Genomic DNA, 72,089 nt, shown 5'->3' with positions numbered 1-72,089 from the left:
AATTGGTCATTCTGAACTTTTCGATGATATCAATCGCATATTTTTTTTACCAACAAAAATGTCACTAACAGATTGATGAATTTCAATGCCTAAGACGTATTTCATGAATCCTAGATCTGTCATATCAAACTCTATTTGCATTGCTTCTTTGAAATCTTCTAACGTTATATTTCTTGTATAAAGAATATCATCTACATAAAGGAATACAATAAGAATTTTACCGTCATACATTTTGGTATAGAAAGTTAGCTCATGATTGCTTCTTCAAAAACCACTTTTGATAAGATAGGTGTCAATGCTGCTATACTAAGCTCTTGGAGCTTGTTTCAAACCATTCAAAGTTTTCCTCAATTTGTATACATTATGCTCATGTCCTAAAACTTCAAAACCAAGAGGCTACTCTACATAAACTTCCTCCAGCAATATACCACTTATGAAAGAAGATTTTACATCAAGCTAATAAACTTTCCATTTGTGCTGAGTTGTTGTGGAAGAAAAGGTTATGACAGTGTCTAACCTTGCTACTAGAGCAAAGGTTTCACCATAGTCGACACCAAGTTGTTATGTGAATCCTTTGGCAACCATCCTTGCCTTATGTTTCTCAATCTCTCCTTTTTCATTTAGCTAGGTTTTACATACCCATTTTACACCAATTCTAGTTTTGTATCATAGGAGATTAGCTAATTCCCAAGTCTAATTCTTCTCAATGGCAACAATTTCTTGGTTCATTAGATCTACCTAGTGCTTTTCTTTAACTGATCCTTAAAAATGAGTTGGTTGAAATGAAATAAATGAAAACATATTATGTTGGTCAAACTCATGCTCCTGCTCATATATTTCTCAGACGCTTCTTGTTTTTTGATTGTCTTCTGAAGATGTTGAATCACTGGTGGATTCATTGCTTGAAGATGTACCATTTTCAGAATGGTATGGCTCTTCTTAAACCTAAAGTATTGGTGGCTGTGGTGGATAAAAGGACTGAGTTGAAGCTTCATCAACATGATCAGACCAAGATTTATTTTTAAAAATTTTTACATCTCTGCTTAAAACAAACTTCTTTGTAACTAGATTATAAAGTCTGTAGGCCTTTCACTGCTCACTATAGCTTACAAAAATACACCTTTCACTCCTATCATCAATCTTCTTTCTTAACTTCTCAGGAACATGTGAAAATACTACTAATCCAAAAATTCTAAAGTGAGATACATTTACCTTTTTACCATCCCATGCTTTGTGAGGCACTGTATCTTGGAGAGTGGTTGTTGGAGACTTGTTGAGGACATACATCATTGCCGAAGTTGTGTTAGCATAATAATTATTTGACAACTTCTTCTCATGAAGCATATATCTTGCCATGTTCATTTTTGAATGATTTTTCCTTTTTGCTACTCCATTCTGGAGTGGAGTATATCTTGTTGTGTTCTACATTATGATTCCTTGTAGTTGAAAAAATGCTTTGAAGTGATTGGAGTTGTACTCTCCTCCTCTGTCAAATCTGATTACTTTCAAAGGCTTTCCACCTTTCTTTTTTGGTTCTGATTTGAATTCTTTGAACCTTGAGAATGTATCTCATTTGTTTTTTAGAAAACACACCCATGTCTTCCTGCTATAATCATCAATGAATGTCAAAAAATAAATACTACCACCAATATATTGTGTCTGCATTGGGCCACCGATATATGTATGGAAAAGATCTAAATACTAATTTTCTCTGGAGGAAGATGTGGGAATGTTGTCTCTTTTATGCTTGGAAAGAAAACAAATGTCACAATTACAGTCTTTTTCATTCATAGTAGGTACACCAATGACAATTGACTATTTATGAAGTTGACTTAGACTCTTGAATGGTATGTGGCCATATCTAGAATGACATAGCTGAGATTCATCTATTCTTGACACATTGTGGACAAAATATTATGAGAGATTTCGACTTTTAAGAGTCAAAGGAAACATCTTACTATTAGTTTTTTCAACCTTCGATATCAGTCTTCTAGTGGGAAGTTTGTCATAAATATAAAATGTGTTCCCTCAAAATATTACATCATACCCATGTTCCATCAGTTGTCCTACACTAATTAGGTTATGCTTCAAATTTGGAACATAATAAACATTGGGAATGGATTTCTACAGATTCTGTTTAGTAAGAATAGGTAAAATACCTTTTACATTAGCTTTAATGCAATAACAATCTCCAAGAGTAATTTATGATGTTATGGAAGCATCAAGATAAGAAAGCAGATTTTTGTTACCGGTCTTATGATTGCTACAACCACTATCCAACAACCAAAGATCCTTCTTATGAGTGTCCTCAGAAAGATGTCAAGAAAGAAACATTGTTTCAGAGGGTTCTCCTTCAATATTGGAGAGTTGTGCATTTACTCTTTACTAATCTGACTGTTTCGTTTTGCATTCAAGTTCATAATGCCCAAACTTCTTGTAATAATGACATTGGACATTAGATTTTCTCCACAATCTACTTCCTTGAGTTTGGTTTTGTGAAAGTTTCCACTGCTCTGATGCATGATTATGTTTTAATCTGCCTCTGCTACCTCTATATCCTCTACCTATGCCTCTACCAAAAGAAAGTTGTGCTTTGAAAGCTTGTTCCATGGAATCTTCTATCAAGTTGAGTCTTGTTTCATGTGCCAGAAGTGATCTAGTCAATTGTTCTATTGAAATAGTTGTAAATTATTTGGATTAAAAAATGACTGTTATAATCATGTCATATTTTTTGGGCAGACTTCGAAGGAATTTCTGAACAATTTTTGGATCTAAAATGGTTTTTTTTTTTTTTTTTTTTTTTTTTTTTTTTTTTTCAGCTGGTTCACGGGCCCTGGTCAGTTGATCCGCTACTCCAGGTTCGATAAATCTGGGTGGACCCCACCCGAAGGGGGTCCACCCCTCGGTCACCACAGACCTAACCCCAAGAGATTTCGGGTTTCGACCCTGTGACCTCCCATTGGCGAGGCCCCGACTTGACCGATTGAGCTAACCCTTGGGGCTGGATCTAAAATGGTTTCACCAATGAGCTTGATCTGATTGACTATTCCCATGACTCTAGTCATGAACTAATCCACATTTTCTGAGTCATTTATCTTTAGGATTTCAAACTATGATCTCAATGTCTGTAATTTCATTGTCTTCATTGTATCATTACCTTGATATAAAACTTTCAAGATTTCTCAGGCTTCATGTGTTGTGGATGCATTAGTTATCTTGTCAAAAATAGAGATATCGATTGAGTTTTGTATCCAACATTTGGCTACGTGTTCTTTATTTTTGAGTTTTGTAGCTGCATTCCTCTAATTATTAGACATGGCTGCCCACGCTTCTTGAGTCGGATCTATATATGCAGTCTGAAGTGTATCCCAATACTCTTGGGCTTACGGAAACATATTCATTCTCAAAAACCAAAACTCATAGCTTTTGCCAAACAAAGTCGGTATCTATGAAAAAACGCTAAAAATAATCATTTCTTTGAATACAAAATATGTACCTTTTATTTTAAATCTCTTTTTAAAATTTAAAAAACAAATCTTCATTTCTTTTTTATGTTTTTTATTTAATTTTATGTTTTTTATTTTTTTTTATAACAAAGCCTTTTTATTAATCCTTTTAAAATATAATAGTGCAACCTTCCTTTTTTAAATCATACGCTTAAACAAAAAACCATTAAATGTGCACACGTATTTTGAAAGGAGTCATGAGTACCTTTCTTAAAACTCATGATGTTTGACTTTTGAATATAAAAAACCTAGAGCGTTTTGTCTTATACCCTGTAAATTACTATAACACATTGTTCGTCATTACCATGGAGCGTCAAGCCGGAAACAGAGCTCCTGTTTAACTTTTGGGCGTTAATAATGCTTTTGATTAAGGCGGATATGGTAACTTATGTGTGTTTTAATAACGTTGTCTTCAATGTTGTAGGGTGTGCTATTTCGGTTACTTTTTATGCATTTCTTCTTCTTCTTCTTCTTTTTGGCAGAGTTTTGATATATGAGCTTCAACCAAATTTAAACACTACTCTCACTTTATTTATGTTGATGTACTTACAAGGAGTTTTATGTAAACTAGTCTCGTTTATTTGTTTCTCTCAAAGAGTCTTAAACAAGGTAAGCTCTCATACCATGCCAAAGAATGAAACCTAAAAGTGGAGCACAAATTGTTCTTTTCAATATTCAAAATGACTAAACAGATTACATTGTAAACATCAATAATAAATAAGTGAAGTAAAACTCGACACCTATGGAGTGGAATTCAAATAAAACTAAATTGTCTATGACACCTTGCAGAGAAGAGAAGAGAATCAAATGTGATGACACCTAACTCACAACAGTCAACAAAAGTCAAACATTGCCCTCACTTTAATCATGTTGCTGCACTCACAGGGAGTCTTATGCAAACTATCTGTTGCTCTCAAAGAGTCTTACACGGGATAAGCTCTGATACCATAACAAATAATGAAACCAAAAAGTTGAGCACAGATTGTTTTTCTCAATATTCAAAATGACTAAATAGATTACTGTTGAAAATAATGAAGAATATCCTAGAATAGGTAGAGTTGGTTCACATAACCCTAGATAGGAATTAGTTTCTATTTCTAAGGATGTCATCCTAACTTCCCCAAAACCATGTTTTCTATTTAATGTGTAATGTGCATGAACAATGTAGACCGTTCTGCAGAGCTAGACTCTCCTGGTTCAGACTCTCTTTCCTAGAGCTGACCAGTGGGTTTTATTTCTTTTAATACAAACATTGCCATTTTTATCATGGTATCAAAGTGTCAGGGCTGACGAACTTGTACATTGTCTAGTGGGTGCAACTAAACTAAAATTGTCGTAGGTTTTGAGTGGATTTTCACGACGATAGCGACAGTCTCAGATATTAGGTGTATATCTGCGACAGTCTCGGATATTAGTCGTACATCTGTGACGACATCTCAGATATTAGGTGTATATCTGCGATAGTCTCGAGTATTAGGTGTACATTGGTGACCAGCTTGTAAACAACAAAAAGGCTTCGAGAGAAGGCTGCACCTTGGAGAAGGCTGTAACGGCTGACAACAAAAGGTTGTCTAGAGGCTGTGAAGGAAGCCACGGTGATCAACGGGTGTGCTGCAAGATCAAACAACAATGAAGATTAGTGATCTGTCTCTGTCACAGATCTGGGGTAAAATCTAAAATCTTCTTTTACATGTCAAATTTTTTTTGTCTAAATCGCTAAGATGAATAACAACATGTTTGAAGCATGCTTGAATGAGCATAACAAGCTCGATGGTTCCAATTATAAAAATTGGAAATTCAAGATGCAGACTCTGCTAGAGGTGTAGAGTGCTTGGACGATTGCAAATGGGGATGAGCCGAAGCCTGCAGCTGGATCAACATCGATCCCAGATTGGGAGAAGCGAGAAGGTAAAGCAAGGATGCTGTTGAAGATGCCAATGAAAGAATGCATGATGCCACACATTAGAGATTTTAAGACAGCTAATGAGATCTGGGGAATTCTCAAGGATTTGTATGAGATTAGGAATTCAAATCGTCTTTTTTTCCTCAAGAGTAGGAACCTATCCTTGAAGATGGAGGAGAATGAAACATGTGCTTCATTCGTAGCAAGGATCAACGATCTGAAGAACAAATTGGCAGACATTGGTCATACAGTTGACTATACAGATCTTGTAACCATTACAATCAATGGTGTCACTGATGATTACCAAATGTTTATCACTGGGATAAATGCCAGAGAGAAGATCCCAAAATTTGAAGAGCTGACAGGAATACTGAAGCAGGAAGAAGAAAGAAGATTGTCTCTAAAGCCCCATAGTGCCGATCTTGCATCAATGGCAAAGAAAAACTTCTTCAAAGGGAAAGGAAGTCCACAACAGCAAAACGGAGAAAGCTCACACAAAAGATCGAATCAAACCCAAGGTATGCATCCCAATAGAAACTAATCGGAAACTAAATGTTTATATTGCAGAAAACTGGGTCATATTGCCAGGGAGTACAAGAAGAAGAAATATCATGAAGAACAACAGAAGCAGAAAAAACATGCAGGTCATCTCGCGAATGACAATCATGTGTAGAATTTTAAATTGTTCATGGTATGTCGTGATGAAAATGTTGATGCAGACATTCGGTATGTAGATTCAGGAGCATCAACACACATGATAGGGAACAAGAATTGGTTTGAATATTTTATAGAAATCAAAGAAGGAGCACAAATTTACCTAGGAGATGATAGAAGTCATCAAATCAAAGGGTGTGGGAAATTTTCTGTCATTCTACCTAATGGTAATGTAAAGCAAATTCATAATGTTATGTATGTGCCTGGTATAACAAAGAACTTGATTTTTGTATCAATGAATACAGATCAACATCTGAAAGTTGAATTCCTTAAATCTAACTATTATATTAAAGATTTACTAGATGGCATGAAGACAATTGCTACAAAAATCCGAACAGGAGGTATGTACAAGTTGGATGTAAGACCTGCACTAATTCAAGCATTGATAGTAATGAGCCTGACTATAGAAGAGCTATGGCATCAGAGGTTTGGCCACATCAACTACAATGATTTGTTGTTACTACAAAAGAAGGAAATAGTACTAGATCTGCCTATGCTAAAGCAAGTACATAATGATTGTGATGCCTGTACATTAGGAAAAATGCATAGAGAAGAATTCCCTATTCGAGTAGAAAAGAAATAAATGGATATACTTGAATTAGTGCACACAGGCCTTTGTGGACCCATGCAGACAAAATCATTAGGAGGTGCATTGTATTTTCTACTATTTACTGATGATTGTACGAAGTTTTCTTGGGTGTATTTCTCAAGTAAGAAGAGTCATACATTTGAATACTTTAAGTAGTTTAAAAATATGATTGAATGCCAAATAGGGAAACAGATAAAAATTATCCGTTCTGATCAAGGGGGAGAATACAAGAAGGATGAGCTTATAAGGGATTGTAAAGATCATGGAATTTTGCAGCAATTCACAGTACCCCATACTCCATAGTAGAATGGAGTAATAGAAAGAAAGAACAAAACAATGGTGGAATGTGCTAGAAGTATGCTGAAAGGTAAGAATCTTTCGAATGGTTTTTGGGCTGAAGCAGTGAATACTATAGTTTATTTGAAAAATAGGAGTCCTACAAAGAGTCTTGAATCTGAAACTCCTTATGAAGAATTATATGAATTTAAGCCTATACTAAAACACTTAAGAATATTTGGATCTAAAGCATTTGCCCAAATTCCAAAGGAATATAGAAGAAAATTAGATTCAAAAGCCATCAGATGTATCTTTATAGGGTATTGTTCACAGTATAAAGCTTACAGATTATTTAATCCCTCTACTCACAAGATTTTTGTTACTAGAGATGTCAAATTCCATGAGTAGGATCTTGAAGAATATGATGAGCACAATGAGGAATGCGACATTCTGTACTTGGTGGAAGAAGAAGCAGATAACAATCAGGGTCAATAGCAAACAAAGGCAGAGGATGAACAACAGCAACAACAGCAATAGCAATAACAACAATAGCAGTAGTAGCAACAACAATAGTAGTAGGAAGAAAAAGAAAATAATGATCAAATAAGGTTTGAAGCCACCCCACCACTCAGGAGATCAGGTAGGAAAGCTCAAATTCCTGCAAGATATAGGGAAAATGATTTTATAACTAGTATTATGAATGTAGTTGAACTGTCTAGTTATAAAGAAGTAAATGAATGTAGTGAATGGAAAACAACCATGGAATGGGAATATGATTCAATAATCAGAAATAACACTTGGGAATTGGTTGAACTTCCCAGAGGAAAACAAACCATAGGTTGTAAATGGTTATATAAACTGAAGGTTAATGCAGATGGAACCATAGAAAAACTAAAAGCTAGGTTGGTAACAAAGTGGTACTCACAAAAAGAAGGGATAAACTATGAAGAAACCTTCACCCATGTAGCTAAATTGAACACTATCAGAATGTTAATTGCTTTAGCTACTAAGAAACGTTGGATGATGTACCAACTAGATGTAAAGTCTACATTTTTGAATGGAGAACTAAAAGAAGAAGTTTATATAGAGCAACCGGAAGGGATTTTCCAGAAAGGAAAAGAACATTTAGTCTGTAGATTGAAGAAAGCACTTTATGGACTAAAACAAGCTCCTAGGTCTTGGTATGAGAAGATTGATTCATTTTTTCTGCAAGCTGGCTATAATAGAAGTAAAAATGACCCTAATATTTACACCATGAAAGATGAACAAGGGTGTGTACTGTTGATTTCATTGTATGTAGATGATTTGATATTTACAGGTGATGCTACATATCTAATCGATGAAATCAAGCAACAGATGTCACGGGTGTTTGAAATGAAACACCTCAGTGAACTCAGAGACAGTTTAGGTCTTGAGATTTGGAGAGATTCAGGTCAAACATTTCTATCCCAAGAAAAGTATGTCAAAGGCCTATTAGAAAAGTTTAGGATGGATCAGTGTAAGCCTGTAGCGGTACCATTGTAGCAGAACATCAAATTGCAGTGTGAGGATGGCTCAAAAGTGGTGGATGCAACACTTTATAGATAGCTGGTTGGGAGTCTAATCTACCTAACCACCACCAAACTTGACTTTGCTTATGCAGTCAGTGCGCTAAGTAAATTTATGTCTAAGCCACTTGAAATCCATTGGAATGCATCGAAAAGTGTTTTGAGGTATCTACAAGGTACTGTAGATTATGGTATTATTTAGACTGACTCCTCTAATGATAGATTGGTAGGATTTGCAGATTCAGATTACGCTGGAAATGTAGATGACCACAGATCTATAATAGGCTATGCATTCAGGATTAGATCCAGGGTGATCACATGGAGCAACGAGAAGCAGAACACAGTCTCCTTGTCCTCAATGGAAGCAGAGTATCAAGCCATGTGTGCAGCAACGTGTGAGGCAGTTTGGTTACAGAGACTTCTCCAGGATGTCGGGGAAGAAAACATAGACGCAACAACAATCAGATGCGACAATCAAAGTTCAATTAAACTTGCCAATAATCCACTGTTTCACAAAAACACTAAATATATTGATACACAATTCCACTTTGTAAGGGAGAAAGTGCAATCCAAAGAAATCCATTTGGAATATTGTAATACATGTGATAATGTTGCAGACATTTTCACTAAACCTCTTGGAAAAGTTAAGTTTCAAATGTTTATAGAGATGCTAGGCATATTTGTGAACCCATTCTTCATTAAGGGGGAGTGTTGAAGACAATGGAGAATATCCTAGAATAAGTAGAGTTGGTTCACGTAACCTCAGGATAGGAATTAGTTTTTATTTCTTAGGATGTTGTTCTAACTTCCCTAAAACCGTGTTTTCTATTTAATGTGTAATGTGCATGAACAATGTAGAGTGTTCTGCAGAGCCAGACTCTCCTGGTTGAAACTCCCTTTCGTAGAGCTGGCCAGTGGGTTTTATTTCTTTTAATACAAACATTGCCATTTTTATCAATTACACTGTAAACATCAATAATAAATAAGTGAAGTAAAACTCAACACTTATGGAGTAGCATTCAAATAAAACTAAATTGTCTATGACACTTTGCTGAAAAGAGAATCAAATGTAATGACAGTTAACTCACAACAGTGAGATTAATATGTCAACAAAATTAACAAATATTATATTAGGGATTAGATAATTTCCTAATGCTGGACAATTTTTGATATTTTTTTGTTCGTAAAAATATTTTCAGAGTAGTATTAGTGTACATAATAGGGAGGTGTGTAGCAATTTGGACAGGATGTTCCTAAGCATCAATGCACATATTTTCTGATTAAGGAATGATTATGAGTTTGAAAACTCTTATGTAATTGAGTGTGGTTTCCATGTGTAGTTCCTCTTCAAATAAAGTTTTGTACGTTTGGACTTTAGATGTGATAATTCTTTTATTTTGTATAGCAATTATATATGGTTTAAGGGACACAATGAAGAGAAGCATTGTGCACTTCTTAGCTATCATTCTCTTCCATCCCAATTCCCTGTTCTAAATTGAAAAAAAGGCGATTTGTATAGGTGTGTTATTTTCTGTCTCGTCCAAACGGCAGAAACCTCTGCAACTAAATTTGTTAGAAGGATAGTGTTAACTCCATAAGGGAATAGCGTCCAGGCTATTACATCCATTGGTAGGCTAAAACTAGAAGTGCATGGGGACCACAAATTTCCTAGAAGGGAGTTTGCGTCAAGAAGTAAATTGAATTCAAAGGACTCTCCATTGGAGCCAAAATCTGTTGAACTTGAGGGCACCGGGAAAAAATAAATAAATAAATTATTACGACACTATTGAAGCTCCATAATACAGAAATCGCCGAAAAGACTGAAATCAGGACCTTCAATCGTCACCAAGAGTTGGGTTCTATGGGTGCGTGAGTTCATAAACAAACATAAAGGGTGTGGGTTCATAAACAAACATAAAGGACAACTTGTTCTCGGCAGAACCAGTTTACAAGGAATCAGTTTTTGGGTAATTGGTGTCTGTGTTGAGGGTTGAGGTTTTCCATTACACCAAAATTTGTAGGTTTTAGTAAACTTTCAAACCATTATCATTACCTTTTATAAATGGTCTCATGATGGATCTTGTTAGTCAGCTTGATAGATACCAAATGAAGTGAATGTGAAAATCCAACACCTTCCTGCAAAAGCTATTCTGAATGAGATGAATGTTAAATTTCAACAGCCTACCTCAAAATCTATTCTCAATGAGGTGAATGTGAAAATCCAACACCCTCCCTCAAATGAAAATAGGTGAATCTACTTAGGCCAAGGCTGTGATACCATGTTGAATTTTCTGTTACACCAAAACCCATAAAATTTAGTAAACTTTCAAACCATTATATTTACCTTTTTAAATGGTCTCATAAATCCCATAATAACAATTAATTGGGGCTTAATCCAACATTCTGCATGCTCCAAAAGAGCACAAACCTATGGCTTAATCGGCCTAAGGCCCACGACAACATAATTAATTTGGGGTTAATCCAACATTTTGCATGCTCCAAAAGAGTACCAAATCGATGGCTTAATCGGGTTGAGGCCCATGACAACATAGTCGGCCTTCAGAGGAGTCGAGGTGCGAAGCGGAAATCGAAGGGGAGGAAAGGTCGATCCTTCAACTCCAAGTTGAGGCAGACTTCCGCTAGGGGCTAACAGGGACCAACGTGTTACATACAATTAAATTCTGGTGGGCTTTATATCTATAAAGGAGATTTAAGGAAGATGAGAGTGTAGTCAATAAGAAGTGCCAAACAAGTCGTAAATAAAATAAGAGAAGCTGCATTGCATCTAGTTCCTCCTCGGTATAGGTAAGTATCCAGAGTCTCTCAGCGCATTTAAAACAACAAGGAAGAGCACAAGTAGAAAGACCAGAAAACAGAGGCATCGCGCCCTCAGGTTAGAGATTGAGCATGCCTAGTAGCTATGGCATAGGTATTAGAAACAAATGCATCATGCCCTTGGGTTAGAGATTGAGGACTAGTCCTTTCTGTACCCACCAGATACAGTGCTACACCTTTGACCAATGAGATGGATTTGTATCATGAGGAGCCTTTGACTGATGAGATGGCGTGGAAAGAACAGAAAAGCAGGAATGGCACCATCGACTGAGGGTTTCTTCCAGACTACTGCTTGCTTCTAGCAACAAGATAATAAAAATGTTAAATCATTGATTGATAAGATATACTATACGATTCAATCAAATATGCACAAAAAAGATATAAAATTTACTTTATGTCCCAATTAATCTCTAGCATTATATTGCATGTTGAAAAATTGAAACTTGTTCTCTTAGAAGTTACTCCATGTCATTAGATAATGAAATATTAGTAGGTCATTTATCAACTTTATTTAGGTCTTGGAGATATTCTTTATTTGCTGTTGTCACCTCATCATCTGTCTAGGGATGTAGTTTCCTGGTGGGGTTCTTTGGAGAACAGGTAGGGATGCTATTGGATATGCAATGGGATACCTCGATGAATCTGCTTATTTTAATGAAATAAGAAAAACACTTCACGTTTTCCCCCTTTCTTTCTCAGGTGGATCGACTTGTCCCTGCCAAGCCTTCCTCATGAACCCTTGTGTGAAAGCTTCGGTTTACGTTCCAAAATTTGAACTCATGTATCAATAATTCGAGTGGGCAAGGAATAGAAGTCCAACAATGAAATATTATAGCAAAAGTTGCTCGGTTTCAAAAGGCAACCGACAATAAAGTTTACAAAAGGTGCTTTTTGGCCCAAGGAATATTAAGTCGACATAGAAAGTGGAGAGACTGTGAAAGTGAATGAGTGAATATAACAAGTGGAAGACAATAATGAAAGTGGAAAGCATAAGTAGTTAATTCCTTCTATGAGGCCTGTTCAAGTCTTGTTCGTCATATTACAAAAATATCCTTTGAAGAATCAAACCAGTCAGTCCAGTCAAGTACTCCATATTTTTCAAATATTTGAAAACCTGATACATTTGAAGCTATTGAAGCCATAGATCTTGATCAAATTTTGCAAACTTCTCGGTATAGTCAAGAGTTTAATATTTTTCAGATAACTGGAATTTTGAATATTTCTTTGTGGCTGATGCAGATCTCCCAAGCTAGACGGAAAACATAGATGCCTAACAAGATGCCTAACAAGCATGGAGTTACATTGCAGATATCCCAAGCTAGAGTGAAAACATAGATGCTTAACAAGCATGGAGTTACATTTGAGGAGTCACATTGGAGTGAAAACATAGATGCTTAATTTGGCTTCTAACTTTCTAAGTCCTTCAACAGATTCATGTATAGAATGTAAAATGGCAGCTTCTATGTGAGTTGGTAAGCTTGGTTACTGCACCTCTGTCACAGACATGGAGAAATGTCGAAACTTCCATAATATTCAGCGGGAGGACCCCTACCTCGTCCTTGAACAAAACTTTAATTTTTAGATTACTGTGTCCTCTCTGACAATGAAACTCTTAAGAGAAAGACCTCATATATATATATATATATATATATATATATGAGATTCTAAACTATGTCCTCTCTGACAATGACACTCTTAAGAGAAGGACCTCATTCGGTAAGACCACGCATCTTCCCATCCTGAGCACATAACCATCTCACAATAAAAGAAATGGAACCCTACAGTGTAACAGTTGATCCCTGCTGATAAGCTTTAGTTGACTGAGTAGCTATGTTTAATAATCAGTCCAGTCTAGACAACCCTCTTTCATTGCTAATGTTTATCTACTCTGGTCAATTTCTATGAAAGGGGTACCAAGTAGTTTTCAATCTGCAACAAGTCTAACATCTACCAGTCCTAAGCAAAGAATTGTAGGAAGATCCTGTATAATTCAGATTTGGCAGGTACATGTTTTCAGTATTCACTCTTCTCATAGCGCAAAAAACTGTAAGTGTGAGCATATGAAAATAGAATTTAACTAGGAACGATGAGATACATGTGTGCTAACATGCATCCTTGGCAAGCCAAGGCTCCATAGTATAGCTGGTTCCTAAATCAAGCATACATATGGGCCATGGCAGTATGCCATTATTTCAACGCAACCTACTATAGAAATTAATTAATGATCGCACAATCTACGTCTTGCATCATGAATACTTAAGTGTAACATAGCAGATCCACACAAGACATTGACTTCTATCCAAAACAACTGAAGTAAGGGCTAGTGATAGCATTTGCATGGTTATCAAAGGAACATAGAAGGAATACTACAGTAGAGCTGATGTAATGATTCATGAGGGAAATCTAAAATAAGTCACATAGTAAAGATGGTATTCTATTAGTTAACTAATAATCCAAGCATTTCTCACTGCATAGTATATGTGAAAATCGTATAGCAAGGGCATTCATATGCTCAGGACTATGCTACAATGTGACACACAAGGACTACGGTTTCAGCTTCAAACACTCTATTTTCCAGCCATCTTTGTGAAAGTTTGCACAACAGCCCACTTGTTTATGTACAATATTTTATGGTATTAAGTTATTAACAAAGTTATTAGTAGTCATGGTTCAGTGATGGTGGTAGCCTTTCAAAAAGGAGTTGTTGTTAGAAATCTGCTATTGGAAACAGCAAATGCTTTTAACGTTAAAGCAGTTTCTAATCTAAAGCATTAGATCTTAAGCGTTGAATTGGTATATGATGGACGTACCAGATTAGAGTTAAATAATATATAAAGGATTGGGTCCTCTCTCTCCCACACAAGAGTTGTATTCTTCTCCATCAAGAAACACATAAAGGAAGTGAGGGCAAGAGGAGAGAAACCGAATTCTGAGAAGAAGACAGAAGATGGCAGCCATTACATCTTCCGCTGTTAGTCAAGGTATGTCATCTTAAACAACATATTAAGTTCTGAATGTGAAATATTTGGTATTGATGATCTTTGGGCTGTTAGTAGCTATATTTTACATTTGGTATCGGAGCCACAATCAATAACTGAATATTTCCTATGATTGCAATTGATCTGTTCTGTGCTTTACTCATGTGATTGAGCCTTCGGGAAACTGTGGGGTTTCATGAAATGATCACGCATTCTTGAGTCCTTTGACTATGCGCCTATTGACCCCTGTTTGCATCCTTTCGTTGTTAACCAAGTCCTGTGCATGCTTCACAAAAGGGGTTAAGAGCTTACCTCTAGGTTTTCGAATGAACCCATTTCACTTCTCGAAGATATTAGGCCGCTATTTAGTGGCTGTAACGTGTTGAATTTTTCTTTTGACCAAGAGACTTACGACTGGCACTTATAAAAATCAAGGTCATCGCTATAATTATTATAAGAACAATAGGGGTGCGTATTAAAATTCGACTCCAAATCCCACAAAATTATGAATCCCGATGGCTAGCCGTTTCTGTGGTTCACTTCGCTGTATAGCCTGTCCGGTTCCATTAAAGTTGCATGCACATAAAACCCCATACTCCATTTCCTTCATTATTGTTTGGTGAATGCTCGAAAGCCACAATGACTGATCAGTATATGCTTGTTTCGAAAGTTATGTCATAAGCTTCTAGGATCTGCCCTCCTAAATAAAATAATTTTGGGTTTCTTTACATGTTACTCTTCACGCATGTCATGGATGCTATTCTTGGTTTATGATTAATATTATTGTGATGGCTTTGAAACAAACCGTGTCGATTCCAATTTTAAAATGTAACGCCCAATTGAAATTGAAACGCTGAATCTTTGCGTGGACAAAGGGCGAAAATCCCAAATACGAAACGTCCGAATCGTATACGATGCCTATACGGTAAAGCTTCAAAATTGACACTCGCTTGCACGCTTTTTAGAAGCTTTCCAATATGGGATTAGACCTGACATATGGGATTGGTCAGAAACATTTTGATAAAGGGGATCACAGGGCAACTATGTACGTCGTATGACTGGGAGGCGTGGCCTGTTCATTACTAAAATTTTCTCGCTTGCAAAAGTTGAGTAGAACTCCTGTAGGAAAGTTACAGTTTCGATTGACGTTTGAAATTTGGGCATAAAAGTAATTGCTCTATGACTGATTGTTTTGCATAAGGTATGTGTTATAAATTATTTATGCACATGAGATTTATGATTTTGTTAATCACCAAAGTGGTCAAAATCAGAATAATCATTTAGTGCATAAGTGACATAATGATTATTGATAGAAATTGCCAGTTATAATAATACCAATTAAAAACTGGCGTCACAAATGATAGAACCTGAGAACTTACCCAAAGGAAAGTCTTGTTCTATAACTAGTTGACATGATGAGGTTTGATAGATATTTTGATTAAATAAATATTGATCATCCAAAGATGTCAGTTCTATTTAATTGAATATATTTATTACCTACTTATGTTTTGGTATTTAATTATGTTAAGTATAAGATAGTATCTACCCAAAGGAGTGCTATATTATACTATTATGTCTACATCTGAATCGCATTAGTTATGAGCTTATAGTTATTTCATTTTGATTTGCAGGTTATCTATCTTTCGTATGTTTTGAATCAAATTTAGTTGAAGTTCCTATTAATACATGGTGGCTTGATACTGGTGCTACAACTCATGTTTCCAACAATATGCAGGGATTTCTTACGATCCGAACCATAAATCCAAATGAAGATCGTTTTCTCTTTATGGGAAACGGAATGAAATCTTCAATTGAAGGCATTGGGACTTATCATCTAATTCTAGAAAGTGGATATGTATTAGACTTATACAGTACCCTTTATGTACCTTCATTATCTAGAAACCTTATTTCCGCAAGTAAATTGGATATTTCTGGTTTTAGATGTATGATTGGATCTGGTTGTTTTGATTTATATAAGAATACTGATAATGTTGGTTCTGGTATTCTAATTGATGGTTTATATAAATTGAAATTGAATGACACTTATGCGAATTCCTTGTTGAATGTAGTAAATAATGTTGGATGTAAACATAGCAGGTTGAATGAAAATTCTGCTTTCTTGTGGCATAAACGACTAGGTCATATATCCAAAGAAAGAATGATGAGATTAGTAAGTAATGAAATTTTGTCAAATTTGGACTTTAGTGATCTAGAATTATGTGTGGATTGTATTAAAGGTAAACAAACCAAACATAATAAGAAAGGAGCCACTAGAAGCAGCCAACTTCTTGAAATAATACACACTGATATTTGCGGACCTATGGACACTCCAGCCTTTAATGGAGAAAAGTATTTCATCACTTTCATTGACGATTTTTCCCGTTATGGTTATGTCTATTTGCTTCATGAAAAATCTCAATCTGTGAATGTCCTTGAGACGTTTGTAAAGAAAGTTGAGAGGCAATTAGATAAAAAGGTGAAAATCATAAGGTCTGATAGAGGTGGTGAATATTATGGTAAATATAATGAGTCAGGCCAGTGTCCAGGTCCATTTGCAAAATTCCTCGAAAGTCATGGCATATGTGCGCAATACACAATGCCAGGTACACCACAGCAAAATGGTGTAGCAGAAAGGCGCAATAGGACGTTAATTGATATGATTAGGAGTATGATGTCAGATTCTACACTACCTAAGAATTTGTGGTCGTATGCTCTCAAAACCGCTAATTATTTGTTGAATAGGGTTCCTAGTAAAGCTGTTCAAAAGACTCCTTTTGAGTTATGGACTAACAGGAAACCTAGCTTAAGACACCTGCATGTTTGGGGTTGTCCAGCGGAAGAAAGAATTTATAATCCACATGAAAAAAAATTAGATTCTCGAACGATCAGTGAGTATTTTTTAGGTTACCCTGAGAAATCTAAAGGGTATGTGTTTTACTGTCCTAATCATAGTCCAAGAATTGTAGAAACTGGTAATGCAAGATTCATTGAGAATGGTGAAATCAGTAGGAGTACTAGAAGAGAAATAGTAGAAATAAAGGAAACAAGGGTAAATGTTACATTGCCTAGAATAGTTCCTCCATCTACTATTACTCCAAATGTTGTTCCAACTGTTGTAGAACAACATGATTATAATGAACAACATATAAATGAAGAAGTACTTCCTGAAGGAAATGACTTACATAATACTGATATGCATGAACCACAACAAGTAGCATTAAGAAGACCTCAAAGAAATCGTAGGTCAGCTATTTCTGATGATTATGTGGTTTATATGCAAGAATCAGATTATGATATTGGAATCAATAAGGATCCAGTTTCATTTTCACATGCTGTAGAAAGTAAAGAGTCAAAGGAATGGATTAATGCCATGAAAGAAGAAATGAAATCCATGCAACATAATGAAGTTTGGGATCTCGTTGAGTTACCACATGGCTGTAAAAGAGTCGGATGCAAATGGGTTTTTAAAACCAAACACGACTCTAGTGGTAATATCGAACGGTATAAAGCTAGACTTGTTGCTAAGGGTTACACTCAGAAAGATGGTGTTGATTACAAGGAGACATTTTCTCCTGTTTCGAAAAAGGACTCACTAAGAATAATAATGGCATTAGTAGCTCATTATGATTTGGAGTTGCATCAAATGGATGTGAAAACAGCCTTTCTGAATGGAGATCTTGACGAGGATGTTTATATGGATCAACCTTAGGGTTTTTCTGTAGAAGGTAAAGAACAATTGGTGTGTAAACTTAAGAAGTCAATATATGGGCTTAAACAAGCATCCCGACAATGGTATATTAAGTTCAATACCATTATTACATCTTTTGGTTTTAAGGAAAATACGGTTGATCACTGTATATACCAAAAGATCAGTGGGAGCAAGTTTATTTTTCTGGTCCTTTATGTTGATGACATCTTGCTTGCTGCAAATAATTTAAGTATATTGCATGAGACTAAGGAACTTCTCTCAACGAACTTTGAAATGAAAGATATGGGAGAGGCATCCTATGTGATTGGAATAGAAATATTCCGTGATCGATCACAAGGAATATTGGGATTGTCTCAGAAAGGATATGTCGAAAGGATTCTAGAGAGATTTGGAATGAGTAAGTGTTCACCTGGAATAGTTCCTGTACAGAAAGGTGATAAATTCAATCTCATGCAATGTCCTAAGAATGATGTTGAACGAAAGGAAATGGAATCAATTCCATATGCATCTGTTGTTGGTAGCCTAATGTATGCTCAAACCTGTACTAGACCGGATATCAGCTTTGCGGTCGGTATGTTAGGGAGGTATCAAAGTAATCCAGGAAGAGAACATTGGCAAGCTACAAAGAAAGTTTTGAGGTACTTACAAGGCATGAAAGATTACATGCTCATGTATAGAAGATCCAATGAATCAGAGGTGATTGGATATAGCGATTCAGATTTTGCTGGATGCATCGATACTAGAAAATCGACTTTTGGTTACCTGTTTATGTTTGCTCAAGGCGCCATATCATGGAAAAGTGCGAAACAGACTATCGTTGCTTCATCCACTATGGAGGCAGAATTTGTGGCATGTTTTGAAGCCACAATTCATGCATTATGGTTGCGGAACTTTATTTCAGGACTTGCGGTTGTCGACACCATTAGCAAGCCGCTGAAAATTTATTGTGATAACTCTGCAGTAGTATTTTTCTCAAAGAACGACAAGTACTCTAAAGGTGCCAAACATATAGAACTGAAGTATCTTGTTGTGAAAGATGAGGTTCAGAAACAAAGAGTGTCAATCATGCACATCAGGACAGAACTTATGATTGCAGACCCTTTGACGAAAGGGTTACAACCAAAACAATTTAAGGAACATGTTCAAAGAATGGGTCTTGGTTGTATTAATAATAATTGATGTGTGACATTCTGAGCTCTTTTATGTGTTTCTGATATACAATTATGTGTCTCTTGTTTTAATGTAGTAGTACGTATTTTATGTAAAAAAACAAGAAAGAGTCTTATAAAGATATTATGTTTAATCATTATGATATAAGACATTATGTGGACCATTATGCTGTTTTATATAAATTATGAGTATGAATTGATGGATTGCTGGTATTGTAGTATATGGAAGGGAGTGCATTGAATTAATAGTGCACAACCGCCATAACTCTCAGCAATTTATCATAGTATGATGTTCAACACTTAATATTATGAATAGTCGGGTCAAGTGGGAGAATGTTAGAAATCTGCTATTGGAAACAGCAAATGCTTTTAACGTTAAAGCAGTTTCTAATCTTAATGTGACCCGATCTAATCTTAAAGCATTTAGATCTTATCTTAAAGCAGTTTCTAATCTAAAGCATTAGATCTTAAGCGTTGAATTGGTATATGATGGACGTACCAGATTAGAGTTAAATAATATATAAAGGATTGGGTCCTCTCTCTCCCACACAAGAGTTGTATTCTTCTCCATCAAGAAACACATAAAGGAAGTGAGGGCAAGAGGAGAGAAACCGAATTCTGAGAAGAAGACAGAAGACAGAAAACAGAAGATGGCAGCCATTACATCTTCCGCTGTTAGTCAAGGTATGTCATCTTAAACAACATATTAAGTTCTGAATGTGAAATATTTGGTATTGATGATCTTTGGGCTGTTAGTAGCTATATTTTACAGTTGTCTATAATGCGACTTTTTGGAGATTCCGGTGACGGAATCCAACGAAAGAAATTGAATTTAAATCTTGATTTGTTGCAGTTAAAATGGTTTTTTAACTGCATATTTGGATTCAGCACCCTGGAAAACCCCTGGGACGCTTTGATTGTGCAGAAACTAGCTATCAAACTTGCCATTCCAATAAATTGCTGCCGGATTTTAACCGGAAAAACCCACCAGAAGGGCTTCCAAAAAGTCGCATTATAGACAACTGCTTTCAAAAATGTCCATTACTTGTTGTACTATTATAGACTCTATCCAGTAGAAAATTGTCCCATGCCTAGTCATAAATGACTCTATATCTGGTGATTATACCACAAAACGACAACACTATAGTCCCATGCCATTGCCAGATGGCAGGGACTAATAAGAGAAAAAGTGTTTGCTGCCTGGAGCCAAGACAGAAGGGCGAAGATACGTGGACTTTGGAGAAGTTAGACCCAAGGTTCTTGTTTTGATTTTGTATCACGACGATAAAATAATAGGCGAAGATTGGGCTTTGTGTTTTGTTTGGAGTAATTAGAATCGATCCTGGGAAGATCCGACAGGCCACCTAAGGGGTCTACGTCCAATATGATAGCATTTTTATTACACGGAGTTATTTTATTTTAAATTATTACACGGAGTTAAGAGATAGTTACAGGGATTTCATTTTTAATTTAATGAGGAAAAATATGAATATTTCTTCTGTTCCTTTTTATTTTACCACGGAAGGGGCCTGCTGCTATCAATATCATAGTAATTTTTTTAAAAATAGTCTCAGAGGTTTCATTTTTAATTTGATAAGGAAAATTTATAATTTTTTTTTTAATTTAATTTTAATTTCATATAATGTTATTCAGAAGAAATCCATAATAACTCACAGCAATTTTGAAAATATATTTTAAGATAATTATGCAGTATCAATTTCTTGTTAAATTTAGAGTAGTTGTTCTATGGAGACTTTTCATCCGGCTTAATGATGCTTCATTTACCAATACGACGAAGGTCTCATAGTCTTGGCTTCGTTGCTATTCCCTAATTGAAACTTTGATTTCACAATTTGTAATTTTGGATAGACATTGGTATCCTTCTCTAATCTTGTTTTTGGATTATTTTTTAGTGTCATTTTTTTTTTTTTTAGCATTTGAGTATTATTTCTTATATCACTGTTTTATATGTGTATGTATATGTGTAAATTAGTGGGTTTACCTATAAAGATAAGAAATTTGAATATTGTTTGTTTGTGTGAAATAATAAGCATCTAAAATAAATATTATATTGTCAATTACACTTTTCATATAGATCTTCATACATATTCGAGTATATAAAAATAAATTCAGCTTCATATAATCAATATCATCCATAAACTGTAAGTTATATCTTATATGAATTATTTCTAATTATATTTATATATAAATAACGTAATTTTTTGATTTTGTCTTTTTTATATATAAATACGGTAATTTTTTGATTTTGTATTTAAGATAGTTTTATGTAAATTTTATATCATATATAAATATTATTATTTATTACTTATTTATATTTTTTCAATATATAATACTAATGTGATTATTTATTTACCATAAATATTATATTAATTTTTATAGACATGATACTCTATTTCATTTCTTTTTCAACATAAGGAATGTACTCCGTCATAGATTTTCTTCACTCGAATAGTCTTAAATGTATGTATAAGGAGTCCAACATGTTTTATACTTATCCCAATAAAGTTTTTCTTGTCTCTTGGACACTAAATATGTAGGAATATAATGAGGATTGGGCAAGGGTTCCTATACAGTTGATGTCTATGCTATTGTGCAACTTTCCATCTCTCTATTTTTTGTTTCACAATATTTTGTTCCTTAGTTCTCCTTAGTGATTTATAGCCTCTAATGAAAAATACCCCAATGTTTAGCATGAATGAATTTAAAATTAGATGTTAGGAGAGAATGGATGGTAGTAGTTTTGATGATGAAATGACAAACTCCCTTCAAAATTGCGTGAAGATAAGGAAAGGGAAAGGGAAAAGGAATGGTTCAAATTTTCATATGGATTTAATTCCCTTAGGATGGAGTCTCAAATAATCTTCTTATCTTGAAATTAAACCATGCCTCATCATAACTATGGAATTTAGAATTCCTATTAAGAACCACCACATTCAATGATTTGAAGCTAATGATTTTACTAAGGAATACAGTGAAATGCTGACGGTTAAGAGACAAAGAAAAAATTATAATCACTTGTCATCCCCCTTATACCTACTTTCCTCTTCCCCTCTACTTGATATCCATTCTCATGCTCTTAGTAGTTCTCCTTAAATATTTATAATAATTTTTGAAATGATGTTTACATATCTTGATTTTACTATGAGAAATATATCTCATGATATATAAAAATCATATTTGATGAAAATATATGCAAGACAATCACTACTAAAGCCTTGGAATCATATTATCTTATAATTATACATCAAAGTGTCAAATCTTGGGTATTATACATATAACAAAAATATTCACATACTTCAAATAGTTTTAAAGTCCACTAATAAGTATTTCCTTTGTATTATGTTTTTAGAGGGACATACAAGTTCTAGTTCAAGAGTAGGTAGTTTTTATCCTTTTTGGGTATAGGTACACTACTAATTCAATCTACACTGAACGTGTAAGTTCATAATTGTAGTTGTAACACCCCCTACTATAATTAAAAGTAATTAGTCGTTTGAGGGTTACCATTACTAGTGACTTTACTAGGATGGAACAAACTTATTATAATTGTGAAAGGATGTTTAAATTAATAAATAAAGTTGCTGGTTTTATTTCTAGAAATCATGTTGGCTGACACCAGAGTAGATGAAACTTGCCAGAATCTGAGAAGAATCATATTCACTTTGATTTTCCTAAATTTAAAAATATATGGATATATATATATATATATATATATATATATATATATATATATATATATATATATATATATATATATATATATATATATATATATGATATCTCAGTGGGATATAAGGACCAAGCATAAAAAAGTGTTGCAAGGAGAAAAGCAGGTTTATGCTTTTAGGAAAAAGAATTGAAAAGCCTAGGCTAAGGGGAAACAGATCCCCAAAAGGCAGGACGCTGCCAAGGGAAAATATGTGTGTAAGATGATGTTAAATAAACATTATCAAGGCTCAATGGATGTTACCGAGGCCTGGCAAGTTATCACAGCTTGGGGGGAATCATAGGTGATTTAAGGTTGGAAGGTTTGGTTTTGCAGGCCATAGATTTCTTGCATGGGAGTACTGGTCAGAGGATCTTGTACCCACCAAAAATATCAATAATATTCATGATGATATAGTTATGGCAGATTAAATGTGTGGATTAAAATTATGCTAGATTATGGCTACATTGTGATTCTATAATGCATAGGCTAAAAACTGTGTGAAAAATATTGTGGAATCTCTGATGAAGCTATTACTATATTTCTTAGTATATGGATAATATTATGCAGTAGGTGGGTTACTTAATTAATACATACTTATGTATCGGGCTAATCATTAATTTTATGTATGCGTGATGCATGTCAATCATAACTTATCTATATGCATGATGCATGCCATTCACAAATTTTCTATATGTGTGAGTCATATCAATAATAACTTTTATGTATGCATGATGCATGCAAATCATAACTTTTTTGTATGTATGAGGTATGCCAATCATAACTTTTTTATAGGCATGATACAAGATATTCGTGTGGAAGGAATATATTAGAAATGGTTTTATAGAAATTCAAGCATGTCAGATATAATTAGAGAGGCTGAAGGGAATGAACAAGTGAATCTTCTTACTATTATGCATGTATGAGTTCAAGTACTTGTATTACAATACAAACCCTAGTAAATGCATGGAAATACTATGGACTGAAATAAATAGATCTATCTGTCGAACAAAACATGTGTTTCATTTGAATAAATGCAAGGTTGCACGCAACCACATAGGAAACAATAGATATAAGACAGATGAGTAGATGCATATATTCATCGAAAATAAGAAATAAAGACAAGTTGCAAGCATAATTGAGTATTTCTAGGAAAATCAATACTATCTGCTGTAGATAGATACGTAGAAAATAATTGTGTGGAACCAAGTGTGCATATCAAGTAAGAAAACTATGCATGTAGAGGATGAACTTATTTTAAAACAATACTGGTACAAGATGAGTTAGGAGGAATGATCATATACAGTGGATTTAGTGAGTACTGAACAAAGTATATAACAAAAGGGAATACAATCATGATAAACAACTGGAGGTTATGCTAAAGTACATGATCAAAGAAATAAAGAAAATTCACTACTAAAACCCACAATCTTATTTGAGATGAGATTATTCAAGGGATTTTATATAAATCAGTAGTCTGCCCTGAGACCCAAGTTCAACAATAAAAATTTCATTTTATCTATCTCAGGGATCATACTTCAGTAATAATGTAGAGAAAATTGACTAGCAGTCCATTACAAATTGTATAAAATTCTAATCCACACTTGAACAGTCCCATTCCTTTCTCAGTAAGTCAACAAAGACATAGCGGAAGTAAATTAAAAATTCATAGTTATGTACACAAAGTTTTCCACTCCAGTTGGAGTTCAACAAAGGAAAATATTACTGAAACAACTAGTAAGAGGGTGAAAGGAAACATAATACATTATACTAAATTCCCAAAAACTAAAACAGTCACAAACTAAGAGGGCAAGTCAAACATATTTCACGCATGAAGAATAGTAATTGTACATAGACAGTCCTCTAGCATGCCCTAGGTCTTTGACCCAGCAGGGGTCGACTGACGACATGGAGGCTCAAAATTGCAACTGAAAGTGCAAGGGCTATCACAGTCATATCTCCAGGAAACAAGGTAAACTCTAGGTCCAAAATTGTCCAGATCCAGTGGAATGGGAATGATAGGATTAGTATTTGCAAGCAGAAAGCCCCATGAAATGGAGAAAATGCAAGCCAAGAGATCACCAACATGGAACATGAAGATAAATTTTAATGAGGTATTCCAAGTTTTTGCCGGAAAGGTGTGAACAAACCTTCACCATTAACCTTACCTTAACCACCAATACAAAACCCTATTATTAAAGGATGAATCATTTAAGCTTGAAGGAGAAAGAAAAAAGGTGAATGAAACCAAAGTTAAGAGACAATTTTTTCCTGAAGTAGCACAAGGAAATAGGGTATTATCCACCCTTCTAAATAGAAGACAAAAAAAATGAACTAAGTCAGAAATCAGGAAAAACCCAACTGAAAGCCTAGAGAAGCATGCAATAAACCATGAGGTAAGTTTACCTAGGTGTTGAGAGGTATCCTCTATGTTGAAGAAAATGAGGCACCCTCCAACCCTTTTGACTTTCTCCTACATGAACAAACAAGAAACTGTCAAATTGGGAATCAAATCGAATGCCTTTATCAAGGATGGAAATTAGCAGGAGTAGGGTAGAAAAATTGATAGAGGACTGAAGTAAAAAGAAAAAAGGGAGTTACCAAATTTAGAAGGGTAAGAGAACCAAGTCGATACCAAGCTTCGCCATCATCTTTTGACTAAAAACACTCCATCGAAAGACATTGGAGTAAGAGTGTCTGCTAACACCGAAGAGGAGGTTCTATTATGCTCTAGTGGTAGAGATGAACGAAATTCCTACGGTGGTAGCAATGCAAAACCTCATCAGGGAAGTATACCTCTAATAAGAGAATCATACCCTCGCTCCATCAGAGCCCTTCAAAAGACCGAGAATGGCATGAAAATTACAGTGGTGGGTAACCAAATATGGTTAGGGTTAGGCCTGAAGAACTAGGGCCATAGATTTGAAGCGAGTGGATCTCTACCATCGAAACAACCTTGAAACTATAACCGTTAAGAAATTTTCCCACCTACCAGGTTTGAATGATTTCAGATGTACATCACTGATGGGTTTTTAATTAACAAGAAAGTAGGTACAATGGATAGTTAGACTCGAGTAAACTAGTGGAAGGAAGGGCATGGTTTGCCAACTCACCGAAGGAAATGAATCAGTCTGCATTCATAATGGATATCACCAATATATGCAAAACTGACTTAGGCAGAGTGTTAATGGAAGAGGATGGGGCCAACGAGCTGAGTGTAATAGGGGGGTAGTTAGGATCGCATATTAAAAGGGTGCAATCATTAGCAATGGAATGGGGTTAGACATTTTTAAGTATAGGTGTAGGTAGACTGATAGCTAGAAGAAAAATATCATACACCAAGGGCTCCATTTAAATTATTATACAATAGTTATATTGTGCACCAGCCACTTATAAAAATCCACACAATACCTACATATGATACTATATAATAGTGGTTAATGAAAGATTTTCTTTTTGGTGTATTTTAGAGGTTCGTTACAGCAGGAATTAGGTTATATATGTATTTTTTAAATATGCCATATAGATATTTAAATTTCATACATATTATGTTGCTATTTATAAATCCAAAATCCTCCTTCAACGATGTGTCTTGTTCATAATTTAATGCCATGTGTTAGAGGGAATCTATGTCAATTAGTAGATTATAAGGAATGCATTTTATGAATTTATAATAAGGTTTTTCATGATGAAAACATGAACATAGTTGATACATGACTTAAGAAAGAGTTTCATGTGTGACACAATAATGATGAAACAAAAAGAATAGTATTTCTAGCATTATACATGTCATGCAAATATGATTTTAATGCAATAACTACAATACAAAATATCACCACAGAAACATAATGTGCATTAGCAAAAATAAATTAACGAAGGGTTTAATGGATAGAACAATGCAAATTAGAAATACTATAGATTTATGTTTTAATGGTGAATTCCTATTAGGGTCCAACCCTAACCCATTTATTTACGTAATAATCCCAATAGGGTCAAATTATAGTCATAGTTAGTTCAAAAGTCAATAAATCTCGTATTAATAATTGTAAGCGATTGACCTGTATTTAAGAAAGGGACCACAGTTAGTTGCAAATGGGTCATAATTAATAAATAATTTTGTTAACCCATGTTATGTAAAGGACTACTAGTCATTAGGTTGTTGGAGGTCATATACCTATAAATAGCCATAGTTGGAAGGGAAATATCATCGAGCCTTATTTTGTAATCGATCTCTACTCTACTGGAGGTTTCCCCCTTGAAGAGGCAAGTGAACATTGCATTTATCTATGAATAATAAAATACTTGTTGTTTTTCCATTTTATTATGTGTTCTAGGTTGTATCTCTTCACATATTTAGTATTCTGGAGTTTCTCACGGGTCAAGAGCATAACAAGTGGTATCAGAGAACTTTCCAGGGCCGGTTGTACCTCCAATTTTTACAGAATTGTTTTAGGCTAGAGACGTGTTCTGATGTCTTTAAACCACGGGACCTGTCATTAAGTGCATAAATCTACATATTTGGGAAGTCATGCACGCTGGAAATACAAGAGGTGGTAATAGTTTTTAGACTCCCTTATAACCACTATGGGTACCCCTTGGAGTAGTAGCACATTAGACAGAAACACGCACTGACTGCACTTCAACATACCCTTTGGGTATATTAGAAGTCCCTAGGATCCCCTGCAACCTCACCTTAGATAAGTCGTCGGTTCTCTTGCTACTATAGTACACTTAGAACAACACTTGAGGAGATTACTCACGCATACAATAAGGCAGTCGAGTAGTACAACTAAGGGTATGGCTGATCCTCCTTAGTTAGCACCCTGAAATATTGGCCTAAGTACTATTGTTGGACCCTTATGTATATGGTGATCTGTAGTAGCTCACACTCCATTGTGACCATACTTCCCTCGGCTCTCTGAAGATCGCCCATTATATTCTCTTCCAAATCAGATCTAGCAGTTGGGGGTTCTGTCATTGCCGCACCAACCAGATCTACCAGTTGGGGTTCTACTGCCACAGTACAATTCAGATCTAGCAGTTGGGATTCTATCTCTGCCACACCAATCAGATCAACCAGTTGGGGTTCTACCCGCACAGTACAACTCACATTTAGAAGTTGGGATTTTGTAGGCAGGTCTGACTCTCTGTGTAGTGAGGTTTGTTGTTGCTATAGTCTAGGCCCGATTTTCACAAGAAATTTGGTGGGATCAAGTTTTCTGGAATTTTGCCACTACATTATTGATCCATGGGGAGTAAAACTCTATTCACAGTAAAAAAGGAAAAAACTTATCCCATAAGATTCAGGATGACGAGCTGATCACAATGATACCATTCACTAGTTAGCCTCAATTTTCGGGCGATCCCAATATTTTTTTGGAGTAACTTCAAGTGACCAAGATCTGTGTATGGTAGAAAGTAGAGCTCAAGTCATGGCCGATGAGAAGATCTAGCACGTTGAAACAAGGTTAGATTCGTTCAAGTAATAACTGGACAACATTTCAAAATCGCTTGAATAATCCACCAAGAGCATGACGGGGTATCATCAGGAGGCACATAGTATTGATGAAAAACTCGAAGGAGAATCTAGCCATCATATTCGCTTCCATGGAAATCACCTAGATTCCCACCCTCGACCACCCAAGATGGACATGTATAAATTTGATGGGTCTAACCTGGCAGTATGGTTAGCACAAATGGAATAATATTTCACCCTGAATGATATCCATGATGATCAAACTAAACTACGTGTGGGAGCCCTTTACTTGGACCAAGAAAGACGGAAATGGTGGTAGTGGCATCTGAAATGTTATCTTGGGAACATAACTTGGCACGTGTTCTTAAGAGCCCTTTGTGACCGCTTTGACAGAGAATCTATTTTTTTGGGATGTCTCACTAACCATTGACAGATAGGCACAATAAAAGATTACATTGCAGCCTTTGAGACATTGGCCTTCAGAACAGAATGTCTAGGAGATGAATTTTACTTGGAGTGTTAAATGAGTGGTCTCAAAGAAGACAACAAAGCACATGTTTGGATGCACCACCCACCTACATGGATATATGCTTGCAGAAAGGTTGTCCAGGTAGAACTTGCCTTAGCTTCCCATTGTACTCATCCAAATTCCATAGCCAAGGGGCATTCCACCCAAGCTGAGGGCTTTACACAAACACTTAAGGTTCGAAAGGTGTCTCCAGGAGAAATGGTTGAATGAAGAAAAAAAGGATTGTGCTACTACTGTGATGACAAATACTCCCTGAGGCATTAATGCAAGGAACCAAAATTATTTCAAATTGATGTTACTGATCACAGCTCATTTGAGGAAGCCCCACCCCTTGGGGGGGCAGAGGACGAAGTTGAGGAAACCTAGCAGGACAATGATCTCATAGCTACACCAGATGAACTAGTTATCTTGCTACATGCTTTGGCAGGCATTGTTGCACCCCAAACTCTCAAAATCAAAGGCTTTCTTAAATGTCAACCTATAGTGGTATTGATTGATAGTGGCAACACTCATAAATTTATCCATAAGCGAGTCACCGAAGTTGTTCATTGTATTGTAAGGGTAGTATCTAATTTCTAGGTCCTCATTACTGACGAGGGGACAATGAAATATGAAGGCTGCCATGAAATTATTAAATTTTAGATGGGAGACTACCATCTAAAGACCCACATGTTTGCAATCAACATGGGTGGTTGTCACATTGTCTTGGGTGCTGAATGGCTTTACACATTGGGCCCAATCACAATGGATTTCTAGGAGTTATATATGAGCTTTAAGCAGAATGACCACATTCATACACTATGTGGACTCTAAGCAGGTGCTCCTTTTATCATCAACTCACATCGAATGGAGAAGATGTTGAAAAAGGGCGATCACGGAGTCATCGCCTAATTTAATGTCATTTAGGCCATAAAATCCACCTCTCTTCATATTCATCCTGAGATGCAATAGGTCTTAAATCGCCACCAGTAGGTATTTGACAAACCTAAAGAGCTTCCACACTCTAGAGGTGAACATGATCATAACATCCCTTTGGTCCCAGTTCCCAACCCCCTAATGTGTGCCCATATCGATATCCTTTCGCCCAAAAGAATGAAATTGAAAAAATCATCAAGGAACTCCTTGAGGTAGGTATTATTCATCCTAGCATCAGTCCTTATTCATCACCAGTGGTCATGGTGCTAAAGAAATATGGTGAATGGTGCATGTGTACGGACTTTCGGGCCCTCAACAAGCTCACTGTAAAAGAAAAACTCCCTATTCTGGTTGTTGATGATCTACTTGATGAACTACATGGTGCTCAATTCTTTACCAAGCTAGATCTTTGCTCTGGCTATCACCAAATACACATGAAAGAAGTAGACATTCCCAAGGCTGATTCCCAAACTCATGAAGTCCATTATGAATTCTTAGACATGCCATTTGGTCTTCGTAATGCTCCATCTAATTTCCAAAGCCTCATGAATCACCTGCTGAAACCATATCTCTGAAAATTTGTCCTCATTTTCTTTGATGACATTCTCATCTACAACCTAACCTAGGAAAGATATCTTCAGCATGTAGACCTGATCTTGCAACTACTCAGAAATCACAAATTATTTTTTAAATTTTCCATGTGCTCTTTTGTCGTGGAGGAAGTTGAGTATTTGGTACACATTTTAGGTCGTGAAGGTGTCAGGGTTGATCTGAAAAAGAGACAGGCAATGCAAGACTGCCCCCAACCAAAAACCTTGAAGACTTTGAGGGGATTCTTGGGTCTCACTGGCTACTATCACAATTTTTTTTGCAATTATAGTCGCATTGCTAGACCCCTCACTAACCTTCTCAAGAAAAAATCATTCCTCTAGACTGATGCATCACAATAGGTGTTTGTGTCTCTCAAACAAGCCATGTGTTCTACTCCATTATTACCACTTCCCAACTTCAACAAATCTTTTGTGACTGAATCTGATGCTTCAAGTATTGGTATTTGTTCTCTCTTAATGCAGGAAGGTTGACACTTGGCTTTCACCAGCCAATGACTAAGTGGGAAACATGTGGGTCAATCTACCTATGAGAAAGAGATGATGGCCATATTACATGCAGCAGATACCTAGTAACCATACTTATTGGGGCGACATTTCCAAATCTGCACAGACCGTCAAAGCCTCAAATATTTTTTGGAGCAATGTCTATCCTCGCCACAGCAAAATAAATGACTGGCCAAAATGTTGGGATATGATTATGACATAATTTACAAGAAAGGGTGTGACAATGTAGTATAGGATCCTTTATCGCACCAATTTGAGGATGAAATCACCCTGCTATCAACCTCTCTTCCCTTACCAGATTGGCTTGAAGAAGCCCGTAAGGAATGGTTTTCACACTCCTATCTCTCCCAACTTACTAATAACTTGGTAGAAGATATTAATTCCTCAGTCGACTACTCTTGGAAGGATGAGATTCTTCGCTACAAGGATCGTGTAGTTATATTATTGACATCCACCCTCAAAACTCGCATTTTGGTAGAGTTGAACTCATCTCCCACTGGAGGGCATGCAAGCTTTAAGAAGACTTATGCTCACACTCATTCTTATTTCTTTTGGGCTAGCATGAAAAATGACATTCTTACTTTTGTAGCTGAATGTGAGGTGTGTGAATGCCACAAAGGGGAAACAGTCAAGTTACCAGGAACCTTACAGCCATTGACACTCCATGCCTCTGTCTAGAAAAATGTTTCTATGGATTTCATTACTGCTCTCCCAAAGTCGGGCAAAAAATCTGTCATCATGGTGGTTGTGGACAGACATTCTAAATATGCTCATTTTTGTGTGCTACCCCACCCATTTACCCCCACTTTGGCGGCTCAAGCTTTCATGGACTAGATCTTCAAACTGCATGGCATGCCAACTTCCATTGTGTCCAATCATGACCTAACTTTCACCAGAAAATTCTGGCAAGAAGTTTTCAAGCTACAAGGAACCCAACTCCAACTAAGAACTTCCTATCATCTCCAAACTGATGGTCAAACTGAAGCAATCAAAAAATGTTTGGAGACATACCTAAGGTTCTTTACTTCAGAAAATAAACATTAATGGATACAGTGGCTACCTTTAGCTGAATGATGGTATAATACAAACTATCATGAAGGCATGAACATGACTCCATATGAAGCAGTGTATGGCCAACTCCCACCTTCACCTATTTCTTATATCCCTGGATGCTCTAAGGTGTGGGCAGTTGATCAACTTCTACAGAACCGTACTGCCATGCTAGCTTTTCTCAAATATAATCTCCATCAAGCTCATAATCAAATGAAGAAACAGGCAGACCCGCATCATTCAGAGCGCACATTCCAAGAAGTGGATTGGGTATTCCTACTGCTGCAACCTTATAAGCAAACATCGCTCAAAGAAAAGGGTTTCCATAAATTAGCTCCAAAATTATATGGACCTTATCAAATAATTCACCACACTGGAGTAGTAGCCTACAAGTTGGCCTTGCCACCAACTTCAAAAATCCATCCAGTCTTCCATGTATCATGCCTCAAGAATTTGGTCGGGAACAATTGTAGAATTCAAACCAGTCTACCCGAATTGGATGAGGAAGTTTCACTCTAGCTCCAACCAGAACAAGTCCTCGATACTTGTGAAATACATCTGCACGACCTCAAGATCAAGGAAGTACTCATCAAGTGGAAAGACATCTCTCCAGAAGATGCGACCTCGAAGCCAACCACTATTCTTCAATATTTTTCACAGCTTCATCCTTCAGGACAAGGTTTCTTTTGATGGGGGAGGGCATGTTAGGGTCCAACCCTAACCCCTTTATTTATGTAATAAACCCAATAGGGTTGAGCCATAGTCATAGTTAGTTAAAGAGTAAATAAAATCCGTACTAATTATTGTAAGTGGTTGGCCCACATTTAAGAAAGGGAGCTCAGTTATTTACAAATGGGCCATAATTAATAAATAAAGTGGTTAACCCATGTTATGTAAAGGACCACTAGTCGTTAGGTTGTTAGATGTCATTTATCTATAAATAGTCGTAGCTAGAAGGGAAATATCATTGAGTCTTATTTTGTAATCGAGCTCTGCTCTACTGGAGGTTGCCCCCTTGAAGAGGAAAGTGAACATTTCATTTATATCTGAATAATAAAATACTTTTTGTTTTTCTCATTTAATTTTGTGTTCTGGGTTGTATCTCTTCACATATTTGGTATTCTTGAATTTCTCGCAGGTCAAGAGCATAACAATTCCAAACATGAGAGGATATACCATCAAGGGTCTTACTCAAGAATTAACACATATATAATTGACAACATTCAAAGAAATTAGTAGACATAGGATAGATTTTAAATGACTATCTCTTCATACTATCTTGATAAACTAGGGAATTGCATAAGTCATTATTATGAAATCCAAGAGAGGGAGGTAGTGTTGATAGAAATTTCTATAAGATTAAAACACGTGTTCATATTTCATCATATTAAATGAAAAATTATAGGTGTAGGATAGAGTGATCCAAATGATCATGTATATTGACCCAAAAATAAAATTGAATATTTTATTGATAAGTTTGCAGGTTACTTTATGTCATTTTAGGAAATAGATTGAAATTATGAAAGTACACAAACATGAGTTGATCTGCAAAAAAATTATAGTAAAAGGAGGATAAAAGTGCAACATAAGACAAGTTCATATTGATAATGTAGTTCACCCATCTTGCGATATGTATTCAGGTCCAACCTCCAATGACGACTGCTTTATAAGATGCTTAAATATTCATTACATGGAAATATAAGCCTTAGTTTGTAAAAGTAATGCTCCCATGTTGTCTAGAATGCTCAAAGCCCCCTGTCTAGGCCATTGTTGCACTAAAAAAGGCCTCCAAATGGCCAAGAAAGACCTCTTCAAAATTTTGCACAGATAACTCTATAACAAAAGGGATTTTGTTCCCAAAACAATTCCACAATATGTTCATGGACTAACAGTTAGGTGTTGTAATGATAGTCCAGAGGTTTCGTGTTCAATCTATAAAATAGGCTCGTTTTACATTGTTTTTAATATATAATATTAAGAAAAAATTGATAAGGGGATGTTGGCCCTGCCAACAACCCTGCCTCTAGTTCTTGTTTAACAACATGGCCATGGGCCATGGGCACAGGTGATATGCCACATGCCATAGCCCCCCTTGTCTTTCCGTTGGTCCCATTTTCTCATGAAACCTTGGGCCAGGATGGTCGGGTGCAATCGTCGACCCACCCGTTATCTGCAATTTCCAACTCCATGCACATTAAATAAAAGGCATCCCCCAATGGTTAATAGGAACCATACATAACCTGATTGGGTAGACAATCGGCTCATGTAACAGAGGTTGTCGGGTCAATTCGGTTGAAGGCTTTTGAGAATGTTAACCAATTTTTGGCCTAGTTCATAGTTCCATGTAGCACCCTTAGATTGGGCCACGTGTCACTTTGTGATTGGTCGAACTACAAAACCATCCACCCAGTAACCATGCATCATGATATCTCTTGTGATTGGACCACTTGTTGACTTTTATTTAGGACCGACCTAATGAGTCCGTGCTCATAGTCAATGGTGCCATGCTAGTGTATGGAATGCCATGTCATCATCCATCCCTACACAGTGAACCCTGCAAGTTGAATTTTTTACTATTTGGTCAAAACTTCATAACATCATAACTTCCTCAGATGATGTTGGATTTAGGTGATTCAAAGTTTATTGAAATAAGGACAACAAGTTCTACCATTTGGTGCTAGTTTCAGGAAATTTTGAGGAGTTTCGTTTTTTATCTCTTTCTAGATCGCCTAGATCACACATGCACACACACATATCTAATTGTAATTATTATTTTAACTAAATTATATAGAATTAGGAATAAAATTCACTCTAATCACCTTAAGAATACCTGAGATCGTAATTTCATGCCTCAACCTAAGAACTTATCAACCTATTAAAGACAGACTTTTGTTAGTTTGATTGACTACTCTATCATTCAACCAAACTACCATCAACCTTATATTGTCTTGAGAATGACATTGGATGACTCTAAAAGCTCAAAAGTTGGGAAAATTATTCTTGATTAGATGTTAATTCCATTAATGGCCATAAGAGTTATGGTGATAATGGGTATCATGGAAGAATTCCTAGGGAGTGATTATATCAAGAATGATAGGGTTTAAGAGGATAATTTTGCTCATTACCATAATGTTTATAATATGAATAACGTATAATAAATAATATTGAGGATGGCATAAGGGGAGAACATGTCATTTGGGATTTGAATCTTTGTGGTAGAAGCAGATGGGGGAGATGGTAATATTGTCTAGCCAAGCAAAGCCCCAATATCAAGTTATATTTAATATAAATATTATGACTATTACTATCACGAATTATTTTTTATTATTATTATAATTTTTTTAATATTAATAGTTTAGATATTTGTTTGGTGTGGGCATAAGGCTCAATAATTCAACGTTAAGAGGAGGCACTATTTTTCCCTAGAAATATGTATTTTTAGACATAGTCCCACATATTGGTTTCAATAATGTATTAGAAATTAAAGTGTGTTGTAACAATCATTATATAATGCATTTCTAATAATTTATTGCAAACTTCAACATTTAGATTGTTGGTCACAAGAAAGGAACATTAAGATAGAGAAATTTCTTATGTATGGATAATAACCCCAAATCTTAGTGTGAACAAACATCATTAATTAATGGTAACAAAAAATAATGAAAGTTAGGCATATCACTAAAAAAACCTACAATACAAATTTAGATATATATCAAAAAGTAAGACATGCTCACCACTACAAAAAAATTTCCATATTTATGTAATTTAATTTCACATTTAATAGTATAATTCCATATTCTTTCCTTTCCATTTCAATTGTAAACCCTTAATATATTTAATTTTTATAACAAAATCAACAATACAACTCACTCAAACTTAATAAAAAAATATTAATTTAATTTCACAAAATCGACATATTACAAAATATCATTAAAAAGGTATAGATTAACGTTATGCATTCATAGATATCTCTAAATACATAATTTATGTGCTTATTAATGTAGTTACATAATTGCATGTTTGAAAATATCTAAGTATACACAATTTCATATATCTGTTTAGATGTATACATGTGAAAATAATAACACCATGACTATAAAATAATATATTAATAAAAAAAATTGACATAAAATTATAAAATTTAAATAACATGTTTTTTAATATTGTATATTGACCTATGGTAAATGGTCATATTTAGTTGAACCTGCGATGGCAATATCAACCCACTCGATGGATGTTTACGGTTTCAATAAAAAGTCAAAATATTCTAATTCACATTATTTTCCATGGATATCTAATTCAATGCCATGTACATACAAATACACAATGATCTTATTAAGTGCATATTTGAAGGTTCTGTACCTTAACTATTTTAGATTGATAAAATATTTATACGTAAATACATTTTTCACCTCTGCAAAACTTAAACCTGAAACATGTTGGGACCAAAGTACTCGCTAACATGGCCATTGCTAATTCAGATACTTAACATAACAATATTTTATAATAATTATTAAAATAAATAAATATATGTATATATATATAGATTTGGTAAGAAGTTTAATGCAATTATACTCCATACGCAATATTTGAACATTTTAACTTTCCATTGAAACTTCAACTTTGCTATCAAGAAGCCTTTTTTATTTATTAATGCACCGCCCAAAAACGAGAAGGATTTGATGACCATAGAGAAAGCATTTATGTAGATAATTTTTCCCACCACTGAAAAATTATTTAATGCTTTAATGCGCGGAACAGTTTCCTGAATATAATTTTTAGATTTTTTAAAGATTTCACGACAAAGACGATAACCGCTTTTAAAATAATCTTACTGTGGTAAGACAGGAAGACAACAAGGAGGATAACATAAACGCTTATGGAACATATTGGTTAGGGAAAAGCAACACAGTCGTCCCATTAAGGAGTGCAACTATTTTTAATTTAACAAAACGATTGTGCGTTTTCTTTACTGAATTAAATTTCAGTGTATATTTATATTATATATTTTTGTGGTTTTCAAATAATTTAACAAAGGTTATGCGTTACGAAGGAATACACATATTTTTATTTCTAACTTTTTTTAAGTGACATATATATTACATTAAAAAACATATATTTGTTTTCTTTCCTCTTACAACACACATACTATTAATAACTATTGTTTCTAGGTGATTTTTAGATTTAAAACTAAAATTGGAATTATAAACACAAGTTTTTATTCTTGTCTCTAAAACTTGTAAATTATAAAAGAAAACATTATGTAAATCAATAAAAATTTTATTATATGAAATATTTATTTTATGAATAGAATATAGACACTCTCTCAATTATAATCTAAGAATATATATATATAAATATATATAAAAGAGAGTGTGTTAGTATCGTTGAAATTTTCATATATATATGAACGTTTCTAGTATCTCTGAAAAGTTGTTTGGACGATTGATTGACAAAATTTTAGATCATTTGTGAGCGTTTTTGGACTTTGATATTAGCGTAAATGAAAATATCTTTTTCCTTTTAACTTCAATTTCAAGGAAATGTGAGAATGGTAAAGAGTTTTTCCGATAAAGAATTTCAAATTAAAATTTATTTTCAATATTTAAAATAATAATAATATTGTTAAATGGAAAAGATAATAATTTTATTTAAATATTATTGTAAAATTTAACTTATTAAAATTATTTTTATTATATTTATTTAAAATATCTCTGTAAAACAAAAGCAACCAGTAATTGCACCTATTTTTTTTACAATCATTTACATAAAAAAACATTGTACTCATCTTATTGCAAGTATATTTCATTTTCAATTTAAATTAAACAGCAGCTATATTTTCTTAAATGATTGAAATAAAAAACATATTACACATATTTATGTAAGTATATTTTCATTTTCGATTTAAATTAAACACAAAAGTTTAAAAAATCAATATTTAATTTGAGTGTTTTTTTTTTTTTACATGAATCGTATTATTTGATTTTTTCCCTTAATAAAAAGTATATTCAAATTTACAAAAAAAATTAAAAGTTTGCATATATAAAGTTTAATTTTGCTTTGAATTTTTTTAAAGTTTCCCGTAAGCTATATATATATATATATATCGGGAACTGTTTTCAAAGGTCGTGAAACTTGTTTTAATGGTTCCCACGCTACCGAAAGCTTTGGAACCGTATGGGAACATTCCCTTTTCAGAGGGAGCTTGAGAAACTTCTTCGAACTTTGAAGACTATTTTTTTTTAAGTTCTAACTTTCCCTGAAGTTGGGACCATCTGTGAAACTATAAAGGACTTTCAAGGCTTCAATAAATATAAGAAATATGCCATGAAACATATTTCTAGTTTTATATGTTGTATTTGAATGTTCTTTTGGGCTGTTATTTTTGGTTTTATTTCCTATTTTCATGGTATGAGCCATGTGCCTTGTCATTTGGTATTAAATCACGCAATTTAATTTTATTATCCAAATGAGTTTAGGTTCCTTGTAGGTATAATTTCGAGGATACGTACTTATCCAAAAGTATAGAAAGTTTGGTAATTCTTACCAATTTCTAAAATGGCAACAAATTCATTTCTAGCTTTTTTTTTTTTTTTAAATGTTCATAATTTTATGGAATATATATAAATTTTAGGAATTTTAGGAAATTTTTAAAATAAATATTTTAATATTATAGAATTTGGGTTAATTGTTTTAGAAAATATTTGGAAATAGTAGAATATTTTTTTGGAAAATTTATACAAATATAGTTCATGGGTGAAATTTAGCCCCTAGATATTCCTTGGTCATTATTTAAGAAACCCCTTTTCTATGGTTGATTATAGTTAATGGCATGAAAGTTATTTTCAATAAGAAGAATACCTCATTGTAATAGCTAATCACCGCATTATAGGTAATAATGGTCATAATGCAAACATAAAAATTATACATTTCCAAAATAGCAAAAATAATGGTTTATCTCACATTTGGAATAACTATAATACTATGGATAAAGATTTGTAATAAATAATATAAGAATCATATCAATGTACATAAGAATTAAAGGGAAATGATCAAATTAGACTTAATTTCAATAGTTATCACAACACTAGGTCTTTTTATCAATTGGGAAAGTTGATCCAACCTCCACAACAATAGTGCACTAAGCATCATAAAAAATTTACTGACCACATAGAATTTTTTGTAGATATTCTTTGCAATATACTCTAATTTCCTCTTGCAATTTACAACTTTTTAGTGTATGTGGTCAAAAACTCAACTATAGAAGCCATTTTATTCTCTACTGATAGTTCTTGATTGAATACGCCAATCTTAAGCTAGTTCATAATTAAAAATAAAGAGATAATCTCATGGGTCTTGCATATACCATTCTAAAGGATATCAAACAACATTAGTTATGAAGAAATAAGTACACAATTTACCTAAAAAAACATGTCCCAATTGTTTTACATATAATACTTGATCTATTTTATATACAAGTCATATGGGTTACTTTGAGTGATACCTTCAATCAATATTTGTATAGAAAATATTAGACGAAATACCAATAAATAAAAATATAACACAAGAGGTTGTTATTTGGACATCATTAGGAGAAAATTATTTGCTGCTTGTACAGCCATCTCTCAAATAATTCACGAAGTTCATTGGTTATGAATTTAATTGTTTTGGAAATATGTCCTTAACAATGGGAATATTTTTTGTGAAGGAAGGAACATGATTTTCATGGTTGCATATGTCCCATGAAGCAAATATTGTTTACAATATTTATTCAAAGGATCCTAAAACATAAATCCTTTGAGATATATATTGATTGGAATTTACTTGAAGTAAAAAAAATGGTTCTTTCAAAAAGTCTTCTAGAAAAGGATATGAAGTAGTAGCCTCTTCATGTAGAGGTAAGGTATTATCACATTTTATTCTTTTTCCCATGGGGATTATTAAAGTATATACCAATCATGGATTTGTATAGTATTTTCCATACTAGTAATAGTATTACATATCTCTAATATTTTACTATATGAAGCAATTGATATCGTTTTGACAACATATCTAATCTTAATTTTACTATATGTTTTATAGTGGAATTTTATTTATGTTTTACGTGCTTTAGCAATGCACCCACTAGTAATCTATCTCTAATTTACTTGTAGATCAAGGAAATGAAACTACAATTTATGTTTAATTTGTCAATGTTTTCCCAAATATCAAAAGTTAGATCTCCTACCTTTTATCTTGCCCATTGTTTGGAGGGAGAAACTACACACAATATATTTCTAATTAGACTATTACATGAGTATGGCTCATTTACCTCCTACATTTGAATTACAATGTGACTTTTAAGAATATAGATTTCTTACTTTCAATTTAGTTCCTTGCCTCTACACCTTCTCATATCATTTCAGCATATAACATTTATTTCCTTAAGGTCTACCCATCCACCATATCTAATCTTTGTAGTGTTGCTATTTCTCTTTGGATCACTATCCACATAACACAATTCTCTTTACAAGGATTTAGTAGATATAGTTTTTCTAATGCAACATCCACTCAGACTAATTAACCAATGAACATTTTGGGTTATTGGAGGTTTCCCTCACATACTAAATGTGAAGGTCTTGAATATTACGTCCTCTTGGTTCTATTCCCACATTATTTTCTAATTTTTAGTTACACTTAGGTTATTTTTAATGGTCATTCTTTGACCCAAAATGAAATTTCTTATGTTGGTTCCTTGGAGATTCACTTTCCCACACAGATATAACTTTTTGGATCAGAAGAATTCCTTGTAGATCCACTCTCCAATATAATTGTCACTACTTTTTATATCTAGCCAATTCATTGGGGATTTGATCCCCACCCATCTCTCATCACACTATGTAGATCCACTCTTCCATCCAACTCTTAGTTTCTATCATTTTAGTTCTTTATAGGCCAACCTCTCTTGATGGCTAGAATTAACAATAAAAAAACATTTGGGAGATCACATGGTGAAGGCCCCAGTCAGGTCCTTATCTATTTGGGGTGGTGATTTTGACTAGTTAAAATGGGTTTGTAACATCCTACCCTAACCTTGAATGAAAATGGATGGAGCTAGAATTTTTTATAGTATTTTCCAAGATGTAACTTTATAAGTTACTTCTATGTTCATTTAATGACAATTAGATAAACCATCATCATTTTTTTTCCACAGAAAAAAGACCAACCTTTTATTAATAAAAAGGGTTACATAAACTATGTAAGCATAACGCCAAGGCTGCAACCACCAGCAAGCGGGGAAAGTCTCAGCTACCAGAACAACTCGCTGTCAAAGCAGCTCGTGTACATTGGCACACAAAGCGGCGAAGCGAGACAAACCTGCATTCGAAGAATGCAGGAAGAAGAAAAGGAGAGGGGAAGAGAAAGAGGAGAAAAGCGGAAACTGCAAGATCACGTTTTTCTCCCTTTCTTTTTTTCGACCTTGCGCCATTCTCCCAGAGATGGCTCACAAGAGGCAAGGACAATCTGGCTTTCAGCATGAGGAGTTCCTAGGTCCTTATCCGAATCTGATGTTTCTGAAGTATGTTGTCTTTTAATTCCTCCGCTGCCTGGGTCCACAACAATCCGATCAGCCGATGGGCGTGGTGGATCCACGGGAACAGACGTGTCCACTATATGCACCTCAGGTTCCTGTGTAGGATTATTGCTTTCTGATGGTACTGGTTCCTCTTCTTCTTCTGACTCATCCTCTTCTGGCTCAGGAGGAGGAAACTGCCAACCTTTCCTCTGCTTCCTGATCGGTTTCTTTTTGCTGTTTGTTTTCTTAACCTCTGGGCAAGTATTTTGAAGATGTCCTGTCATCCTGCAATTCCTGCATCTGAACGCTGTATTCTCATAATCAAGAGATTGCAGCCAGTTTTGTTGCTTATAGATCAGCATGATATTCTCTGGTAAACCTTTACTTAGATCTACTTCTACACAGATCCGAGCAAAGGTGAAGATTCTGTTTTCTTGTCTTTCCATATCTGTTTTAATATACCGCCCAAGGCTATTTCCGATGCTTTCCAGAACCTGTTCATTCCAAAAATGAAGGGGCAAGTTGTGAAGCCTCACCCATACTGGTAGTTTGGAGACTAACATGGTGTTGGGGTCAAAATCTGCAAACCATGGGGTGATAAACAACCCCGTGGACCCCCAGAACCAAGGCCCCTCTCTGATTATTGTATCCCTTTCCTCCGCAGTTTGAAATTTAACAATAAAAAACCCCTTGGAACAGAGGTGTATTTCACATTCCAGAGACCATTGAGTAAAAGTCCAGTGAAAGAGGTCCATGGGTTTCGGCCAGAAACAATTGAAGCGGCATATTAGTGCCTGGGCTTCATATATATTTGTGTGCTCCTCTGTTGCTGAACTGTTGATTTCCAGTGCTGGGGTTTGTTCTTGAAGTTCTACTATGTAGGGTCTCGGTGTATTTCCAGCCTGTTCTGGAGGAGAGCCCACCGCTTTTTTCCCTTGAAGGATGTTTCTGTAAGAGGAGCCTCTATTTGATTGCTGTTGACTGTTGGCCATATTCCTTTTGTCTCCCTCTGCAGATCTTGGGATGCTCTGAGCCGCACCTCCTCGCAGCAGCAAGTTGAGGGTAATGGTCATCTCTGGTTTTATGGAGTAGTCCTTTAAGAGCCGGCAGTCCTGTAGAGAGCAGAGCCCATTGACCAGATATTGAATCGGTACAGGATACCCCATCCTTTCCCATATTTTGTGCTTGAGTTGCAGGATAGAAAAAGCATCGTTTACCCAGACAATATGAGGGTTACCCACAGGAGGTCTAATAAAAATTTGAAAGGGAGAAGAATACGGTTGGATCTGGTTCATACCTTTTGCTGGGGAAGGGAGCACTTCCTGCTTATGCCAATCCCTCCCCTTTGCCTCTTCGTTCTTCTGATTCTGCTTTTGGGTCTGTGTGACAGTCTTGGGAGACCCTATTCTTGCCGCTGTTTTCATTTTCCTTATCATCAACAGTCTCTCTGAGTCTCGATTCAGACAGCCGGGGGCTGCCGAAAAGAGAGAGCGAGAAAAACGGGCCGGCAGAAAGCATACGCTGCCCTTGGAGCAGCCATTGAGGGCCGAAAGCCATTTCACCGTCCCTACGCCTTTAAACTCCCATTGGGCGCCAAAACCCTTGGCCTCTCGACCGCCTGGAGGCCACATTCTCAAGAAAACATGGAAACGGGACTGAGCTTCACCTGCACGGGCATCCAGTATTGAGGGTTTCCCAAAACCCCAATGACCCATCAGATCCATGAAGGTTTCGGGCTCCGCATACCCTGTCCAGCCCTGAAAGACAAGCTGAATTTCACCGCTGCTAATAGAAAACGCCACAGAGAGCTCCTGCCATGTGAGCCACGCCGACACATTTCCAATATTCTTTGTCTCAGTCGATACCTTCCACAGCGTTTGGCTGAGCGAACACAGACCCCCAACGCCATGAGCGCCCCCTCTGTTCCTGCCACTTTCAATCTCAAAAACCCTCTGAGCATTCCCGCTTGCTGCCATTTTTTTCAAGTATAAACCATCATCATTACATAGAGTAATATTTAATAAAATAATAATAATTTACACAAGCATTAACTACCACTATTGTAGCATATTAACTTAAACTTCTTGATATAACCTTGCATCAATTCCATGATTCCTTTACCTTAGTTAATTAACCAAATACCTGATAATATAAACCTCATGATATGCATGGAATAAACATCATAATAATGGCACAATACGAAATCACATCGTTGAACACTGACATACCCTAGAAATTTTGTAGGGTGAAAGCCAACAAATATTTAATTTTACTATTAAAGACACACGAGGATTTTCATCTCTCACTCAATTTCTTGTAAGGGAGTCCATCCCTTAACCATTTTCAAAAATCCTACAAAGAAACATAATTTAAGTACAACATGTCTAACTAGAAGCTTCTACAATAATCATGATATGAGTTTCCCATAAATCCACAATCTTTGTGTGTTTGTGGCTTGGTTGTTCCAATCAGTGGATCGTCATACAACTTGCACTCCTCAATCCACATGGACCATTTGTTCTTCACTTGCCACAATGTTAAATATAGTCTATCCTTTGCATAAGTCACCATTATTTCCTTCCATTGTTGTCGTCAATAGAATTTGATACATGACTAGATAAAATATTAATCAACGAGTAATCAATATTTATTAATGACTTTGAAACATCTATTCATGTTCATATTACACGGAATATAAAAAAAATATCATGACATGCTCCCTTTAATAGAACTGCAGTTGTATTATTTATACAAATATAATTATCAAGTCATGTATATAAATATATACCATATTAATTATTGTTCCCCTGACACAAGTTATTTTGTAGTGTTCTTCTCGAAGGTGTACTAAAAGAAACCACTTTAGACTGTGGATGACAAACAACCCTAATAGTAAAAATGGTTGTTAAACAATGTGGATCTACAGCAAATGATAGAAACAAAACTTGCCAAAGCCCTGACCTATGCAACATAAATAGTTAAGCAATAAAATGGAATAAGAAAATTAGCACAAGCAACTCCAATAATCAAAGGGAAACTAGATGTATAAATATTACATTTTATTAGATTACACCTATGAAGGGAACAAATAATGTTTCTGGTCCCCCTCTATGGGATGGCTTCTTAGCTATCCTCAATGTCTTCGGCTTTTGTAGAGTGTGTCTCCTCTATAATGTGTAAAACCCAGCAATCAAAATGTTTGAGCTCAATGAGAACTCAAATGGAAAAGAAAACGGTGTGTAACAATGATAATAATCAGAGCTGCAATAGTTAGTGTAACAATGAAAATGATCGAAAGTGAAGGATGAGTGTAAAACCCTTCTATGTATAACAAAATATTAGATTATTCTCGAATAATGGAAAATAATAAAATATTATTAACAAAATTCTAGAATTAACCATTTGGAATATTTTATTATATTTTTTTGGAGGGAAAAAGTATTTATATTGGTTAAATCCTTTAATTTAGAGATAATAAATAAATAAATAATTTAATTATCATGTCAAGGAGTGTGGTTAAGGGAATAATATACAAATAATGATTTACTTAAGTATTCCTAGGGGATTTAGTTAAACTTGACAATGAATAATAACTAAATAATGACTAATAAATTATTTCGAGAGAAAAATAATAAAAATAATGATTTATCTATTTATTTCTCATCGTTGGGTCAAATATGAAAAGGAATATTAGTTAAACAATCGTTTAATTAATTATTCCTAAAATATAATTAAATAAGTAATAATTTATTTCATTATTCTTCATAGGTTTAACTAGAAATAGCTTGACAAATGTAGTTTATTAAGTAATTTCTTATAGTGAAATAAACTTTACTATGATAAAATTGGTCCTACATGGTGTACTTCGATCCATCTAGTAAGTTATGGCTAGTGTTGAGTCATGGAGAAGGTATGCATATGTTATTTATTTCATCATTCTTTTCATTTAGTTCTATCCCTTTTATATCCTAAAATATTAATAAATCAAAGGATTATGGTAAGAATGAGGAAATTATTTGTAATTACAATTTGGCTGATCGTTATCCTTCTTTATTCAGGAAAAATACGAAAAAGGGCAACTATTGTTCCCTAACCAAGAAACAGTGAAACAACAGCAAGCCAAGGAAGGAGTGTGGCAGTTATAGATAAAGACAAAACAAATCACAGGGATCAGCGCAAGAAGGAAAAATGACTAAAGTTGGAAAATTGCACGAATCCCTCAGGATCTCTTGATCTTGAGGGATCACTTTTACTAGTTATCTTTTTACCTCTTTTCCATTATAAAAAGGGAACAATTGTAAGCAGAAATGGAGAGAATTACTAATGAGAAACTGTAACATTTGTCATTGACTCTCGCTATTGAGTAGAGCATAGACTTGCTGTAATACTTATGAAATGATTAATATATAAAATAGTTGTTGTTCCTCTGCATATCTTGAAGTAATCGAGCGGTGTTCATTGGTGGCTAAGGGCTCGGCCCTAGTGGATTCACTTGTTGTTCCTGTATCATGCATTTATGATTCTTGTAGTGTGATGGTTTGATTGAATTTCTACTTTCTGCAATTATACCGCTTTGCTATTTACTACTTTCCAATCTCAACGGAATTGTTCTGTTCATATATTTTGCAAGTAATATCATTGATACAGTTTATTGTTATTTTAGATCTAGTTATTTAGTTAAGCATTCTGTTTTGAGATCATATATTGTAAAGAGCATTGACTACTATTGTTGAAGCTCTCAGATTGAGATCATTTGCCGCTTATATTAAGAATTGTGTTTGATTGAATAAATCAGTTAAAAGAGGATTGAGTTATTGCTACTGTATTCTCGACTGATGGTTGTTGTTACTTTGATGAATGTTTGATTTAGTTTCATTAGAGGATTGAGTTTTCTTTTAACTGCTATTAGAATTTACTTGTTGCATCCATTTACTCTTGTATTTGAAAGGACTATGTTGCAATTTAGAAGCACTACTCTCTCAGTTAAATAGTCACCACATTGTGTCCACTCTTGAAATAGAAAGGCTTACGTACATTGATAATTAATGTGAAGATAATTAGGAGTTAAAAAGGCACCTTTTATCACTCAACATTTTGGCATTGTTGCTTGGGAGAGTGTAGCCATTTCTGACAAGTTGTGTACATTTGATTATTGTTGTTGAAGAAGAATTGGGTTTTGAAAATGGAAGGTAAGAACTTATGTAACGAGCAAGTAAAGTGCTTGCTCCCCCACTCGCTTTTTAGCACAATTACAGAAATCTGATATAGGTATTTGTTGATTGTCTGTTGGGAAATAATCGGGTATTTAAAATGAAAGGTAAGAACCTTCGTATAGAGCACGTAAAATGCCTGTTTCACCGCCTACTTTCTAGCATAGTTGTTAAGTACTTAGGGTAGAGGTAAGTATTTGAATTGTGTGTATGACTAAGAAGAAAAAACCTAAAAATAATCTAATTCCCATATCGAAACCCGACAGATCTAAGGGACCAGTGATCCTTTGATGATCAACTTTCATAGACGACATCATAAAGAACGTTGAATCTCAGCCATCAATAGGTCCTAGAAAAGTTGCTTCCAGACAACCCACTGGCTCCCTTCGGGCCACAGGATCACCATCTGTAGCCTTCGATGAGGTCCACAACAATACTGAAGAGACTGAACAGAGTTTTTAAGAAATTGAAAATTCCTACCCAATTTCTTTACAAGGGAATTCTAGTAATCTTCGTGAAGGAGGAGGAGAAACCGGGGAAACAGAGGAGCCAAGATCCCCTCAGGTAATAACTCAACCATGAACACTCAGCATCTGAGATAAAGGGAGTGATGTTAAGTTCATTCAAGAAGAATCAGGGGAAAGAAAGGAGCCAAGATCCCCCTAGGTAGTAGTTCAACAACGAACACTCATTATCCCATACCAGGGTAGTGTTGTTAAACTCATTCCCACCCCTTCTAGTAATCCTAGGAATAACTCACTAGAGATCCGAAAAGGGTATTGGCACATATTTGATCAAATGGCCAACAACCCACAAGCACCTCAGGCCTCCCCCTTGCAGTATCCCATCGTTGACATAGTGGTCAACGCACCTATGAAATCCATCCCTCTTCAAAATATTCCTACCTTTCATGTGCTGACATCAAAGGATCTAGATGCATTCCTGTTTGAGTTTGATGTATTGTGTCAGGGGTATGATTATACCACCAACCCCCAAAAACTAAAATTGTTTCCATATACATTGAAGGAGGAGCCTTGCATTTGTTTATGGGATTAGGTGGAGGCACAATAAATGATTGGTAACAAATGAAAACCGCTTTCCTAAAAATGTATCAGGACTATTGCAAATCTAGGGAATTGAAAGAGGAAATATTCCAAATGGTAGCAAGACCAAGTGAAACATTAGAAGAATATGTGGAATGATTTCAATATAACCTCCAATGGTCTCCCTATGCAACTCTGCCTTTACCTAATAATGTGCTGAAAACTACACTAATTAAAGGGATGAAAGAACAATGGGTAGAAACATTAAATATTATGGGGAAAGGTGATATATATCAGGAGAATTTTGTTGACATCATTAATTTTTATATCAGGTGTTCAAGAGGCAACACAAGATTGAAGCCAGCAGAACGCGACATGATCACAAGGGACATAAAAATCTCTGGTGGAGGTATAACTCGCATAGAAATAGGAAACATACTAGAGGATTTCAAAACTGATGTTTTAGGGACACTTGAATGAAATTGGACATTATGCAAGCCAAACAAAAGTAGGTAGAAGCAGAACAAAACTTGGTGATATTATGTCCTAGATGCAGAAAGAAGCATAGTCACAAAGAGTGCCCCCTGGATATGGTGCATACCTACACCATATGTATGAAAAATCACACTACAGAAAGTTGCCCATCACTCCCAGGGCTAAAAGCAGTCTATAAGGAGGCAGAAGAAGATACAAAACTAGTCTATCTACTAAATCAGCATTGCCAGTGGCAACCATGACAAACAGGTACATCGACTGATCCATCCTCTTTCTTTCAAATGCCGCAATATAATCCACAACAATACCTGGGAACCATGTGGCAGAACCAGCCATCTTTTTCTAATTGGTCATGACAGCCATCCCCTATGTCACCTTGGCCCAACCAATCAAATCCAAATAACAATTGGCAAAATTCCCCTTACTTCCCACCATTTTGGTAAAATAATGCATATCAATCCCAATGGCAACCCTCAACTTCACAGAATCAGAATTGGGAGTCAAGTTGGTAGAGACCAACAAATCAGCCAATAGGAACAATCCCCCTACCTCAACCCACACTGCCGGCACCTTACACATTGCAATAGAACCCCCAGATGAACTCAAGACCATAGCTCCCAGCCCAACCTAACCCGAACCCCAACAACAGACCGATTCAATCTGCGCAAACTATTGAAGGGCCAGAGCGAGAAACCAAGTTAAGGGAGTGCAACGACCTTCAATTAAGATCTAGGCAGATAACAGAATCAGAGGGACATAAAAATGTTCAAATTGAAGATCATTACCTGTAGAACAAGTACCACAAGAAGAGAAGATGTTTAGACAAAAAGCTAATGATCAAGCAACCACCTCTTGTCCACCATTCCCAGAAAGAGTAATCATACCTTGCCCAATTAAACATCCTGATTTCGATCTTCTGGGAGAATTAAAAATTTTGTGTATAAAAATACCACTCCTCCGGGCTATTCAAGACATCCCAATTTATACAAAAACTATTAAGGAATTATGTATGAAAAAGCCAAAGAGGAAAATAAAAACAAATCCAAATGTCCATGTAGTCGGTACCTTATCTGATTTACTATTAGGAATAGAAACACCTGTAAAATATGAGGACCCAGGATATCCTATAGTCATGGTGCAAATAAATGGATGCTCCTTCGCCAATGCCTTAGTTGATTTAGGAGTAGCAATCAATATTCTTACAACCACAACTTGTCAAAAGCTTGGCACTACATCGTTGGACCCAACCACGACCTTGTTGGAATTGGCTAACCAATCGGTAGTCAAACCAAAAGGAACATTACAAGATGTAATGGTGTCTATAGACTCTTGGGAATACCCTACAGACTTTTTGATCATCAATCCTAGAATCTGACTCAATGGACATCCCTTAATTCTAGGTAGACCTTGGCTAGCAACTGCGGATGCTTAGATAAGTTGTCAAAAAGGTAGCATGACTATAGCAAGAGGAAGCAATGTAAAGAATTTAACCTTATATCCTCCAGCTCAGCCAAGTTTAACAATAATCAAAACTAGAAAACAACATGTATCATATCTAATCGAACACATTACATCACCGCTAACCATAGAAGATGCTCTCGAATTTAAAGATCAAATAGAAGATGACATCATTACCACCTACATTAACCAACTAGATGCTGGATCCCATCTAAAATGTCACATGATCGAGGTAGCATTCGATAGCGAAATAGAAGAAGATCCCCTAAAAGATATTAATGATCAATCATACCAACTACCTCTATTTATAACATCAAAACCATAGAAATTGAGCTAGGAAAAACTTTGAATATCAACAAAAACCTGACTGCTCACTAGGAGCAGAAGCTTGTTCAACTCCTGAGAAAATATAAAGTGGCCTTTGCATGGGATTACCCAGACATGAAGGGGATTGATCCCCAATTAAGCATGCACCACATTTATACAGAGAAGGATACCAAGACCATTCGATAACCTCAACAGAGGTTAAATCCTCATATTAAATATATTGTTAAAGTTGAACTACAAAAATTGCTAGATGTAAACTTTATCTACCCAATATCTGACAACAAATGGGTCTCTCCATTAGTAGTGGTGCCGAAAAAGAATGGAAAGTGGCATATATGTGTTGACTATAGAGAGCTTAATAAAGAAACATAAAAAGACCATTTTCCCCTTTTGTTCATTGACCAGGTCTTGGACACTTTGTCAGGAAAAAAATTATTTTCTTTCCTAGATGGCTTTAGCAGATACAATGAAATTCAAATTGCCCGTCAAGATCAGGATAAGACTACCTTTACTTGCCCTTGGGGAACATTTTCTTACAGGGTCCTACCTTTTGGGATGTGCAATTCCCATACCACATTTCAGAGGGCTATACTGAGCATCTTTTCAAATCTGATAAATGAAGGGCTCGAGGTGTACATGGATGACTTTACACCTTACAAACATGACTTCAAGCCAGCATCGCAAACATTAGAGAAAGTTCTGCAAAGATGCATTACCACCAGACTCTATTTAAGCGATGAAAATTGCCACATGATGATGACCAAATGCCTCATCTTGCGTCACTATATCTCAGCTACTGGAATCCAGGTAGATCCAGCAAAAATTCAAAAAATTCTTTAAATACCTACCCCTACCACACAAACAGAGGTATGAAGTTTTTCAAGCTTTTCTGGTTATTATAGAAGGTTTATAAAGAATTTTTCTCAGACTGTTGCACCGTTATATGCACTAACAAGTAATATTGATTTCATTTGGACAGATAAATGTGATAGTGCTTTTGAATATTTAAAATGGCTTGTACCAACAACACAAGTATTATGGGGCCCAAATTGGGATTTTCCATTCTAGATTTCATCTGATTCTTCAGACACAGCCATAGGAGTAGTTCTTGGCCAGGAAGAAGATAAAAAGCCATATGCAATATACTATATTAGCAAAAATCTATCACCTGCTGAATTAAATTATACTGTTACTAAAAAAGAATTTTTGGTTGTAATCTATGCTATCAATAAATTCTGACATTATATAACAGGATACCCTGTGCTTTTATACATTGATCTCTCTGTTATTAAATATCTAGCCAATGAACTAGTTACAAATGGAAGAGTGACAAGATGGTTGATTCTTTTGCAGGAATTCGATATAACAATTAAATATCAACCAGGAAAAGAAAATCTAGTAGTAGACTTCCTTTCATGAATCCCAAAGACAGATGACTTGGCAGCAGTAGAAGACCAGTTTCCAGATGAACATTTATTTGTTGTAATAGTGAAAACACCATGGTATGCTGATGTCGCAAATTATTTTGTAGTGGGCAAATTACCGAAGCACCTGATGCCTAATGAAAGAAAACAAATAGTACAGTGTAGCATGTGATTCTCTTGGATCAGGGGATATCTATTTCATATAGGAGCTAATATGCACATTATAAGGTACATCAGGGAAGATGAAGTTTTTGACATTCTGAAAGCGTACCATGATGGGCCATGTTGCAGACATTTTGCAGATCATAGGACTGGTCACAAAGTTTTATAGATGGGCTATTATTGGCCCACCATTTTTAAGGATGCTAAGAAGTTTTTCCAGGCATGTGATAGTTGCCAAAGAATGGGATGCCCTAGGCATTCTGATGAGATGCCCCTGCACCGACGGATATTCATTGAACCTTTCGAGCGATGGGCATTAGACTTCATGGGTCCAATAAACCCATCCTCTAATCAAAAGACATATATATTAGTTGCAACAGAGTATGTGACTAAATGGGTTGGGGTAGAGGCACTACCAAGGGCAACAGAGGATTTGGTAATCCACTTTCTTTTCCAACTATTCGTATGATATGGCTTGTCTAGAGAGGTAATTACAGATGGAGAGCCACAATTCATAGGCCATAAGTTTGCTACAACATTAAAGAATTATCATATCATGCAGAAGATCACGAATCCATACCACCCACAAGCAAATGGCCTGGTAGAAAGTACAAATAAAGTGATCGAGGCAATACTCACAAAGACAGTTGCATCACATAGACATGACTGGGCTACCCGATTGCTAGAAGCCCTGTGGGCATACCGTACGACATGGAGAAATGCCATGGGATATTCCCCATCCCAATTAGTGTTTCACAAAGAACCTATCTTCCCAATTGAATTTGAAACCCAGACATTGAGGATAGCTCAGGAGCTAGGCTTGGACTTAAACGAGGCACAGATTAATATGCTACATCAAATCAGTGAACTCGATGAAATCTGGCTATCAACTCTTCAGCACACTGCACTGATCCAACAGTAAAGAGCGAAATGGCATGATGCCCTTATTAAAAATAAGATCTTCCACAATGGAGATTGGGCACTCTTGTATGATTCTAGGTTCCAGGATTTCCCCAGAAAACTCCAAACCAGATGTTTAGGACCTTATGAGATACAAAAGGTGCATGATAATGGCACTGTCACATTAGCCACCATTGACAGGTCTGGCTATTCTTTTAAATCGAATGGACATCAAGTATGACTTTATCAAAAACCGCTTACCAGGGAGTCATTTTGACAACAATTATGGGAAGATTCCACCATGCAATTTCTCGCTGAGGAGGATAACCCATCCTTAGCATTGAACCAGTAAATAATTCATTTTGTCTTTGAATTTGTACATAAATTCTTCCTTCTATTTTGATTTAATTTGCTTGTATAAACTATAAATAAACTCTTTTTTTCCTTTGTTGTTCCCTTTAAGGAATAGTTGTTGTTCCCTCCAAAGAACAGTTGTCATTCCCTATAAGGAACAACAATTTTGGGTACAAATTTCCGTGTTGGTCCGTTAAAGGAACAACTGCTATTCCCTTTAAGGAACAGCTGTCATTCCATTGACGGAACAACAATTCCTATATATTTGATTTTCGTGTTGTTCCCTTTAAGGAATAGCTGTTGTTCCCTCCAAGGAACAACTGACGTTCCCTTTGAGAAATAGTAGCTCCATGTGTGCTTGCTTTTGCTCTTCCATTTAAGGAATGGTTGTTGTTCGCTTTATGGAACAACTGTTGTTCCATTTAAGGAACAACAGTCTCCTATATATTTGATTTTCGTGTTGTTCCCTTTAAGGAACAATTGTTTTTCCCTCTAAGGAACAACTGTCGTTCCCTTAAGGAATAGCAGTTCTACAAGTACTTGTTTTTGATGTTACATTTAATGAACAGCTACTATTCCCTCTAAGGAACAACTTCCATTCTGTTTAAGGAGTAGCAGTTCCCTGTATATTCTATTTTTCTGTTGTTCCATTTAAGGAACAATTGTTTTTCCCTCTAAGGAACAACTGTCATTCCCTCTAAGGAATAACAGTTTTGTGTGTGTTTGTATTTTTTTGTTCTCTTCAAGGAACAGTTGATGTTCCCTCTAAGGAACAACAATCGTTCCCTCTAAGGAACAACAGTGTTGTATGCATTTTATTTATGTTGTTCCCTTTAAGGAACAGTTGTTGTTCCCTCTAAGGAACAATAGTCGTTCCCTCTAAGGAACAACAGTTTTGCGTGTGTTTGGTTTTTGATGTTGCCTTTAAGGAACAGTTGTTGTTCCCTCTAAGGAACAGTAGCCATTCCCTCTATGGAACAGCAATTTCACGTGCATTTTCTTTTTGTTTTCCCCTTTAAGGAATAGTTGTTGTCCCCTCTAAGGATACGCAGTCGTTCCCTCTAAGGAACAATACTTCTGTGTGCGTTTGATTTTTTTTTTTGTTCCCTTTAAGGAATAGCTATTGTTCCCTCTAAGGAACAACAGTTGTTCCCTCTAAGGAACAACAGTTGTTCCCTCTAAGGAACAACACTTCCATGTGTGTTTGTTTTTTGCTATTCCATTTAAGGAATAGTTGTTGTTCCCTCTAAGGAACAGTAGTTGTTCCTTATAAGGAACATCACTTTTGTGTGCATTTGTTTTTTTGTTGTTCCATTTAAGGAACAACCATTGTTCCCTCTACAGAATAGCAGTGTTGTTTGGGTTTGTTTTAATGTTGTTCCATCTAACGAATAGCAGTTTCATTTGCATCTATTTTTCCACTGTTCCATCTAAGGAATAGTTGTTGTTCCCTTTAAGGAATAGGAATTTCGTGTCCAATTATTTTATTTCTTTTCATTGTTCCTTATAAGGAACATTTGTTGTTCCTTCTAAGGGACAGTTGTTGTTCCCTCTAAGGAATAGTAGTTTCGGTGTGCAATTATGTTTCTTTTTATTGTTCCTCCTAAGGAACAACTGCGGTTCCCTTTAAGGAACATCAGTTTTGTGTTTTTTTCCTGTTGTTCCCTCCAAGGAACAACACTTTTTGTGAAAGGTTTTCTTTAGAATATAATCACCTTGTGAATATTATTTCACTCTCTTTGATCCTCTATAGGGCAATAATACAAACATATATATAAGGATGCAAATTTGAAGGTTACTAGAACAAGAAAATCGAATATTATCATCTTTAATGAGATTGTTTTGTATTGATTAAAAAGGGGCAGGACGCAACCATCTATATCACTTTGTTGTCCTTATCTTCACTGTAAACCAAATTGATTGATTATTTATACCATGTTGGTTCTTCCATAACCACTATAATTCTCTCTGCTCATTATCATTGAATAAGAGTAAGGGCATTTTTTTTCTATTGGTATGTTTAGATATCTTCCACCATCCCTACCCTTAAGGAGTGTTGATCCACCCTTTATATATAAATAGGAAGTGATATCTAATATATATCTATATACATATATACATATGTTTACTAACAATTTCATGATTTTTTAGGTGGAGGATAGGGGGTCTCATCATGAGCCAGCCTATCATGATCATAAGGAAGCAGCGAAGTAGAATTCCCACTATGGCCACCACACCAGTGATATGATCCAATGGATGCATCAGAAAAAATAATTTCCTTGGAACATGAGGTCTCATCACAAGCTGGCCTGCCCACTTTTTGCTCCTCCCCAGTGAATGACATTATGATTAATCTGGTCACCAAGCTAGCACGATGGCCTCCATTCTGACATCATAAGGCGCTTTCCTAATTATACATAAAGGATCACGGTTCCAAAGGCTGAAAAAGCAACTTTGTCAAGGTTATAAACAGCTGTGGGCAACAGAAGCTCTGCTAATGGTATTGGAGTCAAATTTTCAACATCAATAGTGATTATAACTCCCTTTTCTTATTCTTTATCTTTATTATAGAGAAGATTATATCCTTGATTTATTTTTTTGAACCTTTATGCATGAGATATCTTTTAAAAAATCAATCATAGTGGTTTAAGTGGAATAATGACCGCAAAGCATCTTGCCCACGTAAGATGTCCTTTCTCCCTTTTCGAATCATTCCACAACATCTCCACATTTATTCATAATTCTCGTTCTATGCATCGATTTTAGTACCCCGATATTTTTGTGATCCTATCATAAATATGTATAGCTTTCCATTTTTACCACTCTTGTACGTCACCGCTAGTGCATCATTCCTTCATTTAACCGGTCAAAGGCGACCTATCATTTTAAGGGGGGAGAGGGTGACTCCCAAAGCACTCATGCATGCGTGTCAGTCCTTTATTTGGTTATATTAGACTATACAACATTCCATAATATCAAGTCTTTAACGGTATCCATGCTGAAAAAGTATCATCTGATATTAACAAATTACTGTTCCATTTTTTGCTCTACCTATTTTTGTGTTACCTGTGTTTATCTAATAGTGTCCATAATTCAGGTAAAATGGGAGGAAGAATAGTGTGCAGGGAGCCACTCATACTAGCTATTTCTGATACTGCCAGGGAAATTCTAGTTAGATCCAGATGGGTTGCATATTTCACATGACTACAACAACCCAATGAAGCCATTGCTATTGAATTCTTACAAAATTTACAGAATGAACATTCTAAGATAAGAGGAAGGAAAATTACAGTGACAGACGCAGTAATAGCTGAAGTGTCCAGATTACCAGTAGTCAGACCCATATGGACTCATAAAAAATTGAGGTTGCAGGATGCTATTGCAGTCTTTCAGGATGAGTGACAGAACTTGATTGTCAAAGGCAAAGGATTTCAACCTTCATCCCTTGGAGAACTGTGGACAGAATTGGCTAGAATCATTAAGAGCTATATCACATGCGACAGAGAAAAGATGTTGTAAGGCCACGACACCTTAAATTATTAGCAGTTCTGAAGCAGAAATGTTCTATAAACTTGCCTGCATATTTGAATTTCTTATTGCATCACGCTTCTCGAAGCATAAAAAAATCCTGGCATATAGAAACTGTCATGAGTCATCATTGCTTAATTAGGTTGATAGTAAGCTATAACCTTGCCCAGCAACAAACTAGTTGGGAAGAATTAGTATTTACCATAGAAGGGGGCTTAGCTTTACTTGCTCCAAAAAGGAAAAGGACTACTAGCACAGTAAACATTCCACAAAAATGTAGACATTCTGCCAGATTAGAGACAAGCTTGGGAACGGCTGAAAATCCCTAGGGTAGCAGCAGCCAACCCATAGAACTATCGAGTCCAGAAAATGAGCAACAGTTACAGCTGGAAGGACGGGATGACTGAGAGTCAGAACTCGAGGTAGAAATAGAGCACTCTAGTGAAGAGGAGAAGAATGAAACAGAACTCCCCTTAACTCCAAACACAATTCCCCCACGATACTTATTTAATATGGAATTGGCCCAGATTTTGGCCAATATGAATGAATTTATACAACTCGAAAGCCTGCTCAACCTTAATGTTGAAGCAACATAATCGAAAGGAAACTTTGCCCATGATAGGGGCATATCAGAAAATGTAATCGGTAGAGAAGAAAGAGAGGCAGAAGTTACTCAAGAAGAGGTGGACCAAACTAGTAATGCACCTCTAGGAGAACCCAGTCGGGTCGGTTTAAATACACAGGATGTGGGACAAAGAAGAGAAATAGGAACAAGTCAAGGTAAGGACACAGCTCTTGAAGAACAAAATCCAAATAAGCAGCAAAGCTCACTAACAGTAGAAACGATTAGTGGAACAGTTGTTCCTTCTGAAAAGAAGAAAAACAAAATTAAAAGGCTTAGAAGGGAACAATAGAGGTTGCAAAAATTAGTGAAAAGAATCAGGCAATGGATAAGGACATTAATAGCAGGGAAAGTTTTAAACAAAACCATGGAAACATTAGATGTAGCCATTCAAACTGAATTTCATGATACAAAGGTCACTGGGACTCAAACAAAGCCCATATTCACTCCAATTGTTAAGGAAAAACATGTCACTATTGTACAAGCAGTTGCCCTAACAGAGAGTATACATTTTTGTAATGTAGCTATTCAAACGGATGTGGTACCCTCTAACAACACGACCACCCAAACAGAAGGATGGACTATCCATAAAAAAAGTACATAGACTATAAGCATTCAATCCCATAATAATAACATGCAGAGAATAAAAATCCACTCTCATGGCAAGAATACGCAGACAAATATTCAAGCTGAAGACATTATGACAGGCATCGACCCTAGTATAGCAAATATTCAAGAAAATCTGGCAAAAGCTCGGCTTACCATATAACACCTTGAGCTAGAAACAGTCCCACAGCAAAAATACCAAGAATTACAAACGCAGCTTCAAGACATGAACATCTCAGAAAGTGAGACATTTGATAAATACAGAAAGGCAGAAGAGAGGACCGAGAAAATAAAGCTTAGATTGGAAAAGGCCAAGAGTCAAATGGACACTATTTTCTCCTTATATACTGACATATTTGCATGTAGATCTCCTGGCAATTATTATGCCCTATTTTTGATGGAAGGATACTTACAATTAAAGATCAAAGCTATCAAGGCTAGAAAACCGATAGAGTTGAAAACAATTGATGATTTTATAAACTGTTGTAAGCATCATGGGATAAACATATAGAGGTTACTATGTGAATTTTATTTACACAATTTTATATTAGAAGAAGAAATTGAAAAGAACCCCAGTCCTTTTATAGGAGATGTGTAGTTCCAGGTCCATTTCATTCGTTGTTAATCAATTGAAATGGTTCAAGACCCATAACACTTTCCAAAGGCAGGAAAATGGACTGGACCTATGGGTCGGAGGTGAACCAAAGTACCCATTACAAATGTTGGCCAGACACAAAAGTCTGATGAAGAGGGAAGGAGTAATCCAAATCCTGGGGCCCATTCACAAAGAGATTGTCCATAAGGGAGTAGAATACTTCATTTCTATTTAGGAAAGCTCTTTGGTTGCAGCTAAGTTGAGGTGGATAGTTTCTAATAGTAATGTACAAAACAGGGAGCCATTCAATTATAAAAACTTTAAGCTTCTTATAAAACGCTTTGTTACTTACAGCAACCTCATCTTAAGGGAAGGGCGTTATTAGCTGGGTTGTAGGTTGTGTAGCCCTATTGTTTGGTACCCTGCCGAAGGTTATAAAGCTATATATGAACTACCTGAAGGGAAGACAGGGCCTATCCTTGAGCTCTTGCTGAAAAATCATGGTTTTAGACCACTTTATGACATTCCTTCTCCATCTTATTCCTTGACTGCTCTGCACACGAACTACATGGTTTTCATGAGGACATGAAAAAGGGTAAGCAGGGGAGTATGTTGAGTCATGGAGAAGGTATGCATATGTTATTTATTTCATCATTATTTTCCTTTATTTCTATCCCTTTTATATCCTAAAATATTAATAAATGAAAGAATTATGGTAAGAATGAGGAAATTATCTGTAATTACAATTTGGTTGATCATTATCCTTCTTTATGCAGGAAAAATACAAAAAGGGACAACTATTTTTTCCCTAACCAAGAAATAGAAAAATAGAAACAAGCCAAGGAAGGAGTCCGACAGTTACAGATAAAGACAAAAGAAATGATAGGGATCAATGCAAGGAGGAAAAGCGACTGAAGTTGGAAGATTGCGTGAATCCCTCAGGATCTCTTGATCCTGAGGGATTGCTTTTACTAGTTATCTTTTTACCTCTTTTCCATTATAAAAAGGGAACAATTGGAAGCAGAAAGGGAGAGAATGACTATTGACAAATTGTAACGTTTATCATTGACTCTTATTGTTGAGTAGAGCATGGCCTTGTTGTAATACTTATGCAATGATTAATATATAAGCCAATTGTTGTTCCTTTGCATCTCCTAAAGTAATTCGGCAGTGTTCAGTAGTGGCTAAGGGCCCAGCCCTTGTGGATTCACTTGATGTTCCTGTATCATGAATTTATGATTCTTGTAGTGTGATGGTTTGATTGAATTTCTACTTTCTACAATTATATCGCTTTGCTACTTACTGCATTCCAATCTCAACGGAATTGTTCTGTTCATATATTTTTCAAGTAATATCGTTGATATAGTTTATTATTATTTCATATCTATTTATTTAGTTAAGCATTCTATTTTGAGATCATATATTGTAAAGAGCATTGACTACTGCTGTCGAAGCTCTTAGATGGAGATCATCTGTTGCTTATATTAAGAATTGTGTTTGATTGAATAAATTAGTTAAACAAGGAATGAGTTATTGCTGCTGTATTATTGACTGATGATTGTTGTTACTTTGATGAATGTATGATTTAGTTTCATTAGAGGATTGAGTTTTCTTTCAATTGCTATTAGGATTTACTGGCTGCATCCATTTACTCTTGTATTTGGAAGGACTATAATGCAATTTAGAAGCACTACTCTCTGAGTTAACTAACCCCCACATACTGTGTACACTCTTGAAATAGAAAGACTTACTTGGATTTATAATTAATGTGAATATAATTAGGAGTTAAAAAGGCACCTTTTATCACTCAATAGCTAGATGATCATTTTTTTGTAATAAAAAATTGCCCCCTAATGTATGAGTGTTAGGAGAAAAACATATGACCGAAGCACGTTGTAAGGACACAATCACTAGACACTGAAGGGGAGCCAGAGAGAGAGAGAGAGACAAATGTAGTTGAATCGAAAGAGGATAGTGACTGGGGGAGTGAGACCAAATAAATGATATACATCTCTTTTTATGTTGTGGTACCTGCCTTTAGTGAGGTGGGGCAGGCATACCTATACCTCCAGAGATAAATCAGTAAAAAAAATAATAATGTGGCCAAAAAAATGAAACTGAGAACTAAAGTACATATTGAATGGTACCTGACATGCTGACATAAATGAGAAAAAATGTAATACAATGTATCCCATATACATAATGTGCCTGGGAAACACATGAGCTAGGAATGAATACAATAACATCTGAGTGCATGAGATATAATGGCCCTTCCTTTAAAAAATGGATGCTAGGGAGGGTAGAACAGTCAAAGAAGCCTTGCTAAATAGGAAATGGATCTGTAAAATTGAATGGATCATCTGAAGGAGACATATATGCTATGAATGTTGTAAGCGACGGAACCGAATCCATCAAATCTACATAAATGCATCTGAGGCTGTAGCATAATATGAAGTCTTCTGGGAATGTTGGGGGCTACCTCAAGGGCCACCCCCTCATGAGGTCTAAAACATCTCACACACAGCTAGGAATCACTGGTACAATCTTGTGCAATACCGGACCATCAAGTGTATGAATCACGAGCATGAAACAATTAAGTCAAAGGGAAATGATGAGTAACTTTTATTGATCTAAGGCACCGAAGAAGAGTGGGAGCTAGAACCAAGATACATCACCCTCTAGGCCATTTTTCTGGAATAGATGTGTTGATATCGACATAATAACAGCCGCCATAAGTGAGGCAATAAGTATCCTCAACTAAGTCACGAGGGAAAATAGTAATGTGAGTGATGGAATGACACCACAGAAAATGTAGAAAATTGGACTAAGGGAAAAATAGACGGCTTCCCTTATCAGAGCATAAAGTGCATGGTTGACCTGACAATGACTAACTCGACTCGGGAGGGGATGATAGACAGTATGACTGAAGACCCAAATGGGTAGCAAAGGATGAAAGGTATGAAAATATGGATGGAATACAATGACATGATAAAATGGTACATGAAAAAAACTCCATGGATGTAAAGGTGACTCATTGCAGATGGTCTGAACACGGGTGACTCTATGATGCTTCCACACAGAATAGGCCCGGCGGGGACCATGAAAACATGATAAAATGATGATTCCTCACGACAAAAATCGACACGCAAGACAACAAGAACCAAGGGAAGGTGGTCCCCAAAGTACAAGTGTCACATATGAAGAAATTCAATTTTGAGAGGCGATGAAGTGACCCTTCTTGGAAAAATGGCTTCCAGGTGAAGTGTCAAATCATCAAAAATGAATAGAAACCCATTATATTGCTCGATGAGATATTTCTAATGGTATTATCATTTCATAAAACTGATCTACGATTTAGTTGCAATGGGCGACATAAAAACTGTGGGTTTTTTTAGAAAAGGGCTTTTTCCCTCCAACTTAATTCATTTTCTAATTGAACTTTGGTGAATTTGGGGAGGAGAAAAAGGCCCTAAATCTTGTGGATATTGTAGCAGACAAACCGACCATTGGAATCAAGAACTGTGACTTTTAGGCAAGCGGCCTTACTTTTCTAAAGATTCCCTTAATGCTTCTTGGAATGATGGTTCTTGGTGAAGAATTAAGGGAAGAGGAAAATGAGAATGAACTACTAGAGGAGGTCTAGAATCATCCTCACCCACTAAGTAAAACGTGGGGACTATTTGGTAAAGGTAGTATGGCATAGAGTAGAATATTTGAAGATATGGTATCAAACATCTACGATATGAAATGTGAATATGGCTCGCCAGAGAGGCTGGTAGGAAAAACTATCCGAGGAATGGGAGGATAATCCACCATACCTAGATCCCGCGGTGATCTAGGCCAAGAATTATGCTAATCAATTTAGAATATGTTCAGGTGAAAACCATCATTCCCCCAAGCATGGGATACTACATGAAAACATATGTGATGGAGGGGACTAATCTGGTATGGAAAGGTGGGAATGATGTCCCGTAGTAGGAGGAGTTTGTGGAGCACCATTTTGTTATGAGTTCTCAAAAAAAAAGGATTCAAGCATCTTGGCCCAACCTGGCACGAGATCCTCCAAAGTATGATAAGGAGATGTTGGGGCCTATTTTCCACCCACTATGCTATGAGTGTACAAGATGTATTTAGAGTGGTGGAATCTAAACACATTTATTTATATATGTCGATACATAATTGGTTATGAATATTTTATATGTCGATTTTGGTTCACCATTTGTTTTGGTTATTGTTGTCTTCTGCGGTAAACATTTGATAAATGCAAATCTAGAATATTGTTTGCAATGGTATCTACATAGTTATTTTGCGCTCTAGGAACATGAGTGAAATTAATGGTTTCAAATTCATGTACAAACAACTTATCTCGTAGATATTTTGTAAATAAGACTTGGTTATTCACTTGATACACACCATTCAATTGCATGAAAAGCAACAAGAAATCTAAATGAACATGAAGATGAAGGATGCGATGAGCAAAAGGAATCGACTAAAAAACCTACCACCACATCATATTCTGCCAGGTTATTCATGGCATATCCAATTTACACGTCATTAGAATGTAATAATGTATGCAACGGGGTGAAAATGGCCCATGTTGCTGAGGCTAGATTCCTGGAGAAGTGACTCGCACCGTCAGCATAACCGATATATAGTGTGAATGATGGATCCATCTAAAAGGTGAGAAATACAACAAATGAGATGATGCAAACTACCTAAATGCATGACAAAAATAAATACATGTAAATAAATGTGATATGATATGGGTAAAATTTATTGTGGTAAAGTGCATTGCGAGTATTAGGAAGAAGTTGGCCTTCAAAATCCTCTAGAAGATATGCCCCCTTATCCAAGTCCTTACAAATGATTTAATGTCCTAGCTATAGTGATAAGTGAGACAATGACAAAGGATAAAATCAACACCATGAAGATAAATGCCATTGCCAATGAGAAGACAAAAAGGGGTCTGGTATCTGATACATCGTTGATGATCGCGAGTAAGATGGGGCAAAAAATTCTAGGTTCAAATATACATAAGGAAGTACGCACCACATCATCCCAAGGGTAATGAGGGGTAGTCATGGATTCCATAATGTCCTCATTGGACTAGAATATTAGAGAACTGGAAGAAAAGAGACTACATTATGTGGCAACAGTACTTCATGGATCATCCTGAGAAAGAAAGTTCACATACGCTTCACCTGAGGTGCTAGACAACGAGCTAATAGATGGAATATCTATCGATGTTGAGACCTGGGTTTCCGACGAGGGAGGTTTGACAGAAGTGTGCATGAGAACCTCAGGGAGGTTTTCCTATGAGGATCTCAAGGATGATGATAGGTAAAGGTTATGGACTATTGAGTCCCTCATCTTCACATCGGGGGGAGGGATCACAATGGTGGGAACAAAGTCCCCCTGTTCTAGTGTACTAGTGCTACTAGAATCCACATGTAGAGGAGTAGATCATTTAGTACAAGTGGCCTTGAAGTCATGAAGCACTTGGAGGAAATAACGAAATTTTTCAAGATGAGGGAAATGATGGGAATAATGGGCATAATGATCACACAAGGCATAAGGGTGATTTTGCCCAAGGTTTTAAGTCTCTTGGCTGAATTTAGTAAGGTAACCTGGACCATAGGGATATTAGACTCAGGAAACATTTCATGAACCAAAGGTTTGAGAGGAGGAAGTTCAGTATATTTATTGGTGGAATGCCCAACAACATCACACAAAGTGCATGGAGAGGTCGACTTTGGAGGCCTAGGAGATGGAGGTTCTTAGGGAGCCTTATCCTTAGGCTCCTTATTCTTGGCTTTGCCGCCCTGTCTGGATGCTTTCACAACAACAGTTTGTTCCTATTGAGGTTGTGCTGGACTTGGCACAACGAGAATGGTTGTAGGAACCAGGTTGAATGAGGGTCAAATCATGATATGGTATGAGCTGACCAGGTGAAGTGCTTGCTAGGGCATTAATGTACCAAACTGGGACCCCCAAAGTCATATTAGGGAGACTTAATGAAGCCATGACAGGCACATAAAAGCTTCCATGAGGAGAAAACAAGGAAGGTATCTGTCCTACAAGACAATGTCCCAGCAGAATGGTTCCTAGATGGTTAAGACCTGGAGGAAGAGTTCTTGGTGGAAACAAAGGAGAGGCACCCACAAAAATAGGAGGTCCTAGATGGGTAGATCCTGATGGATCGGCTAAAGTCACAATAGCAAGGCATTGTGGAACTGACTGTTGACTAGGTGGAGTGCTTGCCGGGGGATCAATGTACCAAATTGGGATCCCCAAAGTCATATTAGGGAGAATCAATGAAGCCATGACAGGAACAAAAAAAATCTTGGAGGAGAAAACAATAAAGGTATTTGTCTTGTAGGATAATGTCCCGGCAAAACGATTCTTGGATGGTTAAGACCTGTAGGAAGAGTTCTTGGTGGGAACAAAGGAGAGGCACCCACAAAAGCAAGAGGTCCTAGAGGGGTAGATACTAATGGCCTGGTTGAAGTTTCAATAGCAACATGTTGTGGAAGTGACTGTTGACCAAAGGTACTAGACTACTTTTGAGGAGCCCGTGATGCTTGTAACATGCAAACAATCGATGAGTTGGGCTCAAACATGGGAGGGGGAGGATCAAGGTAAGCACGTAACAAGGTGGAATTTTTGTAGACTTTGGGTGAAACACTAGTGAGAGGGGTGACTGACTACTTTCCAAACATCGATGAGATAATGGACTCAGGGGAGGTGAAGTATGACGGCTCGGAGTATGTCAAATTTTCCATAGTGACAATCATCCCTTCATGGGGGAAGCACATCTTGTGGAAAAATGGATATACAAAGACTGACATGGCGTAAGGGTAACTACAACCCAATAGAATGTTGTAATCTAGAGGGGCATCCATAACCTCAATATCTACAGAAATAGGCTTGCCCGCAAGAGTCACTGGACAATTGCGTTACATATTGAGAGGCTCGGAGGGGTGACCATCCCAAGTGGATGGGCACAATTTAGGTGACTTGAGTTGCTTCCAAATAGCAACACAAATGATGCAGGTGGATGCACCATTGTCAATAATGGATAGGGAGATGATGGCATTATGGGCTCGAACTGGTATCTGGAAAGCAACAAATAATGGTAATGGAGGATGTTTTGATGCAGCAATAGGAAAGACAATCAAAGGATCATTTGAAGGATCTACTGCACCCAAAGAATTTAGTAGATATTTCTTTTATGATGGGCATGAGTGGAGAACCTCTAGCATCGACATTGTAGCAAGTGATTACGCCAAGTCGTCCAGTATACTGTATGTGTGGGAATCTCAATTAGAAGTCACATTACGGTGGAATGTCCATTTGGGGATCTTGGGAATTGACGCAACTTTGGGCTGAGGGATCTATAAGGGACCATTTGGTGTCGTAAGAGGCTCAGTAGACTCTTTGGTTTGGGGCTCGGTTGCAGCGAAGTTGATGGCTTGTCATATTGATGCGAACGAGTTTGTAAGTTGATATCAGAGGTATTGACCCCCTTAGAATTCATCATGAGGATTTAGTATTCACCAGGATGATAAGGTTTGGGCTACTTGACCTTATTGAGGTTGAGCAGCAACAAATCCTTGCTAAGAGAAAGGATTTGTAAGCATGGCCAATTGAGATTGCTAGGATTTTGAGGCAGTTGTTGCATGGGTGTTGACCTCTAGAAGCTATTTGGGATTCCCACATTTGGCGCATATGAGGTAAGAGGGGACACTGATGAGTATAATGGACATGTACACCACAACATGCAAAAGGTTTTCTCGTACGAATATCCTTTTTCTGCATGGGTTGGTTGCCCTGTTACTAGTTTTTAGTGTTAGGTTGGTTCCGTTGGGGTTGATTGGGTTGATTACCCTGGTTACCCTAGTTAACCTTTTTACCCTTCCCCTTATTCTTTTTCTTTTAATTTTGGGTATTGATCACACTCTTTTGTGCATACACTTGGCCTTGAGGGTGTGGCAGCTACTGGGGCTGGGGATGCATGGGCGGCTGCTACACTAATGCCTAGGCGGTTGGAGTGCTTCGTCGTACACAGGTGTAAGATGGTGGAGTGACAACGATCTAGTATATAGGTTGAGCACTAGCTGGCACTAAAATATGCTAATATGGTTAAGTTAATTCATAATATGTTCTTTGTCCTAAATACACATTGCTACAAGGAGGGGAATAACTGTTGGAGGAACTGGTACCCCCTACAGATAGCCATAACTATGTTGATTATATGTCCAATGGTGTGAAATATATCCAACAATACCATCGGTGGCATGAGATTCCCCCGGTGCATTGGAACTACAAGGACAAGGAAGATATGGTATACCAATATAGATATAACCAGATTGAGCACAAATCAAGTCATATCTCAGAGAGGCCTGGAGAGATTCTTCCTCTATATGAGGAAAGTGAGAGGTGGCATCTATGGAAATGGATGCTAAAAGTTCCTAAGAAACCAATGAAGGTAGACACCGTCTTCAAAGGAAGGAGCACGACTCATGCTCCTCCTTCTACACCATTCCTGGACATGATCGGAAAGACGAGTGGCAAAGGACTGACAAAATGTGGTCAAGAGCTCTGTACCTATGTTGTATCAGAGAGGTAACTGAAAATATGAAAGGAACGCTTTAGCAATCATTTTGAAAGTGGAATGAGAAGCGATGAGCTGGTAAACATACAACAACGCAACATCTCTAGTGAGTGTGCATTGGAACAACTGAAGATGAATGAAGTCATCAGTGATGGAATTGGATGAACACCACATATGGCAGGAGCAGATGTGATTGGAGCAGATGTTATTGATGGGGTCCTCTCCAGAAGTACCCTCAAACATGGGAATGTATGAGGGAATCTTAGTCGGCATAGCTGGCCAACAAGCCTCATGGTGTATAGGGTTGTTAATCAACTAGTTAAAATCTGGTAGACTCAACCAAGCAATGGATGGTAGAAAAGGGGCTACCAGAATGGTTCATGAAATGGTTTTTGCTATATGTGAATACCAAGATAGAACTAGATCCACCACTAGGTTGGTTTCTTGCACCTACAGTGGGTCCTGACAGGATGATGGTATGCAGTGAAGGAAGCTTGGAATCATTTGAGGAATCATATGAACTAGAAGAAGAGTTAATATGGGGACTTGGGAGATGAATAACTTGAACCCAGTGGAGAGGATTAATACACCTAAGTGGAAACTGAGGATGAAGGCCTAAGAGTCTCTGTCGCAAATTCCTTGGTGGCACTATGGTTATAAAACACAAGTGACACGAAAATGGTGAATGGAGATAAACAAAATGTTTGTGACTCTATTTTATGAGATAAATTAATGAAGTTAAGTTTTGGCTTGGAGGTATAAGCCAAATGCCCTTCGCTTAAGGTGTGCTTGTGTGTGTAAGTGCATTTATTAATTAAGCCCAGATTGTGTTTGGAAAATAAAAAAGATTGTTGAAATACTATAGACGAACTAAAAGTAAATCAACTATCCAAACCTCATTCAAACTGGGTTTGCAAAAAATGTTTTGATTGGTGACGAAACCAACTGAAAACACACAAAAAAGGCCAAGAGATCTAAGCGTCGATGTAACTAGGATCAAATGACACTATGCTGCTAGAAAGTGGTGCAACAACAACAAAAAATGAGTGAGGAAACCTGCTGTAAAAGATAGGGAGATGGGTGTGAAACCTAGGGAAAACAATGGTACCCTAAGGATAATGACAAAACAGGGTTCAAGAGGGAACTCTGGATGGAAACAACCTATCTTTGGAGATCTCAAAAAGGAAGGTTTAGATCTAAAAAATATAGGTGAAAGCTCTGCAAAAACTCAAACTTTCTACTACGCCAAACTCCTCCTATAAAGGTGGAAGTGTACTAGAAGCCCTAAGGGGATAAATTATACTTCGACGAGTGAAACATAGTAGATGAGGGCCTAAGCGGGATAACATAGTGGTCAACCAACTTAGCGGACTGCTCTCGGAAAAGCCCAGGAAAAGATCAAAAAAATTCTTGGAAACTCTAAAATCGTAGGTACTGACCTGATTCTAGGGATATCACACTTTTTGGGCCATAAAATGTGTTATGGACCTCTCCATATCGCAGGTTTAGGAAAAAAAGTGTGATTTCTACTCCTTAGTTCTCTGGTAGCAAGTCTTGGAAAATTTGTTCGTCTCTGTCGCAACTGGTTATTGTGACTTGCGGAAATACCTTGAAAACTTGTGGAAGTTAGAAATTTGAATAATGTACGGTTAGAATGCTAGTAAACAATATTAAGATATTGAAAAAGGAAAAACCCTGAGATGAAAATCAAAGGTCACCTAGGTTTCTGAATGAGAATTAAAAACACAGTATAGTCGCCATTTGTTTTACAATGTTCTTCTCAAAGGTATACAAAAATAAACCACTTTAGAATGTGGATGACAAACAACCCTAATAGTAAAAATGGTTGTTAAACAGTGCGGATCTACAACAAATAATAGAAACAAAACCTTCCAAAGACTTGATCTATGCAACAGAAATAGTTAAATAGAAAAATGGAATAAGAAAATATGCTCAAGTAACTCCAATAATCCAATGGAAACGAGATATATAAAGAATATATTTTATTAGATGACACCTATGAAGGGAAAAAATAATGTTTCGATTCCCCCTCTATGGGATCGATTCTTGGCTATCCTTAATATTTTGAGCTTTTGTAGAGTATCTATCCTCTATAATGTGTAAAACCCAACAAACAAAATGTTTGAGCTCAATGAGAACTCAAAAGGAAAAGAAAATGGTGTGCGACAATGATAATAATCAAAGATGAAATAGTGAGTGCAACAATGAAAATGATCGAAAGTGAAGAATGAATGTAAAACCCTTCTATTCATAACAAAATATTAGGTTATTCTCAAATAATGGAAAATAATAAAATATTATTAACCAAATTCTAGAATTAACCATTTGGAATATTTTATTATACTTGGTTGGAGGGAAAAGGTATTTACATTGGTTAAATACTTTTATTTAGAAATAATAAATAAATAAATGATTTATTTATTTAAGTATTAGTAAGGGATTTAGTCAAACTTGACAAGGAATAATAACTAAATAATGACTAATTAACTATTCCTAGAGAAAAATAAGATAAATAATGATTTACCTATTTATTTCTCATGACTGGGTCAAATATGACAATGAATGTTAGTTAAATAATGGTATAATTAATTATTCCACGAAGATAATTAAATAAATAATGATTTATTTAATTATTCTTCACGGGTTTAACGAGAAATAACTTGAAAATGTGGTTGATTAAGTAATTTCTTATAGTGAAAGAAATTTTACTATGGGAAAATTGGCCCTACATGGTGTACTTCGATCCATCTAGTAACTTATGGCTAGATGATCAATTTTTGGTGATAACACAGACACAAATTATTTTCCAAAGGAAAACAAATACAATTGTCCATATTATTTTAAAGAATAATAACGTCTTATCTTTCATCTTCTTTCATGTATTTAAATAACTTATTGAAATAAAAACTATTACCTATATTATTTGCATGCATCTATATCAACTTTATCCAAAAAAAAATGAGCCCATCAACCAATATCATGTGAACACATGTTACCTTTCATGAAAATAAATTTTCTTTTTGCACATGCAAAAAAGCATTTTCCTATTATAAAGCATTCTTTTCCAAAAGTCAAATATTATATGCATGATATACATATTTTTTCTTTTCAAGGGGTCAAACATAGTAGTTATTCTTCATGCATATACAATTATATAAACTTTATTCAAAGAACCTAGCACCTCAGCTATTAATTTTAGTGCATGAAAATATGTAAAATAAAGCTAACACAAAAGTAATTTTTCCTCTGCGTTCAAATGCAAATGAAATATAACATAATCTTATTTGAAAATTCATAATATTTCAAAATGAAACCTAACATATAAGATATTGTTCCTATATATGCATAACATTCTTTTAAAGAAACTATGTAATTGAATATTCATTTTCAAAAGAAAACTAATACCACGGTTGGTGTATACAAGTATACACCCTTCTAGCACAATATATTTTATTTAGTTGCACAAAATTAACCATTCTTTTCTACACGCAACATGTATGTTTCCTTTCTAATAAACTAGCTCAATAATTAATTCATTCCCATTAAAGCAAAGATAATCAAAATGAAAAGACATATTAACTATTATGCTTGCATGTCGACATAATATTTTCCAAAGGAAATTAACATAATAGTTTATCCTTTATGCATAAAAGGTACATTTCCTCCCAAGAAATCTATCTCAATATTTTTCCTTTCCATGCATGTAAAGTGCATTTCTTTTCAGGAAATCAATCTCAATCAATTATTATTTTTGTACATGTAGTAAAAATTTGTTTTCAAGATTTCCACCATAATAGCGTGCAGTCAAACATAATAGCATGTAGTCACATATTCACGTATTCTTTACAAGAAGTTAACATAATAACATGCAATCATTGACATTTTCCAAAAGAATAAAGGAACTACCACAATCAATTATTATTTTCGTATATATAAATACATTTTTTTTCCCAAAAAAACACTAACATAGCATAAGTGAAATCCCATATTCACTTATTATTTCTAAAAATTCAACATAACAGAATGCATTCATGTGATATTTTCCAAAAGAATAAAGAAACTATCACAAGCAACTATTACTTCGTACATATAAATACATATTATTTTTTTTCCAAAAAAAGACTAACTTAATATCCATTCTTCTCGTGCATGTAAATCCATACTCTTGTTCTAAAAGAGCCACTCATGATGCATAATCTTTCAAGAAGTATATCAAATTACACATATTCCTCTTTAGGGAATTTAACATCCAACAATGTGTTCGTTTTTAAATAATATTACAAGTATTATATATTATTTTATACAATATAGTTTATTTTGCAAAAAAATACAAATTTCCTAAAGTATTTTCAAGTAAAAAACACGTGTAACTTATTTTTTCTATGCACAAAAAAATCGTAGGTAATTTTCAAGGAATTAATCTAATTAATTTTCTTTTGTATACAACCACTACAAACCTATGAAGAGCTACCCTGTTTAATTATCTTTGGACCCATGAAAGTATTTTCAAGCAAATAGTCTTGGTTCTTATCATTTTAAGCCCACAAATTCAGAGCTACCCTGTTTAATTATCTTTGGACCCATGAAAGTATTTTCAAGCGAATAGTCTTGGTTCTTATCATTTTAAGCCCACAAATTCATGTGTTTCTTTTCAAATATTATCACAACTAATTTATCTTTTATTTAACCTTTTATGCAAATGATAGTTATGTGCATTCCTTTCCAAAAAAATAGTATAATCAATTTTATTTTTACCACGCACGTATGAGAATAACCATAACTAAGCATAAAACAATTTGTTATCTTTAAACAAAGTCCACAAAAAATATCCATTACATTTAGCCAAAAAGACATAGCTACTTATTCCCTTTGAAGCATTTTAATGCATAGGAACTATGCGAATATTTCCAACACAATAATCGATATTTTCACACATAATTTTATTGCAATATTTTCCACTTAAAAAATAACATAGCCTTCATTATATTTTATATGCAGCATTCATATCCATTAATTTATCTTTTATGCATAAAATTTATAACAATTTTTTTTTAAGTAACATGAATACTTATCTCTCTTTGCCAAGGATTTACATGAAACCTTTCCAAGAAGATAACAAGGTTAATCTCTCCCTCT

This window comes from Pinus tabuliformis, chromosome 4_1, assembly GCF_031772625.1.
Source record: "Pinus tabuliformis cultivar Carrire ecotype Pingquan chromosome 4_1, CPIR1, whole genome shotgun sequence".
NCBI lineage: Eukaryota > Viridiplantae > Streptophyta > Pinopsida > Pinales > Pinaceae > Pinus > Pinus tabuliformis.
The sequence above is the reverse complement of the archived record's forward strand: the minus strand, read 5'-3'. Positions refer to the sequence as shown.